The sequence below is a fragment of the Macaca nemestrina genome, chromosome 3, assembly GCF_043159975.1.
Source record: "Macaca nemestrina isolate mMacNem1 chromosome 3, mMacNem.hap1, whole genome shotgun sequence".
In the NCBI taxonomy this organism is placed as follows: domain Eukaryota; kingdom Metazoa; phylum Chordata; class Mammalia; order Primates; family Cercopithecidae; genus Macaca; species Macaca nemestrina.
Genome location: NC_092127.1, coordinates 80707493 through 80779581, shown reverse-complemented (window position 1 = coordinate 80779581; position 72089 = coordinate 80707493). Strand labels below are relative to the sequence as shown.

The following is a 72089-nucleotide window of genomic DNA, read 5'->3' as shown; positions in this document are numbered from 1 at the left end:
AGATATCTGCTCTTCCATGTTTGTTGCAGCACTGTTCACAATAGCTAGAAATTTGAAGCAACCTAAGTGTCCATGAACAGATGAGTGGATAAAGAAAATGTGGTATGTGTATGCAATGGAATACTATTCAGCCATAAAAAACAATGAGGTCCTGTCATTTGCAACAACAGGATGGACCTAGAGATCATTCTGTTAAGTGAAATAAGCCAGGCACAGGAAGACAAACATCACATGTTCTCACTTATTTGTGGATGCTAAAAGTCACAACAATAAAACTCATGGAGATAGAGAGTAGAGGAATGGTTATCAGAGGCTGAGAAGGATAGTAGGGGGTGGGGAGGAGAAGGGGATGATTAATATGTACAAAAAAAATTAGAAAGAATGAATAAGACCTACTATTTGATAGTATAATAGAGTGACTATAGTCAATAATAACTTAATTGTACATTTAAAAATAAGTAAAAATTGTACATTTAAAAGAGTATAATTGGATTGTTTTTAATACAAAGGAAAATGCTTGAGGAGATGGATACCCCATTCTTCATGATGTGATTATTACATATTGCATGCCTGTATCAAAACAGCTCACATACCCCATAAATATATACACTTACTATGTACCCCAAATTAAAAATAATAAAACTTTTAAAATAAAATGAAAAAAGAGAAAATTATATTATCATTATATAGTTGGCTAATAGAATATACTACCCTGGGGAAAATAGATAGGCAGCCAACAGGGTGCTACTCAAGCTGTTCGATCAAAAGAAATCACGGTTGAATGATCAGGAGACTGAGGGTCATCACACTTATAAAAAACAAAAAATCAGTCTCTTGCTTACTTTCTAACCCTGAGACAGTTTTTATTCTCAGAAACCCCTACCTGAAGGAGGTGCCATCCTCAGGATAAAGGATCCTGCAATATCATGCATGACAAGAAGATGTGGTAATGGATCCCCAGTCCCCCTTCAAAGGGACCTATGGCCATTTACTTGGGTGACCATACACTAGGGAAAGGGGAATACCTAACTAAACACAGGCTCGAAGTTAACATGGATATCCTGAGACCTGAAGCATCATGATGTGGTCATATACAAGTCAAGTAATAAGTAGAATCCTGCCCCAGGCCTGGCTCACAGTGGCTCCACTGGGTCCACGGATCCATCTGGTGGTCAGTTCTCTGTTCCCAAATGTGTAATGGGAGAAGGTACACAGATGGTCCCCAACTTACAGTGGTGTGACAGGATTTTTCAGCCATAAGGTTATGAAAGTGATAAGCATTAAGTAGAAACTGTACTTCAAGTCCCATACATTCTATTTTTCACTTTCAGTACAGTATTTAATAAATTACATGAGATAATCAACACTTTATTATAAAGTAGACTTTGTGTTAGATAATTTTGCCCAATTGTGGGTTAAGGTAAGTGTTTTGAGCAAATTTAAGGTAGGCTAGGCTAAACTGTGATGTGCAGTAGGTTAGGTGTATTAAACGCATTTTTGACTTGACAATATTTTCAACTTATGGTGGGTTAATCAGGATGCAACCCCCTTGGAAAATGAAGAGCATGTGTACTTTGTATTTGGCACAATCCTGTATTTGTTCCCTCAACTTTTGAATGAGATCTATCATAGTGGGAAGGCCAAGTGGAGCTCTGAATCCTGCAACTCGCTCCCCACTCCCAGCCAAAATAATCAATCAAAAATAATATCACACATCAGCCACCTTTAAAGATGGAAAGATGCTGAGGTGGTGGCCCCATCATATCTCTGTTTAATTCATTGGTCTGGTGCCTGCAAAAACCAGATACTGGAGGATGACAGTAGACTACCGCAAACTCAGACATGTAGTACTCGCAATCGCAGCTGCTATGTCAGGTGTGGTCTCTTTGCTACAGCAGATTAACTAGGTCTTAGGTCCATGATAGGTGGTCATTGATCTGGAAAGAGGATCAAAAACCATTCACATTCATTTGGAATGGACAAGAGATTACATTTACAATTTTGCCCTGGGACGGACTATATTAACTCTCCTGTCCTCTATCATAATACTGTCTGAAGAGTCTTGAATGGTTGAACAGCTTGCTAGACATCACACTGGTCCACTGTAGTGATGACATCCTGTTGACTTGCCTGTTGGTGAGACAACATCCCCTCCAGAGTGAGAGAGAAACTTGACAAAGATCCAGAGGCATTTTCATGTTAGTGAAAATTTTGAGGATCCAGTGGTGTGGGCGTGGGGAAAATCCCCAAACCCGCTACAAAATAAAAACTAAACTATTTCATCTTGTATCTCCCATCGTAAAAAAAAAAGAAGGCATAACACCTCATGGGGTTCTGGAAATAGCATATTTCACACTTGCGAATACTGCTCTGATCCATGTGTCAGATGACACAAAAGGCTACTGGATTTCAGTAGAAATCAGGATGTTTCCTATAGCAGGTCCAGGCTGTGGTACAAGCAGCCCTTCCATTCGGGCCATGTGATCCAGCAGAACCTATGGTATTAGAGATGTCACGGTGGGAAAAGACCATGTGGTGTTTGTGACAGGCCCCAGTGGAAGATTCACATGACAGAGCCCTGGGTTTTTGGAGCAGAAGTATGCCATCAGCTAAGGAGAGTTATACACCTTTTGAAAACAGCTCCCAGTCTTGCACCCTAGTAGAGATGAAATGCTGGATCATAGAACACCAAGTGATCAGGCCACCAGAACAATTCATCTTGAGCTGGGTCCTGTCAGACCACCAAGTCGTAAAGGTAGATGAGCCCAGCTCAAATCATCGTAGGATGCAAGTGGCATATCCAGGATCCAGCACAGCTGGAAAGCACAGGGAAGCTATAAAAGGTAGCCCAGGACCCTATGCCACCCACCACTGTTGAGCTGGCCCTTCTCTCTCAGCTGGTATCTGTGGCCTCCTGTGAATCCTTCATGACAAACTGATAGAGGAGTAACAAGCTCTCTTTGGTTCATGGGTGTGTCTGCCCGAGTGTGGTCTGTGTGTGCAAACTGAAAAGGGTTGGCAGGTGCACTGCTGCCGTACTCAAGGATAGTGGGAAATCCTCCCAATAGCGGAGGTTTGGGTGGTGCACCTAGTCACCCACTTTGTGTGGAAAGAGAATGGCCTGAGGGTAAAATATACACAGACTCTTACTTGGGCTGTGGCAAATAGCCACCTTATGAGCGTCCTGGGAGGAGGATTGGAAGATAGGAGACCAGGGGTAGAGGCCTGTAGATCAACATGGGAATGGCCATGCAGTGTGAAGGTCTCTGCATTGCTTGTTAATGCCCACAGGAAAGCATCCACCATGGGAGAGTAAGTACTTCTTTAGTAGGCACAATAATTTAGCCTGCTTGACACCAGCCAGCCTCTGTCATCACCCTGGTCCTGGCACATTGAATGCTTGAACAGATTAGTTGTGAAGGCTAAGAATGGAAAAGAGGAGTGAGCAAGCCAGAATGAAGATCTATGGAGAGAGGGCTGGATGAGAAAAGATTCTCTGGCCAGAAGAGTAGCTTTAGAGGCTGGAAGAACTGAAATGTTGGGAAGAACTGTAATGTCTACTGAAATAAATACAAGTGAATGGAAATTTATGAAGTGTTTGCTGTGTGGCTGAGTTAGGGTTAGGAATCCTTATACAATCTGACTAACCAAAGACAATACAGTTGCCGTTGTCAAACATCAAAGCTGTGTATAACAGAGATCAATTGTGAGTCCCAGACACAGTGCCAGCTACCTGTGGCAAGTCAACTACATTGGGCTCCTTTTACCTGAAAAAAAGCAGTATTCACCTCAACTGGAAGAGATACATATTTTGAACCTATGTTTGCCTTTCCTGTCTTCAAGATCTCAGCCAGCATCACGTCCCAAAAGCTCATGAAGTGTTTGATCCACCTGCATGGGATTACACATAACATTACATCAGACCAAGACCCTTCTTTCCATACCCATGGGATCCACTGGTCATACTACATGTTACACATCCAGATATTGCCAGCCTGCTAGAATGACAGAACGGGAATATAAAGGCATAGCTGCAGTGTCAGGTTGCAGGATGGGGAACAATCCTTGCGAATGCAATGGTCACTTTAAATCAAAAAACTTAAATGAAGATGTGTCCCAGTAAGTGGAATATGTGGATCTAGGAACCAATGGAAGTAGGAGTGGTCCTGCTTACCATCTCTCCTGGTAATCCACTGGGATTGTGTACCTCCTGTCTTCTCAATGCTGAGCTATTCAACCATAGAGATCACGTTTCCCAAAGAGGAAACACCTCTGGCCAGGAGACACATTGCTTTGTGTGTAGCGGACCCTAGGTTCAATGAGACTTTCCTTGAGCACCCTTATAAAATAGCCGTTTCTTCTACATTTGAATTAATCTCTATCTCCCTTTCTTCTTTCTTCCGCCTGGCACTTATCACTATCTGAATTATATTGCTTAATTTATTTGTTTACTTGCGTATTGTTTTTCTCTCTCCTCCACTAAGGTGTAATTTCCAGCAGAGCAGAGACATTTACTTGTTCTCAGCTGTGTCACTTGTGCCTAGAATAACACTGGCCACATTGCAGGTAATTGATAAACACTTGCCACATGAATGAATGACTCTATAATATAATTTTTGCAGGCAGATAGTCCTCAATTGTAAGGATTTATCACAATTTATTTAACCAATCACTTTAGGCAGTTTATGTGCCTCACATGCTTTCTCCATTGAAATAATGGCAGGCAAAATCATCACCTATTACTTCCATAAGATGAGGTCCAACTAGTACAATTGCTGGCACAAAAGGTATGACTCAGGTTTTTCAGGTTTTCCATATGTGATGCTTCATGGTTTACTCTAAAAGTATTCATGTATTATATATGTAATCCAGATTTAGCTGTCCTCTTGTCAAACAGGCTGTTGACCAAATGTAAAACCAGCATTCTGACCTAGCGTCCTTCAACATTTTATATAAGAAACACAGCCATATTCAGAATGTTAAATTTTGTTTTTCATTGCCTTTGCTGAAGATCATACAGGAGTCCCTATCCCTAACTCTAACTCAACCCACAACAAAACACTTCGTAAATCCCAGTTAGACATTTCAGTTTTCTGTATCATCTCTCTAGGGATGCTCTCTTGGCTGGGGGAATGTTTTCCTCCAGCCCTCTCTTTATAGAGCCACATTCTTGCCTACTTCCTTCTTCTTCTCCTTATTGCATTTTCTCCCCCCAAAACTTAAATTACTCCCTCTATTTTATCTTGTAGAGTACCTGCTCACTTTCTTATGAAACTAGGGCCCCATGTAGAGATGCAGGTGTTTGCTTCTAGCTTGTACTCTTTTCTTTAGGTCTCAATATGTTTGTGTCTCTTCCTACAAAGAAATTCTCTGACCTCAACCACAGAGAGGAAAACATTTGTTCTTCTCTTTTTTTCCCTTAAGTTACTTCCTTAGAGCATTGAAAGCCAAATTCTGCCATTCTCATGCTATCTATATCATGGGACTCTACTGGGAGTCATGCATTACCTATATTTGATAGATGTACTTGCTACACTCAGGCTTCCTCCATAAGTCATTCCTTCTTCCCCTCCCCTCAGTGCCTATTTGTCTCAGGTCCTGAGCTTCAAATACTGAAAGATTTGAACTGGAGTCTTATCTCCACAAGTTACTGACTTTGTGAATTTAAACGTATTTGACTACTCTGGGTCATTGTGTCTACATCTGTAAAATAGCACCTACCTATGAAGAGTAAGTGTGTTAACACACACATGTTAGCACAGTGGCCTGAGAAAATGCCCAACAAATGTTGACTGTTATTATGCCACTCTTCTTTTTGGCATTTCTGCCCTTTCTGTACCTTCTTAGTATAGGCATTGATTGGTTAATTTCCCTAATTTCTTCATCATTCAACTTTCCTCTGTAGAAACCTCAGATGAGGTTAAGTGAAACCCGCTACCCTGTCTTTACTTCTCAGAGGGTACTTTGTTCCTCCTGTCTTCTTCTTATACTTTCTTACTTATCCTTAGCTTCTAGAAATACCTTTCTTTGCCTGTAGTGCCCTTGAACTCTGTCTTCTTTATTTCCTGTGATTTATTTAAGTTCCTGCTTACCCACCTCTTCCGTCTCCTCTAGTCTCTGATGACTTTCCTTTGTGCTTTTGGACACTCTTGTTTCTTTTCCTTTTTCATACTTGTCCTTCACGCTTGGCTCAGTGACACTATTCTCTTATACATACATATTCTTTTCATCTTTGTAGAGATTACATGTAATTCTCTTTTACAGAGAGAAATAGCATTCATTTATTCATTCATTGAGTGAATATTATTGAGAGCCTGCTATCTTCAAGGGACTGGATCAAGTCTTTGGGAGACAGAAATTAAAGGCATAGTTCCTGCTCTTAAAGATCTCACAGTCCAGTGGAGAAGCAGATGAATAAACAAATTCTACTTGGGTAACATGGTTATGAAAGGGCCAGTGCAAGGTGAATTGAGAAGGGGCAATTAGTAGAAATTGAGGTGGAAGGAAGAGGTATGAAGGAAAGCATTCCAGAACTGTTGACTTCAGAGCTGAGTTTCAAAGCATGAAAAGAAATAAGCCAGGAGGAGTGGGGTGTGAATATGTTGGGAGTGCAGATTCTAGTTAGGGGGGGCAATATTTGCCTCTGCATTAAGTCAAATCCTTCATAGTTGTGGAATAAAAAGAGTTCAGCCACTGTGGAAAACCGTTTGGAGGTTTCTCAAGGAACTAAAAGCAGAAGTACCATTTGACTCAGGAATCTCATGACTGAGTATATACCCAAAGGAAAACAAATCATTCTACCAAAAAGACATATGCACCTATATGTTCATCACAACACTATTCATAGTAACAAAGACATGGAATCAACCTAGGTGGCCATCAACAAGGGATTAGATAAAGAAAATGTGGTACACATACAACATGGAATACTCTAGAGCCATAAAAAGAATGAAATCATGTCCTTTGCAGCAACATGGATGCAGCCGGAGGCCAATATCCTGAGTGAACTAATGTGGAAACAGAAAACCAAACACTGTTGTGTTTTCATTTGTAAATGAGAGCTAAACATTGGATACACATAGTCAGAAAGATGGGAACAATAATACTGGAGACTACTAGAGGCAGGAGGGAGGGAGGGGGACAAGGGCTGAAAAACTACCTATCGGGTACTATGCTCAGTACCTGGGTGATGGGTTCATCTGGACCCTAAACCTCATCATCACACGATATACTCTTGTAACAAACCTGGACACGTACCCCTAAATCTAAAATAAAAGATGGAGGAAAAATCTTTCATAGCTGAATCACTTGACTACTCATTATATCAGATGATTTATTGAAACCTAGCTACAGGACGTCCTGTAGTTGCGTTCCTTATCAATGATAACCTTTCTGGCATCTTTTCTTCTGATGTATTTTCTAAACTTTGCATAAAAGTTCTCACTTCTAATAGTTTTAATTAATGCAAATAATATGCCCCATGGGTTTATTCAAATGAATTGATAACCAGGTTCCCTCCCATCTTGTGGTCTCTTGATTTCATAATAAAACTGTTTTCAAAGGGGTCCAATCTTTACAGGATCCTTATTTGTTATTACTATTTTTGTGGTGCCCTCCTCCTTCCTGCTCTTCCCACTCCTCCTCCTTCCTCCTCCTTGCCCTTCCTTCATTGTTTGCCCTTTCTTATCATCACGCAACTCACAACAGAAGCTTGTAGCTCAGTGAATAACAAGGTGAGCCCAAGCACATAGGGTGGAGGCTTGGAAAAGAAATGTGGACACTGAGGCAAGATAGGCCCTTGATATTGACCCAGCCAAAGGCAACCTGAGGAACTCTAATGATAAAGGCACAGCATAGTATTTGAATGTATTTAAAAGTATTCAGTATTTGTAGAACACAGTGATAGGCAATAATAAGCCACCCAGGCAGGTGGGAAACCTGGCTGGAATTTTTATTGTCTTTGTGTTGAAATTACACATTGAGAAAGCATTAAAATATTTTAAATATCAAGTCAGTAACCATGACTGTGGTATATGTTTTCATTTATTCAGTCTTCTTTTCTGTCTCTCAGTAGAATTTTAATTTTTTTCCATAAATGTACATTTATTGTAAAGTTGACTCTCAGATGCATTACAGTTCTCTTCTTATTGTGAATGGTACTTCATTTTCTACTTGGTTATTGCTGGGACGGAGGAACACTATTGACTTTCGTAAGTTGATCTTGCCTTAAGGCAAATTTGCCAAACTCTTACTACTTTTAATAGTCTGTTGGCTGTGTTGATTTTCTATGTAGATGATCATATTGTCAGCAATGAATGACAATTTAATATCTTTTATTCCAGTGCTGGTGTACCAGTTATCAACTGCTGCAAACAAATTATCCCAAAACTTAGCAGTGTAAAACAATAGACATATATGATCATACACACAGTCTCTGAGGTCAAGAATCCTAGAATCTGACCTAGTGTCAGAAATGGCATAGCATTACTTCACCTTATTCTATTTGTTAGAAGCAATCCACTAAATTCAGTCTAAACCAGGGGGAGCAAAATTAGTCTCTACTTTTTCAAAGAACTTTCAAAGACTCTGTGAATATATTTCAAGCCACCACATCCTGTAATCATTTATCCTTCTTGTTTTCTATTTTTTAATTCTTGTGGGCAAGAACATCCCATGACAGGTTATATAGTATCAGACACAAAGGGGAATTTGTTTTGTTCCAGATATTAAAGGAATAGAGCCTGAGGTTTGTCTGCCAGCTATCATGTTGACCTTAGTTTTTTGGTATAGCGTCTATAGCAAATGAAAGTTCTCTTCTATTCCTGGCTACTGAGATTGTTATTGTTTTACCACAAGGAAATATAAATTTCATGAAACACTTTTGCATTCATAGATGTTTTTTCTTTCTTTTCTCCTTTAACATTGGGGTTTCTGATATCAAACCGTTGTTGCATTTTTGGGAAAAACCACACTTGGCTTGTTTTTAAATACATTATTGGGTAATTACTTAGATCACATGTTATACAGGATTTTTCCACTTATATTCATAAGTTAAATAGACCTGCAATTTTTTTCTTGTGCTGTCCATATTGATTTTAGAAATCAATGTTTTATTAGCCTCCTAAAATGAATTAGGCTGCTTTCCTCCTTTTCTGTATTCTTTGACTTGGAGGTTTTGTGGCATGTCTTTGTTACAGGGTGGCCTTCTTTTCCTTTCCACACTTCCATCTTCTCATGCCTGGTTTGGTTTGCATGCACTCCTTCATGGTCTGTGCCTTCTCTTCTGACTCTGTGTTGCTTATGTATAGCAGGGGATGAAAATTTATACTGTTGGGCTCAGATGTGCATTTAATGGTAATAATTTTCTATGACTGACTCAAACTTCCTTATGATCCCTTCATGAGGTCAATGATAGAGGCAGGGAAGGACAACATAAGGGTATGTGGTGGTACTGAAATTTGCAAAATATAAAGAAAGTAGCTCAGTAACATGGTTTAACACAATTGCATTTTGAATAAATATTCTCTCCCCTCCCTCTCTCTCTTAGGTTCTAAGATGATTTCTTTGGTTTGAGGGACATTTTCTTGCATTTGTGTTGATGAGGGGAAGGGAAGCTGACTATCTGCATATGCATTTACTTGACAACAGACAAGCTGAAGAGGCATCAGAAGACCAAAGGGCAGCCCAAGCACTGGAACCAGGCAGTCCCTCTAGTCACAACACAGGCACATAACATACGCAGATGCCGTCTTGGGAAAGTAGTCATGGGGACCGGGGAAGTTTTGAGACATGACAAATGGCCACTGAACTTGAATGAAAATAAACCAACCTGAATGAAACTTTTAATACTGAGAGACACTGAACTTAGTTTAATTAGGAAGTTTAAGTATTTTTTTCCTTACTACTCAGTTATAGAAACATAAAGAATGCTCCAATGTTTACATATTTCAGTGTGGTGGATAAAAATCTGACCCTACTACAATGAGACTGACTAACAATTTTGGCTTCCTTAGTTTGGAACCTTACCCATTGGAGACCTTGTTTCCTGGTCTCCCCAGATCCTATCCCCTTCCTGGTTCTGTGCCAGAGGAGTGGGTATTGGGTAGAAAGCTGCAGTCCATGCTGGCTATATGGCTAGTGAGCTATATGAGCACTCTGCCTCTTAATTTTCTAACCCGTAAAATGAGAAAACTAAAATAAATGAACCTTGAAATCTTTCCAGCGTATGGATTTTTTTTTCACAATCTTCCCCTATCCCAGCACTTTCTTCTCTTTCTCTTCAGGTGTATTTCAAGTGAGAGGATAGTCAGACTTTCCTGATCAATGATTCAATTTTATTTGCTCCCTTCATTGGTGTCTCTGTGGATTTGACTTAGCACAGGTCATGCTGTGTCTATATAATGGATAACACTAGTTCAAGTCCAGTTAGATTCCATAGCTACTCTATATGGCATATTGCCCCTCTCACCTCCCTCCTTCCCCACTTTCTTCTTGAGAATAGTTCATTGTGAAGAATTCCACTGGCATTTCATACCCTTCAAGTTCTACATCATACAGACTGTGTGGCTCTAAACGCAGGTTTTAAAAATCAAAAGCACCAAAGCAGAGAGGCTGGTTGCATCAGGAAAGCAATAGTGCACTTTTCTGATAACACTATTTCCCCAACAAAACATAAATGTGAACAAATGAATCTTACAGAATCACTGGTGCTGGGGAGAATTCTTTTTTTTTTTTTTTTTTTTTTTTTTTTGGTGCCTAGTAGGGTTATTTCCCATCTTCCAAAGCCTAAGCCCTAATGAGCTCCAGGGGGACAGAAGTCTGTCAATCACAAGGTACTTTTCAAGTATAGTCATCTCTGCCCCATCAGAGAACCACGAGGCATGAAATAATTAGAAAGCCCAGAGTAACTGCTCTGTTTTACAAGAGCAAAATCCGTATGTGGATCATTTACATAAACTTGTCACTTCCCATTACAGTTCTAATGTCGGCTGGGTAGTAATCGCAGGCATGCTGGGGGAGGGGAGGTCAAGGTAGGCTGTGCCTCCATATTGGAAGCCCAAGGTACGCAGGTGCTGTGCCTGTCACCACCCCCACCTGCACTGACTACTGAATTAATGGAAAGTGTCTTTTCTTTTCCATTAAATAAGAACTATTCACGCTGCTATGGCAGCAGACCCTGTGCTTAAGACAGAGAAAAAAGCGCTTCTGCATCAAGCTATTGTTAGGGGAGAATTCAGTTTGAGGAGCATTTCAAAGCTGATCCGATTGGGGAAAGAATCATGTTAAATATTTGCTATGAAATATTTATAAGAAGAGCACAGGAGCAATTGACAAAGTTGCCTGGGAAAATAAGCATTTCTCCTCATTTGGACATTTTAGGTTGGACGGTTTAAATGCCCTACGGAGAACTTATAGAAGTGCAAATACATGTGTGATGTGTGTTCACAAACGCGCGTGTACACACACATACAAGCACACTCACACACATGGTTGAATGGATTGATAGGATTTAAGCCAATCTGCATCTGAATGCTATTTCCCAAATACAGCCGCAATAAGAGGTCACTGAGGACTGTCTTGATAATTGTATTTGAAGAAGCCCTGTGCTGATGCCGGCAGAGCAAGGCGCCTTAGCTGTACCCAGGCAGCCACGGCCATGTGGCAGGCAGCCATCTTACAGGTGCTTTTTACGTATCCGTACCCTAAGAAAGGGACTCTTGGAGGGGACAGACTCCCCGCAACCCTATCCTTTATTCCATCAGCTTGATACCCAAATGTATGCATTGAGAAAGGAAAAGGATGATTTGTTTGAAGCCAGAATAAATGTTTTCAGAGTACAGCGTTGCCATCTATGTGGCTTATAGGTTAAAAAAAAAAAAAAAAAAAAAAATTCACACCGAAACCCTGCCCACCTGAATATACAATGATGTAATAAAATGTGGCAAACGATTTATTGATTTATATGGTTAAAAGAAGCTCTGTATCAACTGTGTATAATTTCAATATCTGTGGGGCTCTTCTCTCTATCGGTAAGAGAGAAATGAAAATATCCTGTTTTAATGCAATGTCTCCAATAAATAAATCACATATTTAACTCAGCATTTGCCACATACGCCTTGCAATCATTTTATGTAGTATGTTATACTACTGTGAAACTAGTGTACTGTAGTGTGATTAGCATAAGCAACCAAATAGCTAACTAGGTAGTGTATACCCTGTTACTGATGCTTATTTTAGCCTATAAATTCTATAGAGAATTTTGCTCTATGCCAGTTTTATTAATCAACAAACACATAGGCTTCTGGCCAAAAGGGTGAGTGCTCTGAAATGACCAGTTGCAGTCATCTCTATAGTATCTGACTTGGTCTGAGAGGGCCACGATTACCTAGTGGCGAGGCAGGCGGAAGGAAGACGCACGGCGGTGGTGGGGGACTGAATCACAGCCAGGCTGTTTCTTATCTAAGAGTTCACCAAGTGGGAAAGCATTGTGGATGGATTTAAATCAGCTTTTTTCTCCATCCCCCCCTCCCTTGCACACAACAAAAGTCTAAATCCCTTTTCAGGCCAGATTGCCCCATTTCCCTGCATGGGCCAGGCAGATTGGAAACATGTTTGTCATTCAGCTTTTCTCCGGGCTAATCAGGAGACACTGGGGTGGTGGGATTTCTGCCTTTCATCTACGGAGCCTGCCTCTAAAAGCAGCCGTGCAGAGGCCTCTAGGCCTGCTCGAGAGCTGGGCTGCCTGTCATCTCTGCAGACAGATATAAAAATATTGTTAACCACGAGCCTAAGCAGAGGGTTTAACAGGGATTTGAATCTAAAATGTGATACTCCACATAGACCAACTTGATTTGGTCCAACAGAGCCGAACCCCTTATTCTGTTCTAACAAAGTGTGTCACATAATGGAGGAGATTTTGATGGGATTTACGACGTCTCTGTTTCAGGACTGCTGCTGAATAGATCTAAACTGTGAATGAACATAGCTGCCTCCGGAGGTATCCTGACAAGAGGCCTCGGTCCATCTGACTCACGCATCAAGGTCTTATTGGAGGACAGCTTTCAAGTTCACAGGGGTGCTGTCCCGAGCATGCAGTGGCAGCTGTGCCAGGCAGGTGTGAAGCAGTGAGGTGCCTTATGGAGCCACAGCCAGTGTCAGAGGGTTGCTACACAGTGATTCCCATACCTCCTATATTGGAAACTTAAGTGACCTTTTGAACCTGACAATTCTGGACAATAATTACTTGTAAAGACAATGGACACCAGTCATGAGGAGGGAGTATAAAGTGGTGGCTAGAGTCTAAGAGGGCACAATTTGACTCTTGGCTTCTCCACTCACCAGAAAACCTTGGCCAGATCACTCTCAACAACTTGGTTTCTTCATCTATAAAATGGGAATAATAATTGTATTTTCTCCCTGAAATTGTTTTGAAGAATATGGGAGGCAGTGCATGTCAGCACTAAGTCTAGACCATAAATCCTTGATATGCAATATTGCTAGCTACTGCTTGCACCTCCATCAGCAGTTAAGAATGGCTTGCGACCTTACCTGAACCACAGGCTGACTCACTTATAGCTGCGCTGTCTGAAAAAGCAATGGCCAACATTCCAGAAGCAAAAATGAGGCAATGACATACATTCATATCCATCTGCCAAGAGACTCTTTTGGAAAGTCCTATATTTCAGGCATAAACAAAATCCAGAAAATAATATAATGAACACTCATAGATGTTTCATGGAACTTTGACAAATTTTAATGTTTTGCAGGGTTTATTCAGATGGTAGGAAATAAACCACTCAGAATTTTGTTGAGTTACTCAGTGCCTCTCCTTGAGCCCGTTCTTCTTCTTACCTTCCCCCTTCTGTCCCAAGATGATTACTGTCCTGAATGTGAGTTTGAACAATCCTCAACATGTTTTTATGAAATTCATATGTTGTATAGCTATGATAATAGCTGTAAATGTTCATAAACAACACTGAGTTTTGTTTTATACAATTTGGTTTTTGTATTTAACATATAAGTCCACCACCGGCTTTTTCTCTTAATATTATGTTTTTATATTTAGTCATATTTATACATTTTTATAAACAAAGAGACATAGATTTGTACTGCAGTTTAAATGTCCATTTCATGAATTAATTTTTCCATTATCTCATTGGTAGACATTTAGACTGTTTCTACTTTTTTCTACTTAAATAATACCCCAGTAAACACATAACCTGCATGTGTTCTTCTGTGTATAGGTAAGTGCTTGTCTACATTTATACTGTTTGGCTCAGATCCTATTCCCTTAGAGATAATTCGGTATAAATATATGTGAGGAGAATTGCTGGTCCTTAGGGACGTATATCTTCACCGTTATTAGATATTACCAATTGCTTTTAACACCAGCAGAATATGAGAATTTAAGGGAAACATTTAAAGGGAAGGAAATATATTAAATGATGTTTACTCACCCAACTTTCTTTGGATTTCCAGGAACTGATTTAGGGGGTAATGCTGCTGCTTTCTTATCAGTAGTTATGGAGTACAGGTTACTTTTTTCCTCCCAATGTTAATTATCCCCTCTGTACCCTTTTGTAGTCTTGCATATCCTGCTGTTGATAATAGAATGTTCCTGGAGAAAACCAGACCCTCGACTTGGGTCAAAAGGTTAGGAAACAAATCGTCTCCTGTAGTCTTTAAATACCCTTCTTCCTGAAGAGCCCCACTAAAAGTGAAGCTCCTTAGAAATGAAACAACCAAACTGAAAATGGTTCATTAAAAAATTTCAGGTCTCTACATTGACTCTCCTTTTATAACAGGGCACATACACAGAAGGGAGTGGGTAGAGAGATGTAGCTGGACAACAGCATCCTGGACACGATCTTTCAGCCCCAACTGGAACGGAGTTTGTGATTGTGCTGGAGGAAATACAGTTTACGTTTTCAAGAAACCTGATGAGTCAAGTTAAGATTTAAAAGATGCTTGAATGTCTTTTAATAAAATACCAGTCCAGAAATGATTTCACATAATTACACTAGTAAAAAAGCAAATAATTTTATTTTAGTCCTGTGTAAAATTAATCACAGGAATAGAAAATTAGCAACAGAAAAAGAGAGATAAACAATTGTTTTCAATTCTTTTGGGAGGGGGCATTTCCCTGTGTATATGATAAAGAATAAATGTACGTGTCCATGCTACATGCCCACAATTCCAAAGCCAAATAAAATTATTTTTGTATTACTTGCTATTTTGAATCATGAGTGCCATTACTTCCCTTCATTATTATGTCTAATTGTAAGTTGACTGTACCAGGAAATGAACTACAGTTAATTTAACAGTCAACTAGTGACCAAACTGGAGCTATAAAGGGCAGATTGTTGGCATTAATTAGAGGCTTCTGTTTGGCTTTTAGATTCTTATCTGTTTGACCTTGTGTCTTCTATAATCTGGCTGAAGGTTTTCTGGGTCAGCTGAGGGCTTCTGAGTCACAGCACTTGGAACTCTGCAGTAGCTGGTTTCACTGCAGAAATGAACTAACATCAGGATGATAATGCAAAGAATCCCTAGCTCTGCCCACAGGTTTTCTCAGCCAGATCCTGAATAAGAAGGAAACTTCTTGTTTCTTTCTTTCCCTACAACAAAACATCTGTCAGTTTAAACAGGTTTTTAGGAAACAGCCAGAATTTGAACACAGATTCTAGGTGCAAAGCTCCCCTGTTACCCTCTACACTGTCTCTCACATGAATAGCTGATGCTTAGCTATATGAAGTGCCAGACACTGTGCTAAGAGCTCATGCATTCCCTTTCTCTTTTTTTTTTTTTTTTTTTTTTTTTTTTTTTTTTTTTTTTTTTTGAGACGGAGTCTCGCTCTGTCGCCCAGGCTGGAGTGCAGTGGCGCGATCTCGGCTCACTGCAAGCTCCGCCTCCCGGGTTCACGCCATTCTCCTGCCTCAGCCTCCCGAGTAGCTGGGACTACAGGCGCCCACAACCGCGCCCGGCTAATTTTTTGTATTTTTAGTAGAGACGGGGTTTCACCGTGGTCTCGATCTCCTGACCTTGTGATCCGCCCGCCTCGGCCTCCCAAAGTGCTGGGATTACAGGCGTGAGCCACCGCGCCCGGCGCATTCCCTTTCTCAACCCTTACAAGTATTTTATGATTTAGGTACTATTATTATGTAAATACACCAAAATGTAATGACTTGAACAGGATAGAAGTCTACTTTTCTTATAAGTCTAGTAAATATATGCCTCTGTTCCATCCAGGGACCCAGGAAGCTGGGGTGGTTCCTCAGCATGTGGCTTCCATAATTGTTGCAGTTGTTACCTTCTACAGGCAGGAGAAAGCGGAAAGAGAGCGTGAGGAGTGCACCTCCAGGATCCCTGTGTCCTGACCTAATTCCCATTCCTGTTCCCTTAGACATAATTCAGTCATGGCTACACCTGGCTATAAGAGAGACAAGGAAATACAGTCTGGTAGAGCAGGCATGTACTCAGCCATTATTCTACTACTGTGAGAGAAAGGATTTCAGTGCTGACACTGGTCGTTTATTTATGGACATTCAGGCTTCTTTGAAATCTTAACTAAACCCGTTAGGTCTCTGGGCAACTTTCGGTCTCCACCAGTTATCATCTATATTTTACTAATGAGGCAAATTCAATTTAGCAATTTGAAAAACTAGCCCAACGTCACATACTTAGTAGAGGCAATGGGATTCAAACCCAGGCAATGTGAGGCTAAAAACTGAGCATTTAAATGCCATCTACACCGATGCCCTGAGTAATTAATTCTTTGGCGAGTCACTTTTCTCTAAATGGATATTTGTTGTGGGATTCTACTTAACACTGCTGGAAGATTGCGGTAATCAGAAATTTTCCATTATAGAAACAGTGGAGATGAGTCCTGGCGTTCCACATTGTCTGAGTTCAGGAGGCTAAAAGCCTACAGTGATTATCATGTCTTTGGAAGTGAGGTTTCTGTGGTACAGGTAAAAACCTCAGGATTTTCGTGGTTAGAAGATATTAAGTGACAAAGGAAGGTATTACTCTAAGTCATCTCTAATTAGGTGCTTTGGTTTAACACACCCAGTCAAGGATATTTTGAGCTAAAGCTTAAAAAAACCCAAGCTGCCTCTTTATAAGTCACCATTAATGCATAGATGAAAGGTATTTTGAACTTGGGGAACTATTGTCCATCAGCTCAACTATGTAGCTCATAAGATGACATACAATTAGTGATTTTATTTACACTTCTATTAAGAGTGTTTTTTAGAGGAGGGGCAGTTTGGGTATTACAAAGAGAGAAACAGGAAAAATTTACATGAAAGGTGAATATTAACTGTATTTAAATAAATGCTATTAATTTTTAGCTCCAAAAATGAATGCTAATTTGTGTAACTCAGTAGATGTGTAACCACAACAAATAATTACCCTCCTTAATTCGAGCAAGGGCTGCTCTTCCTAAAATACCAGAGATCTGAAATCTGATTTTTCTCAGTATGAACGCTTGGGCAAGTTACCTTTAACCTCCTTCATCTGTACAATGGAGACACAAACATTTTTTACTTATAGATTTGTTGTGAGAATTAAATGGAATAGTTCATGGAACAACATTAGCATAGTACATGGTAAGCAATGAGTAAATGTTGGGGATTATGACAACTGTCGACACAGTACATTTGAATTGCTGGTGGAGGTTAGGGATGTGGATAACAAATTCTGTAAGACTGTGAAAACACAGTAATGTGGAGGGAAGGCTTACCTCATTTAACAAATTCATTCAAAGTGTTAATCCAGAACTTTGCTAATGCCGGCTGTCAGAATCTTGTGATGAACTAAAGATTTCAGTTAATGTCTTTTTTAATCTTCCCAGGCAAAAATAATCATCACTTTCCTTTCTGTGACTTCTTTGCTATTTCTCCATTCTTCTATCCTTCTACTTAGCACCCTGTGTCACAGGTATTTGTTTGCCTGTTTAGACTCTGCAAACTTCCCTGGTGACCAAGTGACATGTGGAACCCTCTAAGCCAGGGACCACATTTCCTGGCTCCCTGCACAGTGCCTGGCATAAAGCAGGGTCTCCATAAATGTTTCTTTAACGAGTGTCTAAATGGCCTGGTGGAAGTTGCTGGCACACTAGAAGAAGAGCCTGGAAGTACCATGTTATATTTTTCTAGTCTGCTAATAATCAAACCTTTTCATACTCAGTTTCTTCATTTGAGAAATAGTCCATCCAGTGTGCTTCCCTTGCAGAGATGCTGTGATAATTAATGAGACTCATTGGAAAGGAACGACATTCTCTATCCCTTTGAAGTTTGGTTTTACAAGAAGATCTTTATATACAAGGCTGTAAAAATTCTGTTCTCCTTCCTGCCCTTTTTTTCCTCAAGCCCAAAGGTCCAGGAGAGATTATCTGCCTATGAAACTTCCATTTCGTAAATGCCAGTCTCCCCTGTAGTATAACCTGCAGTGTACTCGGCCCGTCAATCCAAGCCCTGAGGCCTTCTCTTTTCACAGATCAATTTGTGAGCATGCAGACTGGAAACCCCTGATAGCTTGAGAGTTGTCAGCAAATGGACTAGGGAAAGCCATGGTTTATTCACAGATGCTCTTGACCTTCTGTGTTCTTTTTGAGGTTGCCCACGTCTTCACTGAAGAAACCACTCGAGAGGGCTTGGCAGGAGCCATGCTCTGTGCTAGGCGTTGGGCCTGGATAGTGCACAGACAGGTGAGTTGTGACGTTACAATAGAGAGCCGTAAGTCCAACGCAAAGAGGTGTGTGGGGGGTAGGTACAGGTCAGGAGGCAGCTCGGGCAGGATGAACCTGGAGTATAGTTAAGAGGATGGGGAGCCATGTCAGGCAAGGAGATGGTACCCGGGCCAGGTGTGAGGGATGAAGAGGATGGATTAGTTTTGTGAACTTGCGTTTAGCCTCACTGAGCCTACATTTCCTCATCTGTAAAATAGGTATAATAAACAACATGGGGGTTAAAAAAATAAATAAAATGATTTTGTAAATTATAAAATGCTTTATAAGTATCCGTTATTATTTGTATCTTCTAGTTGTTTTCCATAAGCTAAGCAGTGAAGACATGGTATTTAAGACCAGCCAAAGCTGAGCTGACATCAGTGGTACCAACATTGTGCTCTTCCCTGGGTGTGGTGTACTGAGCCCTCCACAAGGTGAGGATCAGGGACTGTGTTGGGGAGTGGTAAGAAGACAGGGGATGGAAGCCTTTGGTACCGTCCTTTCATGCTGGCAGCAACCACCCAAGGTAGCGTACAGTGGCATCCTAACTGGGATGCAAAAGAAAGAATGCACTAAGTTTTAGGTGACCACTAGTATCCATAAAATAACATAGTTTAGAGAGCAACAAGATGCTTTTCTGCATGTTTGAATGTGACCCCACCTGAGTTGAATTTCCATAAACTGTTTCATCTCTAAACTCATAAATTTAGGAACGTTACTCATTCCAGTACCAAAAATTCTAGCCTCTTGACCCTCCAGCCCACTTTCAACTTTACTTTTTCCATTATCTAGTAATCACTCTCTTGTCAATAGCTTCAACTGGTTTGTCTTTTTTTTTTTTTTTTTTTTTTTTTTTTTTTTTTTTGTGAGTCTCTCTCTGTTGCCCAGGCTAGAGTGCAGTGTCATGATATTAGCTTGCTGCAACCTCCGCCTCCTAGGTTCAAGCAATTCTCCCTCCTTGGCCTCCCAAGTAGCTGGATCTACAGGTGCCCGCCACCATGCCCAACTAATTTTTTTTTTGTATTTTTAGTAGAGATTGGAGTTTCATCACGTTGGCCAGGCTGGTCTTAAACTCCTGACCTCAAGTGATCTGCCCACCTCAGCTTTCCAAAGTGCCGGATTACAGGTGTGAGCCACTGCACCTGGCCTGTCCGTTGTCTTTTCAAAGCATTTGCCTTTAAACCCCCCACCCCAGATCAGTCCAGGCTTAAACCCAGTCTTCTGAGTGTTGCTAGAGAAAATCATGCAACTGTGAGATTAGCACTGCTACAAATTCAGGATTTCAGCAGCTATCTGATGTTCTTCTATCATGGGAAAATATTTTAAAATATTATTGGATGTATTTTTCCTTTCTGGTCATTCCTCCTGCCACCCATAGAAGCCAAGGGCACCCCTTACTTTAGGGGGGAAGGCAGTAGTAGCCAGCCAAGAACAAAGGAGTCAGTGTTGAGCTTCTGACTTCCAAAACAGGCTTCTGAAATTCATTTCAGGGAAAATAGATGTGAAAGCCAAGATTTTCATTTGCAAGATCCAGGCTTTGTTGAGAGAGGAGAGGATTTGTGGGTTCTAAGGAAACAGAATAGAAAACTAGAGCATAGTTTACAGCGATAACCATAGAGTGGGGAGGATGAATGATGAGCTGTGATATATGGCGGTTTCCTGTCAAACCAGAGGGCAACAAGGCAAAGCAAAACAAAACAAAACAAAACAGAAACTCTTGCTGGGCTGGAGGACTGTAACTTGATGCAAGAGGCATAGGAACACCAGGACATTGAGAGGTGACTATGGGTTGAAAATCTTACTGAAGTTGGGGTAGAAGGTGAGGAGGCAGCATGGAGATCGCCTGGAAAGATCTGGGAATCCTGGAACTGACAGAATTGTGTAATCCTTTTCAACCGGGACTCTGAAATAAGGCTGTTCCTTACAATGGTCCTGGTAACATGGAGTGACCACAGTCAAGAAAACAAAAGAAAAAATGCCACGTTTAGGTAGAGGGAAGCTCTGATATGGGCTGTGTCCCCGCTAAATCCCTCCACTTGGCATAGAAGATCTCCAGATGTCCCACGTGCCCTGCTGGGAAGATGACATGCAGAGGGACTCTGGGATGTAGAGAATACTCTTCGCCAATGCTCTTGTGTTCCTCATGAGGACTCCTCCTCCTCTTTCTGTTCTTCCAATGCTGATGCTTTCTCCACACCAGCACTCTTCTGGCCTTACACGTAGCTCATGTTTTACACAGATCGTCCTCAAATTTGTGTCTTTGAGTCTAAAGAACAGATGCTGCTTCATACTTTTACCTCTAGAGCTTGGTTTATAATTGAATTTCAGAGTATATTTATCAGGTGAATTAATTAACTTTTGTGCATCCTGCACGGAATTGAAATCTTCCAGCATCTTTGCCACTTTAAGATGATATAATGCCATATGTTTGGCCTGCAAATAAATATTTACAAGATACTTCCAAGTGGAATCTTAGTGCCTTTGTTGAGATATTGACCCCTATAGGTAGTAAGTTTCATATTTTATTTTATTATTTTATTTGTTTGTTTTTGAGACAGAGTCTTGCTGTGTCACCCATGCTGGAGTGCAGTGGTATGATCTCAGCTCACTGCAACCTCCACCTCCTGGGTTCAAGTGATTCTCCTGCCTCAGCCTCCCGAGTAGCTGGGACTGCAGGTATGCGCTACCACGCCCAGTTAATATTTTATACTTTTAGTAGAGATGGGGTTTCACCATGTTGGCCAGGCCGGTCTTGAACTCCTGACCTCAAGTGATCCACCCGTCTCGGCCTCCCAAAGTGCTGGGATTACAGGAGTAAGACACCGCGCCTGGCCAGTTCCATATTTTAGATAATTAGTTTATTTGCCACTTGGCAGAGAAAATTTAGAAATAAACAACCTAATACTTTGGAGTAATACAATGTAACCCAAAGGTCACTTAGCCTAAAGCCTCCACCCTGTGATAGTAGGTTTCTAAGCCCTTCCTCAAAGTGTCCATAGGTTACTTGCAGAAATCCCTAGAGGGATGCATTACTTGTGTCAGACTGTCAGGTACTGTCATCGTATGGTACCCACTCCACTCTTCTCTTGCTTTGGTTCCAAACTGTGATGTCTGCCGGCCATGAAGCCATTTAGAACAATGTCGCTTCTGCCCATGATGTGAACAGTAATGCCCATGAAAATGTCATGAAGCTGTCCATCTTTGGCATACTAAAGTAATACTAGCGTCTATGAAGAAGCTGAGAAAATAACTTTCTCCATAATTCTGGGCCACATTTTATCACGGAGCTCCTAAGCTCATGGTCTCACAGTTTTGCAAGCTTCTGGTTATCCCCTTTCACAAAAAAGAACTCCATGGAAAAAGTTGGGAAATGAATACTGCACCATTCCCTTCAAACTCCTCTGGGAAAGCCCTCACCGAAACTCCTCTCTCTGTTTCCAGTTACCAAACAACAGCAGCCACAAAACTCCAATGCATATTAACAGAAGCAAAAAATAAGTTTAATGGACTGAGGGAGAGAAGGAAGAAAGGTTATTGTCTTCACTAGCAGAATTTAGGTAGCAATTCTTCCTACTCAAAATGCTGTTTCAAAATACCTTGTATATAGTGAAATATAGCATCATGACTGCTGGAAAAGGAGTTTATTCTTTCCCTAGTAAACATGGGGAAATGGGAGCCAAAAGAGTGAAGAAGATAAACCAGATTAGGAAATGACATCTTAAAAGATACTTTTGTCTTGCAGCTATATAAAGAATGCAGATCAGAATGACTCCTGGACATTAACCCACTGAAGGTCTACCTGAAGAACTTCCCACTCCTGCTGTACCTTGTATGCTGATTCTATCACCCCTCAGGAGTTTTGTCACTGACTTCACCATTTATTTTCCCATCATAGTGTGCTGTGTCCCTCAGACTTAACATAGCCTGTTTGTCTTCTGAATAGAGACTTGTCTATGTTGAGCCATATATCTGCCTCCTCCTCCTGCTTGACACAGGCCTCCACCAGCTGGACTCAAACTTCAATCACCCCCGAACCAGGCCTATCCCTGAAAAACTCTCCTATTCTTGTACTTGGATCCAGTAACTCCCAGTCTTGTACTAAGATCCAGAATAATTCCTTTGGATTATAGTTTTAAACATTGATGCTCAAAAGAAAATACAATCCTGGGGTGAGCATGATGGCTCATACATGTAATCCTAGCACTTTGAGAAGCTGAGGTGAGAGGATTGCTGGGGGCCAGGAGTTTGAGACCAGCCTGGGCAACATAGCAAGATTTCATCTCTACAGAAAATTCAAAAATTAGTTGGGCATAATGGCATGTGTCCGTAGTTCTAGCTACTTAGGAGTCTGAGGCAAGAGGATCACCTGAGCTCAGGGCTTCAAAGTTACAATGAGCTATGATCAGGCCACTGCACTCCAACTTGGGTGACAGAACGAGGTCCTGTGTCTAACAAAAAATAAATGAAAATAGCATTCTGAAGATGGATGGTGGTGATGATTGCACAACACTGAGCTGTACACTTTAAAATGGTTAAAATGGGGTGTGTGTGTGTGTGTGTGTACATGTATAAAGGCAATGATTAAAATGGGTTCATTCTTTTGATTTGAGAAGTTTAAAATTAAAATTGTGAACATTTACGTACTTTCAATGATTTTTTCCCATAACAGTGTAAGTAATAAGGAAAGAGAAAGAGAAATCGAAAATAGAAAATTTTTGTAAAATTCTTCAAAAATATTAAATGAATTGGGTCAAATTTACATCAAGTACTTTACAGTGTGTGCTTGGATATGCATAGACAGCTTCTATTTTTCTCATTGTGGGTTTGAGTATTTCTTTCCCTGGTGGAGGTCTATTGCCTCTCAAGAGAGAGAAAAGTTGTGGAAACAAAACGAGGCTTTGTGCATCTTTCACAAGGGCTGGTTTGTTTTAGAAGGAATTTCAAGGAAGTTGGGAATCTTAAAATTGTGTTTTGTTTCATAGATAGTAAGTTTTCTCCTATCACTGAGGTCCCACTTTTAGCAAATGCATATATAATTCTTCTTAATGCTGATAAATCTATGAGAAAAGGAGAATTGCAGATCATTTAGAAAAATCACAGGGTCCACATGATTCTCGGCTTATTCAAAGGTCTTGTTTCCAATGGGCCAAATACAAATTCTTCATTTACCACAAACCCTAAAATGTGGGAAGAAGATAGCTGAGTCAACAGGAAATAAAGGAGACAACTCTCAAACTCTGTGTAGGGAATTAAAATGCTACTGTTCCCACATACAGACATAGACAAGCCCTTGCTTTTAGGAGCTAAGGAGTGCCTTGCTTATGACCAGCTTGGGCAAAGCACAAAGACACCATGGGGCTCACTGTTAAAGAAGTTTACTTTCAGTGAATGAAGAGCATTAAATGTTACTGTAGCATACTAAGTGCACCAACTTCTTTGAATTAAGAACCCCACTGTTTGGTGTACATCTTTGTCTTTTCAGAGATAAGAATTCCATTCAAACTAATAATAATCTCACCGACTAATCAAATAAATAACCTAATGTTAAAGCTATATCCAAGGCACCGGAAGCCCTTTAACGACAGCTCACTTATCAATACCCATGTCTCTGTGAAGGGTTACAGAGTTATTACTCTTACAGATTCAGACACCAAACCACAGAAGTTCAATGATTGACCCAAGACCAGCAAAGCCGGCTTGTCACAGGGCAAAGCAGAGATTTGCACCCATGCCTATCTCGTTCCAGTAGATCTTCTTATGGATAATTAAATTCCCAATCTGGGGAGTTAAATTCCATCACTGTTCCAGCAAGGTACTTTTCTGAATCAGAGTCTTCTTTTGCTGAGACCCTGCCTGATGCATTTCAGACAGTTTTGCAAGATGGCAAGGACTCCCACTTCCCCACCATGACTCACTGGATGTACATGGCACTCATCCTTTCTTTCTTTAGCTTAACTTTTAAAAATCATGACAACCTTTCAGTAACCTAATATAAACTATAACACCTCATTAACAAAGTGTTTGACAGTGTAATCAGGAAGCATAGCGACTTCAGGCAAGGAAGAAGTATAAGACAAGGTGAATGCTAAAGAAAAATGACATCGGCCCGGGAACAGGGACTCACGCCTGTGATCCCAGCACTTTGGAAGGCTGAGGCGGGAGGATCAGGAGGTCAAGAGATCGAGACCATCCTGGCCAACATGGTGAAACCCTGTCTGTTCTACAAATACAATAATTTGCTGGGCATGGTGGCCTGCATCTGTAGTCCCAGCTACTCGGGAGGCTGAGGTAGGAGAATGGCTTGAACCTGGAAGGTGGAGGTTGCAGTGAGCCGAGATCGCGCCACTGCACTCCGATCTGGTGACAGAGTGACACTTCGTCTCAAAAAAAAGAAAAAGAAAAATCACATTCATGCTATGTGTTATTACAGTAATGTTCTTAGCTGTGAGATGTGTGCAAAGAGAAAAATCCTAGCTAGTAACCCATCAACAAACATGTTAAGAAAAAAGCACATTGTAGTTGGGTAACCTGCCTCATGACTGCACTTAAACCAATTAATAAGAAACAAAATCAGTTTAAGGACACTTTTTTTCAAACCCATGTATCGAACTGTTTAAGGGGGAATAGCCTAGAATGTCTTTCAATGATATGGTAAGAGTTAGGCTCCTGAAAAAATCTAGTACCTCGAAAGCTTGATTAGAAGCTATGTATGTTAGGTCTGTTGGACTCTAATATTCATCTCTTCATTCAACAATTATTCACTTAGCTCCTACAATATGTAATATGGATTTACGTGGCTTTTGATGTTGCAAAGAGTAATTGATTTTTTAAAGTATTTTGAAAGGAATCCATGATCATCTATTCTGTTCCCATGATCCTTTCAAATATTGGTAAAAATGAGCTTACTTCTGTTTCTGCTGGGGCAGGAATACCATTAACCCCAAGGGTAGAGCAGCATTCTGCCAGAAAATTCTAGCTGCCATCCCTAAAGTCAATTAAAACCTATATGTAGTAAATTTCCAGACCCTTCATATGTTCTTCCCATTATTCCTGGCAGTAGACACATATTGCCCTCCAAGAGCTAGCTGCGTATCCAGTACACCCATGTGAGTGGGGATTGCTGACTTAAGCAGGGATGGAGTGCTGATAGCCTTCTTTGAAAGACATTAACCTCAGTAATTGAGATAAATATTTTTCCTAATAAGAGCCCAGAGGGAATATGTCATATACTTTACTGTTTTCAGGGTTTAAACTCAGTTGCAGGCAGAACTTTTTCTAAAGGTTTCAAAAGAAAGGCAAGCCAACAGGTGCAGTCATATCGCCAAGCTTCTATAACTTCTTCAGATTGTGGACATTGAGACGGAGAAAAGAAAGCTCGGAAAAGGAGGGATGGAGAGCTGAGTAGATTTTTCTTCCATGTCTGCATGGTCTGGTTTACCTTGTCACTCTATACTTAAGTAAGTTAAAAGTTTAATACACAAAAGGAAAGAAGTTGATGATGTTCTAATTTCATTCAGTTACCATAGGTGAGGATATTCTCTATGCAAAATTGTAGCTCACATTAGGTTTATAAGATAGTGCACCATATACAATTCATATCTTATTTAAATATCTTAGTTTATAGTCACTAGAATCTTTATTTTTATTTTATTTTAGTTTTACTTTTTCCAACTTTTATTTTAAGTTCAAGGGGTACATGCACAGGTTTGTTACATGGGTAAATTTTGTGTTGTGGGGGTTTAATGTACAGATAATTTTGTCACCTAGGTAACCAGCATAGTACCCCAATAGGTAGTTTTCAATCCTCACCTTCCTCCCAAACTCCACCCTCAAGCAGGCCCCAATGTCTATTACTCCCTTCTTTGTGTCCCTGTATACTCATTGTTTAGCTGTCACTTATAAGTGAGGACGTTTGGTTTTCTGTGATAGTTCATTTAGGATAATGGTCTCCATGTCCATCCATGTTGTTTCAAAGGATATAATTTTGTTATTTGTTATGGCAGCATAGTATTCCATGATGTATATGTACCACGTTTTCTTTATCCAACCCACCATTGATGGGCATGGGAGGTTTAACTGGGCATGGTTTCCTGCCTTCAAAATCTTACCTTGATTAAGTGTTCCACAAGAAAAATTGAGGAGTTCGGCAGAGGTAAGAAAGAAAAAAGGCACATCATATAAGAGAGAAGACCATAGCATGAGGCAACATGTATGTTTGTAACATCTCAAGAAACATGTGGAAAACAACTTCACATTGATCTGAAATCATGTGCCATGTGTCATAACCTCTCTTTGTTTCCATAAAATTGCATCATTAAGGAGTATATTTTGCTTGATTACTCTCTATCAAAGAATGTGGGTTCCATGAAAGGTTGGGTAGAAGAGTCTCTCTTACATTTCGTCCCATATTTTCCCCTCAAATGCTGGATGAAAGGGAGAGAAGAACTACAAGTCCCTGGTGGAGGCCTCAATTCTGGGAGTGTCCCAGCCCCAATCTCCTCCCTCTGCCTGCCCTCTGGGAGGCTAAGGTGAGGGAAGTGGGTGCACCCATCAGCAAAACTCGATCCCAGGCCTGGGGCTGTTCCTCTGCTTTGCCTTCGCTTAAAACCTGTGGGAGGGCTCCTTTGAAGGCCAGAGAAAGGCAAGTCCACCATCTGGGAGGAGGAGACACACACATAGGATGTCACCACACCGTATCCTTAGTCCCTCGTTGGACTGGGTCAGATTTGCAGGTAAGCCTGTGAAAATAACCAGCCACCCAGTCACTGCCCGGCTTCCGCCAATGTGTCCTGACTCCAACCCGGTCTTGTAAGCCCCTTTCAGACTCTCATTGCTCTGTCACTCCTGTGTTCACTTCCTATATTTTCACACAGATGTGGTTTAGTGTTTGCTTTCTAAGGCATATTTTGCATGGAAGAATGCTTCCAGTGAGCTGAGGCCCTAATTGCCAAATAATGGTTGCCAAAACATGTTATTTTGGCTTCAAGCTTGTACAGAGCTGAGGCATTTTCCCCTCTTAAAAAAAAAAAAAAAATTCCATCCTCAGCAGCCCAAGGGCCATTTGCAAACACACAGGACTGAGACCTCCATGGCTTTTCCTCCAGCTGGTGAGGGTGACTCCTTGTTACTTGAGGCAGCCTCAGTGGGCCTCGATCCTTACACGTGGGAAGCTTCATGGTGGGGCCGCCTCTGGGCTGTGGGCACCAGGCTAAACGAAGGTGCTGAGACTTGCCTCCCACCAAGCCCTGCCAAGGGCCGCCTGCTCCGCCACGAGGGGTGTTCCTGCCACCCCGCGCTGCAGTGGGAAGCATCTGCCAGCTAACTGCAAACACAAGCCGCCCAGCAAGCACGGGAATTCCAAATAGAGACAAATCTAGGGCCTCAGGGGAAGCTGGATGGAACTGATCAGTATGAGCGATATCACCGCTAATTAAGTCCTGATCCCCTGGCTCCACTTGAAACAAACCAAGGAGGGATCAAGTTTTGAGAGCAGGTGCTAACTGGTTGCAAAAGAGGAGTCCATCACTTCAGCAAAAGGTTTGCCTGTACCTTGGGGAGGACACAGCTTTTCTGAGGAAAGTCATTACTGGATAGAGCAATAGGCTCTTATTTTGTCCTAGGACACGGAGGAGCTTGTAAAAAACAAAAAACACAAAAAACAATCCTCTGCTGTGACAAAGAACTGTTGTCCTTCCCTATGTTTTCCCCCTGATGGCTGATTTACTTTCTCCTCAGATGGACAATGGAGTAATTTACAGGTCAGTAAACAGTCTCCTGGAGATGCCGGAGCAGTTTCATTTCAGTACAGACAATATGGGATTTGTCGTGACACAAATATCAGTCCAGAGCGGGACTGACACAGCCACCTACCCTGACTGTTTAGGAAAAGAATATTCTAAGTACAATGCATAAATAAACCTAATAAGCAAATATTTACCCGCAGAAAGAAAATCTGAGAGTTCCATGAGTGTTGTGTGTGTGTGTGAAGAGGGAATGCATTGTGTTAAGGATCTGGACAAACATCCTGTCAAACATCCATAATTTTTTTCCATTCTCGGAAATGTTGCCTTGATGTTAGAAATTATGACTTTGAATACCTACTAACATGTACTGGGCACTTCTATGTGCCCGGAGCTCTGCCAAGTGTTTTACATTCATTATCTCATTTGATCTTTATGAGGGCCATAGGAAGTAGATGTGACTTAGAGATGTTAAATAACACCTCTAGTAAGTGACCCGCTAAAGTTTGGAATGCCACCAGAGTGTGTATTTCTAAACGTGAGGCTATCCTGCCTCCCAACTTTGGATTCGGCACAGAAATAGCAAAATACTTTGCACACTAAGTGCCCAACAAATGCATTAAGTGAATGACTGAACAATGACTGAATGGTGATATTAAGGACTCACTGCAGGTTCATACTAAAACAGTAACTTGGGAAATTGTTCTACCATATGTTAAGTCTAACAGTCTAGAGATCTTTGATTTTGGGGACAATATTTGTATTGAATAAAAAAATTATTCAGAGGGTCTTCCTTTGATCTGAGTGAAGAATGTTTTGAATCTTGACAGGGCTGGGCCTACATTTGGCACATTTTGATAACCTGCAGGCAAGTTGGCTGAAGTTGCTGGCAATGACTCCAGAAATCATTATCAACATAATTTCCTTTTTCTTATGACATGTAATCCTTTCCCTATCCTCACACCCCAATCTTCCGACCACTCTTGATAGTGGGAGGCTGCTGCTTTGAGTCGTGTACCCAGCCACTGAGCACAGGCTTTCTCTGGAATGTGTCCTGTGTTGATTGCACTATTTATTAGTTTTATAGCAACAGAGCTGAGTGCTTCTTTGGTGTCTTTGTTGGGATTGTGTACATTATTCAGCCAGAAACAGAGTAGTTTGGATTCTTGCTGGCACCTGAACTGGCTTGAAAGGGAATTTAGATCTCAATGCTTATAACACATAGATGTTTATAAGAAACATTGTTTTATACATGTTTATGAAAATAAAATTATTTCAAGTGATGGTGCTTGAGGGTACTATGAGATGAGACAGGGCTGAGCTCAATAGTGAAGGCACAGAAATGGAAATGCTAAGGGGAGTTTTAATGGTTGGATTTAGCTCTGATGGGGCAACCAGGCCTTAACCTTGTTTTCTTTACCAGCTCTTCCACTGTCCTTTTGGCTCCCCTGAGAATCTAACAGTATCTCACTCCATTTCACTATTGCTGTAATGAAGAAGCAGTACCGTTGGTCAGTGAATTTTTCCAGAAGGTGTAGTTAAAGGGTAAAATAAGCAGAGGGTGATAGTCTGAGCAAACTCCAGATATGCACACTCCTCCACTCCCCTCTACCCATCATTTTCTGGAGTGCGATTTTGCCCCTGCAGCTTGCTTTACCGTCCACTAAGCCACTTTCTTGTTTTTAGCCATGTAGATTCTTGTCCTTGCAAATAGATTTCCCCAACTCTTTAGAACTTTGACCTTTAAAGTCTGCCCAAGGAATGTAAGAGAACTGCACATTTTACACAACTGATGTAAGATTTGTTTAGAACTTCAGAAAAAACGGGGTGGGGGGCAGTGTGCACAATGCATTTTTACAAGAGGCCCATTCAACAACACAGGATATGGCGAAAATAAAACAGGATTGGGTGGGATGCATGTTTGGGTTCTCAGGGGGCTGAAATCAAAGAGGTGTGCGAACTATTCTGCATAAATCCTTGCCATCCGCTTTGATAAATGAGATTACAGACTTGAAAGGTCAATTATATATTCGTAAGGACAAATGCCAGGTTTGTGTTAATGTTTGTGCCTGACAGGATCTTAAAATAGACTTGAGTGAACTAATCACATTGATGACCATGTACAGTAGTGGAGTAAGAGCTTAATACAATTTTATTACCTCCTATGGGCAAATATTTGCCTCATGAGACACACCCAATCCCTCCAGAATAGACTATTGTAAACAACTGGCTCCCCTTTTACAAGAGCTGAAATCTTTATGATGTTTGGGAATGCTGAAACCAAGGGTTAAAGAGCTTATTTGAATCTTGTCTTTCAGCCAGGAAAACTCACCAATTGATTTTTTTCTCCCTCTCTCTTTCTTACTAACTATGCCCAAGGCAATGTTCTAGAAAACTAACATTGGCTAGAGTTCTGTTCATCCTTCCCAGGTTTTATTCCTGGGAATGACAAATGGTGGGTGTTTTCGAATTTCCCATGTAGTTCCAGCAGACAAATATGTTTCCTTCATGTTTCTTTGCCTGCATGCAGCAAGGAGCAGGACTTCAAAGTCTCAGAATCTCTGGTAGAAAAAGGTGAGAGTTGCTTCTAATATTTTTGCTGGCAGGATTTAAGCCTACAAGATTTAAACCTGACTGCTTGCACAACTCATGGAAATGTAATGAGTCTTTACCCTAAGTGCCTTACCTATAATCAAGTATACACAGGGTTAATATCATTGCTCCTAACCTGTGCGGTTAGGCCATGTGACATACTCAATTTCAGTTACCTTCACTTGGTTTATTTAACAGAGATAAATGTATTACAGTGTGAAATGAAAAAAAAAATGAAGAGAAGAGAGATAGTATCCTTTCTCCTCATTAATATGTGGATATATGTGTTTATGAATGTATTGGTATTAATGCTGGCTTATAGAGTTACATTTTGGAATTATTTAGGACTATGTAACACCATTCACGTTATCAAAACTGATTTAGTCTAGCCAGATTAAAACAATTCTGGCCTAAACAGGAATAATCTGTATTTCAGGTAGCTGTTAATATTAAGAAGGCCTAGTGATTCATACGTAACTTCTAAAAAATTCTTTGGATTGTTAACTACGCTCAAATTCTATCAAAGGAAACACTGCTTTTGCAATATTGTAAGCATCCGTTCAAGTTATGCCCATACGTTTGGAGCCATGTAAATTACCATTGCAGCATGTTGACTATGGATTTGAAATTATGCAGGTTTAAGAAGCAAGAAGGTCTTCTTCCTCATTCAGTACCCTTAGAGCCCATGTAAATAAATAAGTATAATAACATGTGGTGAGTATCTTACTGGATGTACGTACAAGGTTAAGTGGGTCACAAATGAACAGATGGTCAGCTCTAACTGGGGTGGAGGTGGCCAGGAAAGTCTGCAGCAGTTGAAGCTTGCACTGAGCTTTAATAAGCTGTGTCAATGTTCATCAGTGCACAGGAGGAAAGAGCTTCCCAGAGAAATGGAACTGGGTCTAGGCCCTCCTTAAAACTCTTCCATTTGCTGGCTGTGTGACTTTGGGAGAGCCACTTTCCTATTTGAGCTGAATTGTTTCACCTGTAAACTGAAACATCTGTCTTACAGAATTGTTAGATTATATGAGAGAATACGCATGAAAATGCTTTGACAATTGGAAAATACTGTTCATATGTAATATTTTCTTAGAGCACTAAAGGTTTTTCCAGCTTTCAAAAGAACTTACTTGACCTTTGAAAATAACTATGCTTGTATGATATGTGTGTGTGTGTGTGTGTGTGTGTGTGTGTGTTCATGTCAAATGTGACTGTGGGGGTATTTGTTAAGTTAGGCTAAACTGCTGTCACAAATAGAACCACAAATGTATTATGATTTAAACATAGCAGGAGCTAATTGTTTACGGTGAGTGTTCCTGGTCAGCAAGTAGTTTTTTTCCACAGTGTTCCTAGCTGGGTGTGCAGAAAGAAAGAGACTTGGGGGCTAAATGTATAGCAGTCTTTACCACCATGGTAGTAGTTTGTGTCTAATATATGTGCACACGCCTTTCTACTTCAGGCAGCATGTGGACATCCACCCAGAGCAGAAATCAGTATAAACAAATCATACACACGAAGATGGAAACTCACGAATAATACTAGCTTCTCTTTTGAAAAAGCAGTAATGTGTGTTTGGTTTTGAGAAGATTGAAAAAAAAAAAAAAGAAATGAAAATGGGCCCAGCAGAGAATGCCCTTTTCTAACTCTGTCTGTGATGGGGCTAACTGAGCCTGGAATAGAAACGGATGCCGTGAGGGAGAAATTGGTAGGCGGGAGAACTGGAGGGAGAGGCTTCCCGCAACCTTGTCTTCCAGAGCTTTATAACCATTCTCCCTACTCTGTCATGTTTCCTCCTGATATCTATTTCTCTTTGTTCATTGCTACTTGAGTAAGTCTCTACTGCCTCCCTCTCCAAGCAGCCCTGGCCACCCAGGGCTTTAACGACAAGAAAAAATCATGTCTTTTCCTCCCTGCAAGATGAATATGCCAGAAGAGCATGATTCCCAGGAATATCAACTGTTTAAAAACATCACTAGATGATTAGATCTAAGGCAAAGAAAATGGTTAGAATTTTTGTATCTGCTCAAATAGTGGTCATTTGATAAACCTGCTCCTTTTAGAGTACAGATGTCTTTGAAAGAGACTCCAGCTTGTTATGTTGCTCAACACTTCACCCCATATTGAGAGCAGGGAAGAAGACAACATCTACAACACGTTGTAGAAGGAAGGGGAAAACCCACAAAGAAGCCAACCTGACTTTTATCAGTGTGAGCTCTTTGTTTTGGTGACATAACACACCATGTCAGTTCCTGGCATGCTTAGTTTCTGGCCTGCCTAAAGTAACAACAATGCCAGTTACTAGAAATACAGCTGCTATAAATGGTAACTGATAATATTATGCATATTTTTAATGACTTGAAAAAATGTTTTCAGAAAATTGCCTTGGAGGCTCTAGTTTCAGTTCTGTAAGTCAAAGGGTGATAAGATTAAGCCAGGTAAATCTATGTTTTCTTGGGCTGAGGCGCCTCCAGCATCTGCCGAAGCTTCTGGCTGAGTGCTAGGCAATTTCTAGCCTTGTCTTTGAAACAGAAGTCTGGAGAAGCCCCAGGGAGTGGGGGAGGGAAAGTGGGCTAGATTCCTCTTGAACTGCAGCCAAGATTCAGCTGCTCCTGGTCTTGGCCTCCTCTGACTGAATCTGTTTGGAGGCCCATCTGGCACTGTGGGCTGGGATGAATTCAGATCTGAAATGTAATTGTTGACCCCTGACTATATAGGAAGAAGAGAAGTAATCAGGACAGTACCTGTTTTCAAATATCACACCTAAGAGCCTGATTTTGAAAACTGTTGCTAGTAGTGGCATCAATAACTTCATTTAAGCATTGGGTTTTCTTCAGAATACAGAAATATGTGTTTCCTTAGTAAACTTTTTTTTTTTTTTTGAGACAGAGTCTTACTCTGTCACCCAGGCTGGAGTGCAGTGATGTGATCTTGGCTCACTGCAACTTCCATCTCCCGAGTTTAAGCGATTCTCGTGCCTCAGCTTCCCAAGTAGCTGGGGCTAAAAGGCGCGCACCACCATGCCCGGCTAATTTTTGTATTTTTAGTAGAGACGGAGTTTCACCATGATGGCCAGGATGGTCTCAAACTTCTGACCTCAAGTGACCCACCTGCCTTGGCCTCCCAAACTGCTGGGATTACGGGCATGAGCCACCGCACACGGCCCTCAGTAAACTTTTTGATGTGGAGGGCCTTCTACAAGTGTTTGAAAGCCTGAATCTCTGTTTGTAAGTTAGTGGGAAGTATCAAAATGTTCTGGCCTTGACTAAAGAAGCCTCTGATTTTCTTGGAAGTGAATTTCTAGCTGAAATGTCACCTTTGATTAAGGTGATATAGTAGGTTGGGTTAGGTAAGTCTTCTAAACAACCTGCATTTTTGTCTGCTTCTGTGTGACTACCTCAGACACCACTGATATCCACAATTTCTTCTTTTTAAAGGACGATTCGAATACCATTCCTCTTTCTTAGCACCCTTCCTTCATGTGTCACAAAGGAATAGCCAACTATTTGGATTTGCCATGGTTCGAGATTGTCAAATTTTCCATTAGCAAGTAAAGGGAAAATCTAGTAATTTTGAACCCAGATAAAATTTCCATCAAAGTAAAACTTTTGTGGTTTTTTAAAATATTTCTATATGATAAAATTTGGATATATTGACAATAAATTCCACTATGATTCTTTGCAAAAATTACTGACATTTTCAACTAGAACAAGGGGGAGGATTAAATTACTTATATTAGCTTTGAGAAAATCAGATAAATTTCCTATTCAGAAACAATCCAGGAAGAGCTTAATTTCCATAAAATTTACCCAGAATTGAGAATATTTTAGCATTAAAAAAATCAAATTTTACTATCATGCTGGTTTTTAAGTAAAATTAAAACATAATTTAAAAAGAAAAAATCAAATTTTATATCTCCAGTAGTCTCTGGGGGAAAGTCTGGTTGAGAATATTTTGGCCTGCTTCTCTTTTTCTTTCAGCTGTTTGCTTTTTTATCATTTCACTACAGGTCAACCGAAAGTTGATGGAATTTTCACTCAAACTATTTTGCTACTTACTAGCAAAATGGGGGAAAAAGCATGGAAATGATTTGACATCAGTGATTTAAAATGTTAGATGTGTGGATTTAATTTAATTGTTTCATTCCTGACTTCCTTGATTGTATAATAATTTAATTGCCACAGAGCCTGTTCTTCCATCAAAGAGTCCTTGAGATGGCCTCTTTGTGAAGCCCATTCCCCAGCATGGTGGACACAGCAGGAGGAGCACAGGCAGCCTTTGCTGTTGAGCTCGCTCATCTTTTCTCTTCCTCTACTGCTTTTTCTGAGTTATTACTCCCATCTCTCTGGCTCATCTCCTCAACTAAATATTAAGGTTTTTGAGGTCAGGATCTATCTTAAGTCTATTTTCTCTGATAGTATTTATCACATCCTCATTCTTATAGTAGTTGTTCTAAAAATGTTAGTTGGATGAACAGATAAAGTTGGAAAGTCATGAAATTCTCCCTAACACCTTGCTTTTATTTGTCCTCATTTTCATAACTAACAATTTGCTTTTTTTTTCTTTTTTTTTTTTTTTTTGAGACAGGGTCTCACTCTGTCACCCAGGCTGGAGTGCAGTGGTGTGATCATGGCTTACTGCAGCCTTGACCTCACAGGCTTAGGCAATCTTCCTGCCTCAGCCTCCTGAGTAACTGGGACAACAGGCACATGCCAACATACCTGGATGATTTTTAAATTATTTGTAGAGATGAGGTCTCATTATGTTGCCCAGACTGGTCTTGAACTCCTAAGATCAAGAAATCCTCCTGCCTCAAACTCCCAAAGTGCTGGGATTACAGGGATAAGCCATCACACCCAGACACAATTTGCCTTCTTAATAAGAGCATATTACTTTTAGTTTTCCTGATGAGTAGAAATAGGAAAATTCCAGAAAATATGAAGATAAGCAATGAAACATCAACTATAATCTTATGCCCAAATATTACTCACTATTATTATTGGGCATATTTTTCAGCAATGTTTTTTCTACACATGTTAATGTATATATGTGTGATTTTTTGGTTCTGTTTTATTGCTTGTGAATGTATTATATGAACAGTTTTCTATGCAACTTTTCTCACCAAAGTATAATTAACATTTTCCCCATGCCTTAAGACATTTTTGGTTATATTGCATTCCATCATATGAATACACCATAATTTATTAATTAGATAGGCTCCCTTTTAAGTTGCAGAGCCAACTCAACCTAACTGAAGCAGAACAAGAAGGACGGATATTTATTACAAGGTGAGAGAAACCATGACATAAATTAGTACGATCCCAAGTATACAGTGAGAAATGGCAAAGGCAGAGTGACTAGATAGAGCTGTAAGGAGAGATTAGCTCTGGCTGGGACATAGGGCTTCATAAGAGAGATGGTATTGATCTGGGCACAAAAGAGAGGTAACAGTGGTAATGACTTACATATTTTAAGTGCTGCCCATGTGATGCCCTATTCTCACCATGTTACATGGATTATTTCATTCAAAACTTTTGCTCTTTTTACTTAACAGTTACAATGTAATATTTCCCCCATGCTTATCAATTAAGACATTTTTGGTTATATTATATTCCACCATAAGAATACATCATAATTTATTTATTAATTAGGCTCCTTTTAAGTTGTGGAACCAACTCAACTACCTGAGGCAAAACAAGGTTTTTTAAAATCATCTTTATTATAAGATACTTTCATTACCATTTCACAGATGAGAAAACTGAGGAGAGTATATAAAGTTACCCATGTTCAATTAGGATTCTGACATCCTGACAGGAGAAATGGGGGCTGAGTTGGGTGCAAATTCACCAAAACCAATAGCCTCACCAAAAGCATCATGAACCACATACATCTACACAATGTCACAGTGAGTCTGCCCCTTGGGGTGCATTTCGTTAGGACCTGCCAGATGGAGAAGACAGGAAATAACTACCTTTCACAGTGGCTCTTTAATGTGGTTCCCCAAACAGCCACCTGCGCTACCCATTGCAAGGAACTGAGGATTTCAAGTCATCTCTTGAATCTTTTGTGTGACAGTTTCTCCCATAACGGCTCCTTAGTTGAAGATCAAAAGCCACCAGACATTATAACATAGAGCCAAATTTTAATAAATGATTTCTGCAAAGATGGGTAATTGAGGTAACACCAGAGAAATATACACACCTACAAAATAAAAGCTAAAAAGTCTTACCTCATTTCTGGGTCTTTAAATGTGATGTATAACCTGTTAGAAACATGAATATTGGTCAAACATGCTATGATGAGCTGGTTCTTATCACTATCTGCCTAAGACTAAAACATAACTCTGGGCTTTGTAGAAATCCCTAAATGCCTCTCCAGGCTCATTCTTGCCCCTTTGCATCATAACTCACAATGCATGTGGGAAAGCTCTAATTTCTTAGTTTCCCTTGGCTCACTTGTTGCATGGAGGGAGCCACCAACTGGAGGCAGCAGCCCCAGGCTGTTGGAATGGCTGCAGTGGGTCTGTCTTTGAAGTCTTACCCTACAGTTATCTCTCATTGCACCAGGCAGGCTATAAGCAAGCCCGTTGCATGCAGCTGTCACCATTTAAGCCAGCAGGCGTTTGAAGATGTGCCGCCCCTCACCCCTTGTGAGGGAAGCCAGAATAGAACAAAGTGTGGTGTTCCCATGAAATTGTCTGAGTGCTTGATAAGAGTGTGAGTCTGCACCTTTTCCCCTTGAAGAAGGAGGTTGGGAGTAGGGGTCAGGGAGGAGACTAAGCTTGTATTACCTCCCCTTTGCAAATGTCCTACACGGGTGTGGCTGTAACTGACACACTTTAAGGCAGTTCTTGATGGTTCTTGATGACAAAAGTATGCATATGGTAGAGATGGTGATGATGGCAGTGGGAGGGAGGCATGAGGGGAAGACAGGTCTTAGGATTTCTGGCGGACTTATCATGTGGGCCCTTACCAAGCAATTTTTCTCACCTCTTCCCTTCCGTGTTCAGAGTACAGTTGAGACCCCAAATCTTCACACTGCTGTCAAACATATGTTCTAAAGGAGTGGTGAGATAATGTCGCAGCCGCTGAGGCAGTGAGCATTGGCTGTGGTTTTTAATTTCCTCACCATGTCTTTATCACTTGATGAATGTATTAGTTTGTTTTACCCCTGGAGTGGAAGCTAGGACATTTTTGCCATCTCTTTTTCCCCACTCCCATACTTCATCTCTTAAAAGAAAGTGGCTGCTCTCAGAAGAGCACTGAATTTGCCCAGACCTCCCAAATATCCCGTCAAAAGCTTCTTCCTTCTGGGTTGATTTCTCTCTTGCAGCAAATACGATACCACACATGGAGAACTGGCGCTTGGCCTCTGAGAGCAGCTCCTTGTAACAAAACTACTTACAGGATCCAGGCAGGGGCGAGGGGCGGGCGATGCACTGGAGGGTCCGAGGTTTGCTTTCACTGACCAGCTGTCCTGCTTGGTGAGCTGCCCTTGCGGCTGACTTCACAGAGAAGCCAAGCAACCAAGAGCAAATTGCTCATTTTACAAACAAAAATGCAGACAGTAGGAGAGTCTGTATAAGCTGAGTTACAAATTGCTGTCAGGCCTGCGTGGGCAGTTGGCAGTCAAGAATGGAGCCTCAGGTTCTCTGCCTGAAGGCAAGGAAGGGAAGAGTCTTGTTATTCACACTGGAAGGACAGTGGAGGAATTCCTGGTATGAGAATTGTCCGCCTCTCTCTGCATCTGCAGACACCATGTGGCTGGCCTGTTGGTGGCCGGGGAGATTACATAAAGAGTTGGAAAGCTCACAGTCTTTGTGAAGGATAAACATCTTCCCTCTGCCACCAAAGCAGTAGCAATTGTGGTTCCAGGATGGGAGGTTTCAAAACAAAAATAGGCCAATGCTATTGGCATTGCATTGCCTTCAACAAGATATGATCAGCTCTCATCAGAAACCAGTTTACTAGTTTCCGGATAACCCAGGCCTTTATTCTTCCCTCCCTACTCGGGCAGAATCCTAGAAAGGAAGTGAAATTTGATCCGGACAATTTTTCTATTTGTAAGTACTTTATAGAAAAGGTTTGGTTACAGAAATGACTCAAGCTACTGACCAGAATTCGGTTTATACATGATGTGTGTCTCTAAGCGGCATCGTCCTCTTGGAGAGAATTCTGAGAGCCATCAAAAGGCTTGGCCAAGCAGGTCCTGGGTCTCTCCACTCCTTTCAGCTTGAGTCCAGTGAAACCTAGAACATGGTTGGCTCGTTCCTACTTTAGCATTTTTGGTTCTCAGAGGCATCCTGTGTTCCCTCTTAAATCTCCGGGCAGTATGAGGAACTGCTGGGACCCTCTTGCTACAAGGTGTGTCACAGTCGTGGTAAAAGTAGCCCTCAGAGTCCGGAAGTTCTCCAAGGATTAGGAACACCCAGGATGAATGGTTATCTGAACATGCTGATTCCAATCAGTATCTAAGAGGTTGGGTGGCTACAAGGCTGTTTCTGGGGAGAAATGACAGGGAGACTATGAGTCACTCTTAGAACTCATACTCTTCATCAACTCTGAAACGCATCACAGAGGGAGTGCGGCATGCTTCGCTGGGCCATACACTCCAAATCTCTCAGTTCACATACTTCTGTTCAATATGTGGTGTCAGAATGAGGCCAGGAGAGTTCAGGCTGCAAAAAATCTGGGTTTGAATTCTAAATTTGCCACTTAATGGATGTTGTTTATCCTTTCTGAGAGACACGCTTGTCTGATCTCTAAAATTGGGACAGTCATATGTATCTTAGCGAGCTGGTGAGTATAATAAATTAGATAAAGCTTATAAGGTCTAGCACCATGCCAGGCATATAATAAACACCCAACAAATGTAGTCTCCTTTTTATCTCCTGTTCTCCCATGTCCAAGATCAATTAAGAATAGGCAATGAAATATGCCTTTTTATTAGTTATTTGAGACATTAATCTTAAAGTCAAGCTAAACTAGATCAGTCTAAGAGGAAAAGAATGGGTGATATGCATAAAGTCACCCAGTAATCTCCTAGGTCTCACATCCAGCATGTGTATTTAAAACAGAGGCTGAACAAGTGAATCAATGGCAGCCGTGCACACAGGTGGTTTTCATTAGGCACGGTTGGCTGTATAATTTGGAGAAGGTTCAGGGCAGGCTATCCAGTCCCGTGAGGAGGGTGTGGTGGATAAAGGGTAAGGGGTAGGCCAGAGACTAAGCCCTGGGGAAACGGGGTGTAAAGTAAGACTCATTCATAGGATAAAAAGGGCAGGTACCTAATTATTAGGGAATTTGAAATCCTCTAAGACAGAGCAATTCTGACCTTATTAATGACCTAGGAGTTCCAAATTAAAACACACACACACACACAACTATGAGGGTGATATAGCTTTCCTATAATATGTAGAAAAAGAACTTAAGATTTTATTTGACTCAGTATGAGTCAACAGTGTGATGTGGCCATACATTCTGGGTAGCACTTACTAAAAGTATCACCTCTAGTTCTAGAAAGAGGACAGCCCTGCTTTGTTCGAGTGCGCAGAGACACTGAACACATCTGTAGGTGAACAATGAGGTGAGGGGGTAGGAAGCTGACCCATCTGGAAATGTGGTGAAGGAACTTGGGACGTTTAGTCTAAAAAAGAAAAAGAAAAAAAAAAAAACATCGAGAGTACATAATACTTATCTTCAACTACGTGAAACAAAGTGTATCAGTCAGGCCTTGTGGCTGCTAACAACAGAAATGGATTCTGTCTAACGTAGTCAAAAAAGAAAGTTGTGGGAAGGTTATTGGGTGACTTGTGGGATCATTGGAAAACTAGGGAACCTGGAGGGGAAATCACACAAGAGCCAAGGGAGTCTGGCAGCAGAAGATAGAACTGTGGTTACTCTGTGAGAACCATCTATCCCAGTTGCCGCCCCTGGGACCACCTCTACCACACGCTTGGGGCCACAGTTGCTAGGCCTTTCTCTGCTTCCACAGATAGTCCACAGATAGACTATGTCTCCCCTTGCCCCATATTACAAATCCTACTCAGAGCTTTCAATTGACTAATGGCCATGCACTTGCTATCTAAGAGTGAGCAGAAGGAATACCCAGCCCCCTTTGGCTTCCATAGTGAGAAGTAGGGCCCTGCCTCCCTCTAAGATGTACATATTGAGACTAATTCCAAGAGAAGGAGAGGGTTAGGAGCCTGGGCAGACATGAACAAACAAAAACAAGAAAGCAAAACTAGCATATGTACACTACAAGGTAGCAATGTGCAATTATTTGTGTAAGACCTTAAGAGTTAGGAAGAAGAACAAGGGACATATGCAGTTGGGAAGCAGATATTCATTTGATTTCAAAATGTATTTCTTTCTTTCTTTTTCTTTTTCTTTTTTTTTTTTTTACGCAGCATCTTGCTTTGTTGCCCAGGCTGGAGTGCAGTGAGGTAATCTCAGCTCACTGCAACCTCCATCTCCAGGGTTCCAGGGATTCTCCTGCCTCAGCCTCCCAGGTAGCTGGGACTACAGGCACATGCCACCATGCCCAACTAATTTTTTTGTATTTCTAGTAGAGATGGGGTTTCACCACATTGGCCAGGCTGGTCTCGAACTCCCGACCTAAAGTGATCCGCCTGTCTCAGCCTCCCAAAGTGTTGGGATTACAGGTGTGAGCCACCATGCCTGGCCCTCAAAATGTATTTCTAATGAACACAACGAGGCCAACATAACTGAGCCGCTTTTGATGGTAGTGAGTGTCTCATTCCTGGCAGAATGCAGGAGGGGGCTGGTGACTACTTGGTGAAAATTTTCCTCTGTAATAATACATTTATAGTCATAAACCATCTAGTAAAAGACCAATGCATTTATCTCTAAGTTATTCTGTCTAAATTACAACAAAAGAAGAGAATATTTTAGAAATTATCCTATGGATTTTAAACCCTGGAACTCACATATGCCTAGGTACAAGTGTGGAAAAAGCAATGAATCTCTTAAGGATGATGGGTGGGTAGGTGAGCGGGTGGTGAGCATGTGTTTTCTCCTTCCCCAGGAGTAAATGACACCGCCTAAGCCAGGCATAGGCCTATCCGAGGTGTGGAAAGTTTCGGACTATAAAATCCGTCCCTAAAACCTCCAACAGACTGGTAGATAGAAATGGGCTGGGTTAGAGGAAAGGGAGAGAGAATACTTCTATTGCTCCTGATGCCAAGGACAGATTTTCCACCCTCCTCCTGCTTCCCCATCTTCCCACCCCAAAGGGAGGCACTGGTGGCTAATTGCATCTGGCACCCATGGAGTGACACTTGGGGTCACTGATGTTTGGCCATGCCTCTGCCCAGTCCCTTTACTTTGTTTGCTTGGGTCAATTTCTTCTCTGTTTCCCATAAATATTTACAGCTCCTACATGCCCTTGCAAATTGGATTAATCTTAGCATATTTCTGGGACAGTGATGCCCCTGTCCAACCTTAGTTCTAAGGAATAGGCAGAAGCTTTTTTTTTTTTTCTTTTTACCGAGTGAAAAGAAAAAGGGGAGAAAGAGAGAATGAGAGGGGAGAAATATAGGGGTGGGGTTGGAGAAAAGGGTGAAAAGAAGGGAAGAAGAAACAGAAGAAGGCAGGGAGAAAGGGAGAACAAATAGGAAAATATTTTAAATGTTGGCCAAATGTCAAAGGAAATATGTGTTCAATGTTTGGGGAGCAAATCAGGAAAATGGGACTTGCTCAGGGATAATATCAGTGCTCAAGTCAGGGGTGTTGAGATTGGGATGGGTCTAGAAATAGAAGGTACCATAATCTCAATTCTAGAGATTGATGTCAATTACCTGAATCTTCCTCCATAAGTAAGAGAAGGAAGGAGATGTCTCGCAATCCTTTGGATATTCTGGAAGTAAAAGCACTGATAAAGAAGTTTCAGAGCAAGGTTATTAGTGTGAATAATTACCATAATCATTCAGGTTTTATTCAGATTCATACGGTATCTTCGGAAATGGAATTTTAAAGCAGTTGAACTGCCAGGCACTCCTTCCTTGCAAATTTCAAACTGCCTGAGGATTCTATATTTTCAGATATTTACCATTTTCTGTTAAATAAAAAATGCCTTCCCTAAAATGTTGACTGTTAGGGAAATTTATCTTTTCCTTCAGTCTTCACAGGAATGTAGGCGATTAGCCACGGAGCCCTTCTCTGTCTAGCACCAGGCATCAGACGCCCAGCTACACAGAGGCCATTTAAATGGAACTGCAGAATAATCTTCAGAAGAAAAAGCAAGCTCACATGAGTGGCAGCAGCCCATTGTGCTGAATTAAAGACGCTGGAGAGAGTCTGGTTGGCGGCGGGGAGGTGTGGTGTTAATGACAATGATGGGGCTGTGGCTGGAGAGGTTAATGTCAGTCTAACGGACCCTGTGTAATTAGTATTCCTTATTATCCCTAATTAAAGACCCTGAGCATCTTGAAATTTTTAAGTATTTTTGTTTTGTTAGAAGCAGAAGACATTTAAATCCTTTAAACCCAAACATTATTGGGAACTCCAATATATAAAACCAATAATATCCAAAATGTGTATAGCATTTGCCATGTTTGAGGTTTTATTTATACTGATGTATTTAATCTCCATAACCCTATAAAAAGTATTATTGTCATCTCTACTTACAGGTGTGGAAACTGAGTCACAGAAAAATTAACTTCCCAAGATAACACAGCTAGTAAATAGTAGAGCTGTGATGTGAAGCCTAGCAGTGAACTTCAGAAATCCCTTCTGTTAATGCGGGGGGTAGAGGACTCCAGACCCTGCCCACTTGGCCTTGCCTCCTCTCTTTCTATCTAGAGGTAGGTCTTTCTATCTAGATCTTTCTATCTCTAGAAAATACCTTGGCTCTATCAAATACAGCTCAAAAAGCTACTCATCCAGTTCACCTCTCTCCTTTGAAAGATGAAGATATTGAGAACCAGAGAGGTAAAGTGACTTCCCTAAAATCTCATAATTAGCAAAACAAGGTTATTTACATCTTGTTCCTTAGGTTAAAGATTCACCTGATTTTTCTCTCTCTACAAGCAGATTCTGCATATTTTCTGTTGAAAAAAAAATTCCTTAAGGGTGTATAAGGTCCTAAAATGATCTTAGATGGATGCAGGAATCTGACGAATGTCCAAAAGATCAAAGAGGAGCTTGGGGGAAAACCCAAAATTAACTCAATTATCTCTTGCACTTCCTCCTACTTGTTGTATGAAGCACAGAATAAGACTAGTGCAAAGGAGACCCTAGTCATAAATTCTCAACATTCACTTATCCAGCAAATAATTATTCAGAGCCCACTATGTGTCATGAGTTGTACACATGCAGGTACGTACTGTGTGTCACATATTAGACACTGGGACACAGCAGAGAGTCAGTCAAGTCCCTGCCCTCACAGAGCTGTTGGATGACATAAATGAAAAAGTCCAGGGTGATTTCAGCCTTCAGCAAGGATCTGATCATGGTTCTGCTTTTTTTTTTTTTTTTTAATAGTTCTCTCAGCCCTAGCTCTCCTCTGAGTACTAGCATCTGTGCAAGGACTAATTGACTCTACCTGGAGATGGTCTTTAGAGGGCTTTGAGCCAGTCTGTAGCCTGGCCAGCTATCTCACAGCTGTGTGTCATTGGCCACTGCAGACCAAGTGAGAGGATGGAGGCCCTAGAACAAATCCATAACTGTTTTGGGGATGTTCTTGTCTTCCTCACAGTGAATTAGAGGATTACTATTATTATTATTATTTTACTGTAACAATTTTAAACTCTGTGTCTCACTTCATGTTTATGTAGCGAGTACATGTTATATCTTTCATTTCTATGGAAGCATATAGAAAATTTTCAGGGACTGATAGCCTATGTTTCTCTTCATAAACTCACTGAGCAATGGTCTGTTACCATGGATGAAAATGCCAATACTTTATGATTTTCTTTCTCTTTTTTTTTTATTTTGAGACAGGGTTTCACTCTGTCACCCAGGCTGGAGTTCAGTGGCATGATCAGAGCTCACTGCAACCTCAACCTCCCAAGCTCGAGCAATCCTCCTGCCTCAGCCTCCCAAGTAGCTGATTAGGCATGCACCACCATGCCCAGCTAATATTTTTGTATTTTTAGTGAAGACAGGGTTTCACCATGTTTGCCCAGGCTGGTCTCAAATTCCTGAGCTCAAGTGATCTGCCCACTTCAGCCTCCCAAAATGTGAGCCACTGCACCCGGCCTGGGATTTTCAGATTCAGTTCTAGAGTTTGCTGATGGCACAAACTTTAGTAACAGAAATGCGGTGATTAATAATGTTATATTTTAATGTGGACTAAATTATGTGTAATTATATTATCATTTTAAAAATATTTATCAAACCATGTTTGTATTAGTTTGGAAGTTTTTGATTGCAAATAACTGAAACTGAGTTCATGGTGGCTGAAGGAATAAAGATAATTTGTTGGGTGGCATAAATGGAATAGTCCAGGGTGATTTCAATCTTCAGGAATGGTCTGATCAGGTCTCTGATTTTTTACAGTTCTCTCATCCCTGGCTCTCCTCTGGGTGTTACCTTTATTTTCAGACTGGCTTTTCTCCTGGTGGAAGAATGGCCGTCTTACTTTGCAGCTCCAAATTCTTCCTCACTATGGAAGAATTTATCCTCAAATCAGCAAACAAATGTCTGTGTTTCACTCCTATTGAACCAGCTTAGGTCATGTGCCTTCTTTTTTAAACCAGTTGCTATGGATAGGAAATCAGGATCACACTCCTTGAAGCTGGAGGAGAGGTAGACAAACCCATAGAAACTGCAAAGCTGCTCTCCAATGGAGGCGAGGTGCGCAATGCTGGGAAGCAACACAATTCCACTTCAAAAAATACACTGTGCTAGGCTTTGAGGTTACCACAGTGGACAATCCAGTCTAGACAAACACACATAAGCAGATCTTTAAAACATTCATGGCCGAGCGCCGTGGCTCATGCCTATAATCCCAGCACCTTGGGAGGCCGAGACAGGCGGATCACGAGGTCAAGAGATCAAGACCATCCTGGCCAACATGGTGAAACCCCATCTCTACTAAAAATACAAAAATTAGCTGGGCATGGTGGTGTGCACCTGTAGTCCCAGCTACTCAGAAGACTGAGGCTTGAACCCAGGAGGTGGAGCTTGCAGTGAGCAGAGATTGCGCCACTGCACTCCAGCCTGGAGACAGAGCGAGACTCTGTCTCAAAACAAAAACAAAAACAAAAAAACATTCATAGCACAAGCTTGAGGGGGAGGAGGCACATGAGGTGGGGTGACACTCCAAACTGTTGCTCTGATATTTCTAGAATGATTTCCTAGTTCACAGTGCACCATGAAGGAATCGCATTGGGAGTCAGAGTTCTTGTTTGTTTACACCTCCAACAAATAGACTGCATATGAAACAGAATTAGAGGAGGTTCACTATGAGAATTTATAAGCTTTCTTTTTGATTCTGCTTTAGATTTTCAGTAGAAAGCAATTAAGCATCATATTTGGGAAAATTGATCCAAGCGATTGCTTTGTGTCTTAAACCTAAGTCTTAAGCAGGCTGCTTTTGCCTGGGCATGGCAAAGGGAAGAAGGAGAGTGTGAGAGAGTGTGAGAGTGTGCCATGGAGCTATTTCTCTTGTTGTCTGGAAACGTTCTCTGCAGCACACTGTGTCTGTAGAGTTTACCAACTTGGCAGCAGGCAGGGGCGACAGGACAATCACTAGTGAGTCCACCACAACAGTAGGGCTGGAAGTGGGATGAGAACTAAAGGGGGAATCCTGAAAATTCAGTTTCTCACAAGTACCTGGGGGTACACAGGCTCTATCTATTCCGTAGGTATATGTTGTATGGAAGCGTGCTGTCTTCCTGAAAATCTTTAAATTGCTGTCTGAGTAACACTTGTGGGTTGCATTTTGTAGATTTCTAAATTATATGCTGCTGTAGCATAAACAGTGATCTTTGTCTTATTCGCAGTCTTAACAAAGACTCATAGAAAGACAGCACAAGAATTTTGATGCTCCAGGGTGATAATACCAAACCTTATTCAGCAAGGCCCCATAGAAGTCAATGCCCTGTCTTTAGCCCATCATTACTACTGCTATTGCTGTCACCGCCAAGGAAGGCACACCAATTATTTATCAGCTCATTTTGAGATTCTTGGTCAACTCTGAGAGAACTGTAAAGATGTGAAAAATTCGGTACTGAGGTTGAAAGGGAAAAAAAAGAAGAGTTATGCCAAATGTCCATTTTATAAAATTCCATTTAGAACAAATTGTGCATTTTTCCAATGAATCATCATTTTAAAATTGGTAATTTGGTACAATGTTACCATTTTACTAAGGGAAATAAGTACTAGTGTACCTCAGATGACTTGACAAAGGAGAAATCTTTTCAGATTGGGGAACAGGGTGCATTTCACGCCTAGGGTCAGATCTTATAATCCCCCTAGTTAATAGAGCTGTGGATGTCCTCAAAGAAACAAAGGGACAGCATTCCGCCCTATTAAATGTGTTTCTGCATTAATCTAGAAATTCTTTGTTGATAACCAAATGCATAGCAACTATATTTAAATTTCAGAAAATTACAATTAGGTGTCTTTGAATAAAGAGGAAGAAGAAAGAAAGGAACCAAAAGCTATTAAGTGGAGCTTTTAAAGTCATGGCTAGGTGCTATTTCAAAACAAACATGTCAGCACCATCCCAGTTAAAGTAGATCAAACCCTCTAGTTTCTTCAGGAGTTGTGCTTGGAATATGAAATGAGAATTTTGTTTAGGGTTTTTCAGGTGTGATGTTTTCTAAAATTTTTGCAAGTAATATTTTCAGTGCAGTTGCTTTTGAACAGGGCAGTGGGGGAAGCCAAGTTAGGTTAACAGATCAACCATAGAAAATTCAATAGGGTCTTTTGCTAGGCGAGAGGGAGCCTGTGGCTTTGCCGTGTGGTTGTGCGGCTCCACCGAGTTGCTTTGCCCGTTTTGCAGGGGTTTGTGGTGTGTGGATTCACTGACACTTCGGTGGCTGGAGGCTGACGATGGCTCTTCGGCAGCCTCAGCCAGCTTGGCACAGTCTCAGCTCTGGGAAGTCCACGCTGCTTTACAAAGAGCAGGTGGGCGAGAAAGCTCAACACTGCAGGGCAGATTGTGCAGCTGTGAGAGGTGGAATTCCCCTCAAAAGGATCGGCGCTGCTTTGAAAATAAATTCATCATTAAATAGAAGGATTTCTGAAGCAGTAGACGAACACAGGGCTTGATTGGTTTCAAATTAACTCTTTGTACTCATCTTTCATTCATCCTTTAAGAGAATGTCTCTGCTTTTTCCAGAGAGGTAACACAAATAATCCTTGACATCTTTTCGAGAAGGAGAGTGGTTCGCTGGAGCACTTACGCCCCTGCATCTGCTTTCCATTCCCCCTGCATCTTGCTGCGCTCAAGCGTGGCAGGGAGGGACCCTCACTGCGATTCAGGCGCTCTGTTGTGCTTCATGTTCAGTATTTTTTTAAGTGGGATTTGCTTTTCCCTGGAAGGAGAGTCTATGCTTACCCTGAAGGTTAGAGGGAAGGGTGGCATTTTCCTCTCGCCTTTCCCTGTCGTCCCCTCTTTCTGGGTCTGGGTCTGCACTCCTCCCTTGGCCTCCCTCTCCCTCCTCCCTAGGACCTAAGAATGGCTTTGCTTCTGTTCTTGCTGCTAATTTACAGCCTTTTCTCTCCCCGTGAAAAATATCTGCTAACACCGTTTTCTCTGAGGAAGACTATTTATATATCTGTTAAAAGTGTCTTTCGTCCATGAATCCTGTAAACAATTAAACGCGTAGCATGATAGCCTGTGGAAATCTTTCGGGCTACTTAAGTGAAGTTTCCTAATCCTTTTCTACAGCAACCCAGACCAAGTGCCATGGCCCATTCATCTGCTGTTGCTCCTCAAGCACTTTGATCTCGGGGCTTCATTACAGCTCATTTCAGCATTAAGGATGATCTGAATTCATGAGCTCTTCCCTTCCTAATAAGTGCCATTCATATCCATCCTCAGGAGCAACCACAGCTCACGGGAAACTGGTTCAAACCACACGTGAAAGAATAATGGACTAGCTTCAAACACAAGTGAAAAATGGAGTTTTTATTAACCAAATGAACCTTTGAATAAAACACTTCGTTAAATAGAGGAGTCTTATTTGCAGGGCACTGTTAAATCTACCAGTTGCCACGCTGAGATTGGTAAGTGTGATGATTTCATTTTTTTTTTCCAGGTGGATACCCTGAGGTGGAGAAGAGACTGAATATGCCCACTGCATCCAAGGCAGAGTTGGAGCTGACTTGGGCTTATTTGGCTTCATAGAGCTTGAACACCATAGATACTTTTATATGTCTTTCCTGTTCGATTACTCTGGAGTAGAGTATGCTACTCCTAACACAAAGCAAAGCCAAACCAAAAAACAAACCTCTCTTTTTCATTTCCTTAAAGAAAAAAGAAATTTAATTTGGATTCAGATAATACCCTTATAACTTCTAAGGCAGTCAAGCAAAGAGGGGAACAGATAATTAGGAGATGATGGGAGCCAGCACAAAGCCAAATGGAAGAAAATAGGCACACAGTAAGGCGGCAAAAGCCACCACCTAATCCATTAACAGCCTGCGCTATAATTACGCTTGGCTCTGGCATTAAACTGGTGAAAGCACAAAGGAGACACTATTAAAGTCTTAATTCCCGCCAAAGGAAGCTCATCCTGTGTAACAGCAAGTACTGTGCACCAAAGCGGCACCTAAATGAGCACTGTGGCAAATTCTAATGTAGCACTTAGTAGGAGCATTCCACAAAATTGCAAAAATAAAGAGGAAGAAAGCTGAACGTGGTGATTCATGCCTGTAGTCCCAGCTACTTGGGAGACTGAGGCAGGAGGATTGTCTGAGGCCAAGAGTTTGAGGCCAGCCTGGACAACATAGCAAGACTTACATCTCTACAAAAAATTAAACATTAGCTGGTTGTGGTGGCATGTATCTGTAGTACCAGCTTGTCGAGAAACTGAGGCAAGAAGATTGCTTGAGCCCAGGAGTTCAAAGTCAGCCTGGGCAACATAGCGAGACTATGTTGTTTCTTAAAAATAATTAGAAAAATAAATTATTTCTTAAAAATAATTAGAAAAATAAATAAAGGAGAAGAAAAGACTAAATGGTGTTTCTTTAAAGGCAGTTCTTGCTGTTGCTCTATGGATTTTCTTCTCAACCTTTCTCCACCCTCTGCAGCCCTCCCCAGCCATGTCTCAGCCCTCCCCAACCCCTCATTATCAGATGGCTTTAAGCATGTGGCCTTCCTAAAAGCTGTGGGTCGGGGGGGTAGCAGCAGGCCAAGTCTTCCTCCTTTGCAGAAGGAGGGGCAGTGTGAGGTGCAAGTGGGCAGAGGCAGAGACTGAAGGTTCTTGAGGAGAACACGTGTGAGGCCACAGGAAGCTCCACCAGACACCTGGCTGTACAATGACTTTGCAGTGACAGCGCTTCAGCCTCCTTCCACGGGACCGCAGGATTCAAAATGGCATCACTGCCACTTCTGTCAATACAGCCACAAGAGGGTTAACATTCAAATTAATGGCGGAGAGAAGATCTGCGGGATCCCCCTCACTGAGCCTTTCAATCAAGCATACTGATTAGATCTTAGATTTCCTTACCACATAAAAAGACGAAGAGTTTGCTAATGCGAGTGTTTTTTGTCCCCCATTTTGACCCAGCCCTATGTTTTTAATTTTGCTGTACTGGGTAACCAAGTATGGAGGCCGCACTGCTGCTGGAGCCGATGCAGGGCACACGGGATGCTCCTTCTACCTGGGCCCTTCTCCAGGGTCAGGCCTGAGAAGTCGCATGACCTCTGCATGTTGTATTGGTCTCTGCCCATAAGGCGGTTTCAAAGGGATTAGCATCAGTCCCCCTGAGATGGGGCCATCACCTCCCTACAGTTGGCTCTTACTTCCCGCCCTGTGGACTAAAGCAGCCAGGTGGGTCTGGATTCGCACATCGTTGTTCTAGTCCTAAGTTAAGATGCAAACTATTCCCGTTTTTATAACTGATAAAAGAAAGAATATCAAGACATTTATGTGTCTTTCATGACAAATCACTGGAACAAACTTACTTCTCTTTCTCTCTGTGTAAGTCTTACAATGAGACTGCTTGACAGGACATTTTCTGGCTAAATTTCATGTCCCTGGGGGGCTGATGTCTTAGAAACAGAGTTGTTTCTGTGCCAAATATTAGACCAATGCCTTAGAGTGCAAACAAGTGACTTTGATCCTGAAGAGAAAATCAATGTTAATAGTCTAATTTTTAACAGTCACTCCAAGGCCTAAATGGTTTGGTTTGATTCTACACAATTTATATGTATAACTAATTATCAGAACTCTCTTATTTTTGCTATGTTGACTTGGTATAGGACACTTAAATAATTAGTTGTTTAAATTGGCCACAACAGGCTAAGAAAGTCTTGGGAGTGATGGGACGAATATACCCATGTTTTGGAACTCATGAGGTTGTAGGTATACTACAAAAAACTAGAAGGACAATTTTTATCCAGTTGCTTCTGGTTCCATCACAGAGAAACCATCATAATTTGCCATGTAATTCTCCCTCTTCTTTTGACTTTTGCATAATAAATGTACTGAGTGCAAGAGGTGAGGTGGGTCGGTATTATTATTACCATTTTAGAGATGAGGAAGCTGCAACACAGAGTAGATCAACTTAGCCATGGCTATAGAAATAAACTCATATCCAACACCTCCTAACTGCCAGCCCTAAGAAAACTGGTTAGGAAAGGAAGTTCTGCAGTCAGGCTGCTTTACGTAGAATGCTGGCCTTTATATACTTAAAAAGGACAAGCTAGTCATTGTACCTCTTTGAACTTCAGTTTCCTCCTCCACAAAATGGGAGTACACTAGAACTATCTCATAAGGCTGTTGTAAGGGTTAAAGGAGATAAGTATGTGAATCTCTTAGCACAGTGAGTTTAATATATATGAATAGAATACCCAATAACTTTATTATTGTTGTTGTTACTACGAGTACTACTACTATTGCTACTACTGATGAGGAAACTGAAGGTCAGACATTTGAGGAACTTCCATAAGGAAGGCCACACAGAAACAGTCAGGCCATTTTTCTCTTAGCTTTTGAACCCATTCCCTAGTAAGAACTCTTATTTCTTTTCCAAACAGAAGTATGAAATTTCCTCTGAACATTGTTGTTATTCAATTTAGTCTGTTTTCTAAGAATATACATATTTTAAAGCAGGATTAGCTTGCAGAAGCAGTCAAATGGAGAGCTGGTTGGAGGATTCATTCTAATACTTATTCTAACATAAATTTTAATACTGCTGAATGCATCAAAGTACAAGGGCTCTGTTTAGTTGGGTACCAAATAGTTCCAGCAAGATATTTTTCAAAGGGACACTCAGGCCGAAGCAACTTCAATTGCCCTAAAATATTATACCATTTGAAAATAAGTAAATAGTCGAATTTGCCAGCAAACATGTCTGTAATCCTAAATCCATCATTTTAGCAGTGCTCATAGAACAAGGTCCAGATTTACTTTCCACTAGGTGTTTGTTCTGTTCATTAATTATATTCATATCTGCTTCTTTGAAGTTATTGAGACTATTGGGAAATGTAAAAGAAAGCTGTATTGATTTCAGTCTTATTATCATTCCATCTTTATTTCCTTCATCTATGAACTCTCAGGCATGTTGAGTGACATGTGGTGGTGGGTATGGTATGTCAGGCACGGTGTAGGGCATTATCAACAGAGCCCAGGCGTCTCCAGATCTGGAGGGTTTAGATTTAGAGTGTCTGGATTGTATTCTGCTAAAATCTCCACAGCCTTTCCTTTCAAAATCAATTTCAGTTGTCAAAAAAAAAAAAGGGGGTGGGGGTGAGTTACTTTGAAATCATATAGCTTATTATTATCATCTTTTTTAAAGCTTATTACTATAATTTTTCTCCCAAGGGAGCTGAGTTGATTTATAACCCCACCCTTCTTATCTCAACATGTGGCGGAGTTCAGAAGAGAATTAAATTGGGGGATTTTTTTTTCCCTCCAGGGAAAACTGATAGACCATACCCCAACCTCATTTTCAAGTTCACCAGGAACTTTTTAGCCCCTTGAATTTAGTTTAAAAATGTACATACAGCAACTAAGCTCATGCCTCTCCCCAAACCCAAATTCACATATTTGCCCTGGGTACTTTAGAAACAAGGCCTAACTGTGAAGAGTCTTCACAACCGTGGATTGTAAACTCCACAACACTGCAAAACACACTTGGTAGAATACAACCTCATTGACAGCAAAGGCTCTTTTTTTTTTCTTTTAACAATTTCAACTTTCATTTTAGATTGTGGAGGTACACGTGGAGGTTTGTGACTTGGGTATACTGCATGATGCTGAGAATCGGGGTGTGACTGAACCTATCACCCAGGTAGTGAGCATAGTACCTAATAGGTAGTGAGCATAGTACCCAACAAGTAGTGAGTATAGTACCTAATAGGTAGTGAGCATAGTACCCAATAGGTAGTGAGTATTGTACCCAATAGGTAGTCAGCATAGTACCCAACAGGTAGTGAGTATTGTACCCAATAGGTAATCAGCATAGTACCTAATAGGTAGTGAGCATCATACCTAATAGGTAGCCCCCAGTGTCTAATGTTCCCATTTTTATGTCCATGTGTACTCAATGTTTAGCTCCCATTTATTAGTGAGAATGTGCAGTATTTGATTTTTTGTTTGTTTATTTCTGAAAGCAGGGATTCTTATCTGAGTTGCTTACTGTTGTATCCCAAGCACCTAGAACAGTGTCTAGCTCATAGCAGGTGATCAATACATATTCAGAAAATAAGTGAATGAATACGGGAAATAAGAGAAAGTCGTAGTTAAGAGCCAGGGCTCTGGGATCAGACAGACAGACCTGAGTTCAAATGATAACCTGCAACTCCTAAGCTTAGTGACCTTGCTCAGCCTGCACAGCTGCAGAACCCTCATCTGGAAAATGGGCCTGAAGAGGGGGCCCACTGTTTCAGATTGTATGAGTCCACGCAAGGAGAAGACTTATGGGCTTTTGAGAACATAAATTCCCAGTACCTGGCTCATGTTCTTCTTCTTGTCATTCTTCCAGACTGGGTTTGAAGGCCCCCTTAAATACAAACATTAGCAGTTCATGAAGCATGACCTGTCTTCCGAAACTGTGCTTCACATCAACACCTAAGAAGTGACCCTCACCACCAGTGAGGGATGAGTCCCCTGTCTCACTCAGCATTTTGGCAGTGGTGGGGGCAGTCTGTGCTGAGTCTCTGGGCCAGGTTTCATATCACTCCTGAACTGAGGTCTGTGTCACGTCATCCCAGGCACAGTAAAGAGAGAGGAAGAAACTATTTTCAGCTTGACTGACTGACGGCCTGGGATTATTATTCTTTGGGTTCCAGGACACAGTGCTCTTATTATTTACAGAGAGCTTTCATTTATTTTTTCAATGTTGAAAGCTCATGCCAGTACGGTCATCTGAAACCTCATGGCAGCATATATAGGAGACGATCATATTCCATTCTTGGTTCCCTTAAACAGGGTGCTACTGTTGCAGAAAGGAAGTTCCAGAGGTAACTATTCCCCTGTGACTCTAATGTGGTCAGCGGAACTGTCTTATGCAAAGTAGGCTTTGAAAAGGCTTTTGCTGGCTGAAATATAGGAGCTGCCATTCCCAGCTGCTTGTTTGTCCGTCCTGGCCAGCATCCTGCTTCTCAGCAGTGCCAACAGCTGATATGCCAGAAGAAGACAGATCTTTCCTTGAGCTCCTTTTCCTATGAACCAAAAGAAGCATCCTTCTCCTACCTCTTAGGCCTTTTACAAATAGACTCAGGAGTGAGATGTGGGCATGGTGAAAATTGAACGATGGAAAACCACTGTAGCACACATGTGCTGGGAATGGCAATCAAAGTCTCCAGGAGGGTCTGATGATTTGGTGTGATGGGTTCAGGGGATGAAAAATCCATTGCTTAACAGGGGTGAAGTGGGTTTCATAAAAAGGGAAGAGGGCAGATGTAAGGCAAAAATACCTGGGGAGGGGCAGAGACTGGAACAAATCTCCAAGAGAATGTTTTGTCCAGAGGGGACAGCCACTACTCAAATCCAACTGATGTTAGGTGTGATTCAAGCCCAGCGTGGCCAGATTTTTTTTTTATTTATAGAGAAGACAACAATCCTTTTTTTTCCTGTGAAATCTCTGAAACTGTAAATATTTGCAACATATTTATTATTTTTAAGCCATGTGTAGACCAAAGAAAACATACCTTTGGGCCTTCAGATTTCCCTGCAATAAACATTCACTCTACAATTACTTGCTGAGTACCTACAATGCGCCTGGCACTGTTTTGGGAGCCAGCAGATATAAAAATGCAGAAGACATGAATCATGTTTTCAAATCCTTTGTTAAGCAAAGGAGAAAGACAGAAGCAGAAGCAGATGTAATAATAAGTGCTGGAATGGAACTAAAGGCTATACATCCGCAGGAAAGGAAAAGGCAATCTCAGTTTCTGAGATTGGAGGTCTGGAATCACAAGAAGGGTTTTTTCTGCTAGAGAGGTGTTTGCAGGGGAAGGCATTAGGGAGAGAGGAAACAGCATTGCCAAAGGCATGCAGGGGAACACTGCACGGCACATGTGAAAACCAGCAGTGACCTTGCGGGGCTTCTGTGCAGGGCAAGTGGCGGGTGGGAAGTCTGGCTCTGAAAAGCCTCCAGCTCCAGGCACCTTGCATTCTCCAGATCGTTGTTTTAACTGGTGGTGCCCGACTTTTCTGGGTCTCAGGTTGATCCAAGAATGGCAGAATACCCTTCCACTTACCTCCGACACTCTCTGTGGAGTGTGACAGCTGAGGATCCAGGCACCATGGCAGCCTAAAAGTCTGCTGGGGACACCAGCATGGATATGTTCTCCCTTATCCTTGGCCAGCACACATCTGCAGCCGCTCTGTCTTGATTCACTGTCTGCACCTCTCATCCCATTGTAACTGTATCCATTCAGCATCTGGGTGCTTCAATACCTATCCATACTCAGCATCTGTTTACAGTTGAATACGCTGAATGGCAGCAGCACTGATTTCACCAAAAGCTAAATCTTCAACATTAGGTAATTGACTATCTTTCCTCAAACTTTTTTTTTAAGCACACATCTGCCAAATTCATATGGGCGTCCTTAATAATCTGTGAATATAATTCAGTTTTGCTGGTACTACCTAATACGGTGCTTGTCTTTTGTTTTTTAAAGACTTGCCTTTATCCTCCTACTCTGAGTTGTACAGGTCATCAGACAACTATCCTGGTTGAGAGACAGAAATATTGCCTTTTATCTACATGAGCTGTAACTACGGGGCAGCATAGCATGGTGATTAAACTTCTGAGTCTGGTGTTACGATTCAAATCCCAGCTCCATATCTGACCCATTGTGGTCACTTTACCTCTCCATGTTTGTTTACCATGCAGTACCTCAGAGATTAAATGAGCTAATATAAGTAAAACACTTAGCACCTGACACACAGATGTATATGAGCATTAGCTGTTATTATTAGTGACATTATTATTTCAAATGGCCCCAAACTGATAGAGGAGAACAGCTTTTTAAAAAATATATATCTTTGACTGGCCCATATCCTTCTCCAGCTCTATATTTGAATTGTGCAGTTTTTGTAGGGGAACAGAGTAGATTAGATAAGGTTTAAAAACCTTTTTTTTAAGCAGGCAGACATTCATGGGTATAGAGTTTTTTTTCTTCTTTGTATTAACTGCTATGTGTAATTCTAGAATTTATCATCAAATTGGCTAGAATAGGTTTTCCCTAGATTGAAGTAATAATAATCTCATTTGCCCCAACTCCAAAGCCCTTTGAAGTTAAACATTGAGAGGAAGAATGGTGGGGCCACTCAGCAGAGATTAGATCTTGTTTTAAACACTAGCTGCTCTGAGAATAATTTCCTTAATTAATATTCACAAGATATCATACACTTGAGACTATATTTTCATGTAACCTACTTGCATGTAATTGTTCGCTAAGGCTCTTCACTTCGTTTGTATCTTCCTTTTGTGTCAGTATTCAACAAAATCATTTCCATCTAAAAGCAGTGCTGAAGGGGGTGGAGGTTCGTTGGGTCTCCCCTTCTGTGTGAAAGCCAGCACACATGGGCTTTCATCTCATTTCTAAAGTTAATATTGTTTTGTGCTTATTTCTGTTCTTAACTAGATGCACATGGCTCCCAGACTTGCTCTCCTTTGTGGACTCAAACCCTGAACATGTTCAGGTGTTGCCCTCTTGTCAGTCTCATGTTACAGGGTGAGGAGCTTATCAAAGCACCCTGGAGTATCAACTGGCCAAAGAGTCTTAAAACCCTGAAGGAGTCACATTTGCCATCAGTAACAGCATCTGAGGGGATCAATCTGGGTCAGGCAACCAAAGATTGTCAACTTAAAGGACTTTAGGTTATTCAGGAGTCAGCTTGCCCAAAGGTCAGTGAAAGGAGCTAAGATACCTTGGAAAGAAATCTTTCTGTATGCAAGCCTTGTCAGTTTTGCAGATTTCTCAGAAGAAATTTACAAATTAAAAAGTTATCTTTTACATACTTTTTTTACGTTTAAATAAATTTGCTAACTGTTTAAGGTCTCTCTGTTAGTCTATTTTTTGCTGCTATAACAAAATGCCACTGGCTGAGTAAATTATAAAGAACAAATGTTTATTTGGCTCACAGTTCTGGAGGCTGGGAAGTTCAAGAGCATGGTACCAGCATCTGGTGAAGATCACCCCATGGCGGAAAGCAGAAAAGCAAGTGAGTGTGTGAGACAGAGAGAGAACAGGAGCCAAAATCATCCTTTTATGAGGAGCCCACTCCCATGACAATGGCATTAGTGCATTCATGAAGTTAACCATCTCATAAGAGTCCCAACTTATCATACTGCTATAATGACAATTAAATTTCAACATGAGTTTTGGAGGAGACATTCAAACCACAGCAGTCTCCAACCGGTGACTTTCCTACATTTGCAAATGCTTTTAAAGCAAAACAACATCCTCACCTCCTTCCATACACAACAAGTAGAAATACTTTTTGCTTGCTAGTTTTGTTTTAGAAATGATTTGGGTGCAATTTTTAAAATAGCTGACTACAGGCTGGGCATGGTGGCTCACACCTGTAATCCCAGCACTTTGGGAGGCTGAGGTGGGTGGGTCACCTGAGGCCAGGAGTTCGAGACCAGCCTAGCTAACATAGTGAAACCTCATCTCTACTAAAATTACAAAAATTACCTGGGTGTGGTGGCAGGTGCTTGTAATCCCAGCTACTTGGGTGGCTGAGGCAGGAGAATTGCTTGAACCCAGGAGGCAGAGATTGCAGTGAAGCTGAGATCTCACTGCTATACTCCAGCCTGGGCAATAGAGTCAGGCTCTGTCAAAAAAAAAAAAGTTGACTACAGTTCTACCATCAAACAATCAATAGTTGAGTTCTTAATAGCTCTTAGAACAAATTACATTAACAATTATAACGCTACAAAATACTTGAAAAGTATATATGAATACTATATATGTTATTGTATATGTTGAAAATGGTATATATGTTTATAAAACATACTATACATACCTCCACACACATCTATGTATTCATACCTATCTTTTTTTCTCCATAGGTTCAGTAATTGCAAGACCAAATTTCTTTACTGCCAACAGATGGTTTATAAAGTCTTACCATGGGAGGGTGCCAAATATTTTCAAGATTTTCTTGCTTTTTTTTTTTTTGTAACTTCCTAATTGCTATGTATAACTGAAGAAGCAGAGTATCTGCTAATAATTCTTTTTTTTTTTTTTTTTGAACCATTATCAATCCAGGAATTTGCCTGCCTGGTGGACATGATCTACACACAGCTGACATTCATCACTGTCCAAGTTAGTATCATGCTCTGGCAAAGAGTCTGTGCTTCTTGCTGCAGGTCTCCTGAAGCTTCCTGCGTTAGACCCTGGTCTCTTTTCTGTGACAGGATCTCCTACCATTCACCTCCATGTCTGTTGAAATACTTCCATCATTCCAGACCTGTCCAGATAAATGTTCAAATATAAAGTGCAAGATAGTTCACAAAATAAGAAAATAAGTACTGAAACTTATGCAACATTATCTTCTCAGCCTCATTCAACTGAGATACATTTCACCAATCAGATTGTCAAAGATTAAAATGTTTGATGGCATAAAATAGGAGAAAGTGTGGGGAAACAGGCAGTCTTCTATGTTGCTTGGGAGAGCATAATTGGTACAACCCCAGTGAAAAGCAATTTGGCAACATGATTAGAATAATAACTGCATACATGTTTTGACTAGTGATTCCATTTCTAAGAATGTATCCCATAAATATATTCTCACATCAACTAGATGATGTATGTACTAGATTATTCATTAAAGCATTATTTGTGATAGAGATTGGAAACCACTTGGATGTTCTAGAATAAGGGACTGGTTAAATAAACAGTAAGGTATCGGACCAAAGGACTACCATGCAGCTACAGAAAGAGAATGGGACGTTCTATTCTGATATGGAGGATCTCAAAGATATCCTCATAAAGGGGGAAAAAGGAAGGGGAAAAGTATCCACCATTTAAGTGAAAAGGGTGAAAGTGTGAAGGTGAGTTGGGATATAAATACACAGTTGCCTGTATGTATACACAGTATAGTCGGAAGGATTCTGAAGGCACTAGTATACTCATTCCTAGGTTGGGGGAATAGTGTTAGGTGGCTTTGAGACAAGAAGGGAAAAGGAACTGTCACACTATACCCTTTTTGTTCTTTCAGAATTGTGAAATATATAAAAGTATGAGCTACACAAAATAATAAATGAAATAATGTAAAAATGAAACAAAACCATAAACACCATATATACCTCTTGAAAGCTCATTTGTCTGATGGACACATTATTTGAAGCATAGCAAAACTAGAGAAATTAGAGTACAGAAATAAAAGTTATTAAAGAACTTGGGGAAAATGGCTGTAAGAATTGGAATCAGCTTCTGAAACAATAGGGCAGGGAAAGTCTTGAGATACCAACAAGTCAGTTGGGAGAGACAATGAGTTACTGTTCTCATTTGCTAGGGGTTAATATTGAAGTTCTGACTGAGAAAAGCGTAGATGTGACATTCCAGAGTGAGGGACTAGATTGTCACTTGCATGTTTTCTAAAGGCAAAAAAAATGTAAGAATTGCTCTACCATCAGCCAGAAGTCCTGGAGATGGAAGACAGGGTGAGCTTAGCTCTGCTCCCTGGGGAAATGGAGAGGACAGGAGAAGACTCGTGAAGAGCTTTGATGGTAGATTCAGGAATGTGATGCTGAGTTGGAAATAAGCTGCACATTAATTTCTCAGAGTAAAGGGTACCTGAGTGTTTCCCAGGGACTAGATGAGGGTCACATAGGAGAGGATCAGCACACAGAAGCCTTCCCAAATCCTGCAGGAGAAGACTCCAGCTGCGGGCTTTTGAGGGGAAGGCTGCCAGAGTGGTTGTGGAGGGAGAGCCCCAGGGATGGAAATCTTGGAAAGGGTGAACTTAATCTTCTGTAAGTGCCAGGTAGCACAAAGTCATCCAGTCAAAGAAGGACTGTTCCACCCACTTTCCTGTCCTATCTTGCCCCTCTGTCACCTAGCTGGGGTCTGTACCAGACTAGAAGTAGGGGAGGAGATGAGCAGAAGCTGGCCACATCCTCCTTTGCCCCCAGGGCAGGAGCCGCCAACTGCAGGCCCCAGCAGGAAGGAAAGAAAGGCGAGGTCTGGTCTTCAATTGAAAATTGAAGAGTTGATTATGATCTTCGAACACATTCTGTCTGCTGATTTGAGACTTTAAGACAACTTGTTATCTAAGAGTGAGCAGAAAAATCATGGGGCCTGTTGAATTTTCCTCAAGAGGCAGGGGAATAAATTTTAAAAGAGACAAGAGTAAAGGAAACAAAAATGTTAAAGGAGACAATTTTAATGAAGAAATAAGAATAAAGTCAAGTCTTGGTCCTCTACCACAGATCATGTGTCCAATGCTTTAGGAGATTTATTCTCACAAAACCAAAAGAACTTAGTTTAAAGTGCATTCAGGGATAGTAAGACAGATTGGACATCACAGAGAACTTCCTTGCTCTAAATTTGCAAAATGTGAATTTGCTTACTATGTGAGATTGTGGTACCTTTTTGTTTTTTAAAGATAAAACTTTACCAATACTATTTTCTTTTTCCTTTCTTTATAATTTTTTAATGACATTAAAAGGTTAAAAAGAGTTGATTTAAGAAAAATTTAAAGTAAAAAATAAAACAAAGATTTGGCATAATTTGTGAAGATGGGATGTAAATTAACTTTGGAAAACACTTTTCTAAACAGGGTTTGTGTAAACATCAGAAAACAAAATGCTATGCAATGATATTCCAAGTTACCATTTGGAAGAATTCTGTAGAATAATCTTTAGCTAAAGTTTTTTTTTTTTTATGATTGGTCCAGAATAATCCATACATTTGTAACATTCTTCAAAATGATAATTCAAATCAGTTGGATCTAAAGACAGACTCAAAATAAAGGCAGGAGGCAACATTGTAGAACTCAAAAAAAGCGAAAAAGGCAAAGTCTTAAAAATAAAAAGAGAAAAGTAAAAGAACAAAAGGAAGCAAGGAAGAGAAAGAAAGAAAGTCAAAGAAGAGAAAGGAAGAGAAAGGAAGAAAGAAAAAAGGAGAAAGAAAGGGTTACATACAATAAGATATAGTTTGTGAGCACTCTGGGTCCTAATTTTACTTTGATGGTTCTGTTAGCTCAGAAAACACTTCGATTTGCCCTCTTGGTTTAAAATATGAATTAAGCTCTTCTGACTCCATAATTTTGGGCCTCTAATACACAGGCATTATTTAGTTTTCCCTGTTATGCATTAGAAGGTACAGACACTATGATTTTATTTAGCTAATTTCAAGATTAAAGATTTCCTTAATTGTAGTCTTCCGCTAGTTCTTTGTAGTTGCTAAAACTGCATGCTTGATTGCTCAAGGGAAAACTTGTACTATTTGAGGCCCTGTTAAGTGAAGTAAACTATAGGCTTCCACTTCTAGGAAGATAGAGTAGATGCACTTCTCCCTGTTCCTCCCACTAAATACAGCTAAAGGCCCTGGGCTTAGATGTATATTTGTTATATGTGTAACAAACATGAGAAGATTCTGAAAGGTGGATACAAGAAGGCAAAACTGCTAAGGGATTCAGTAGCCTAGAAACAACACAGTGATGATGTCCCTGCCTTATACATCCTAGACTTGGAGTGAAGAAGTTGGCAACTGGAAACGTCAATGGGTACAGAAGAAGAAGAAGAAGAAAAAAAGCCTCAATAAAAGTTAAAAGTTAACTCTTTCTAACCAATGGACCAGGAGTAGGGCAGCGCAGCAAAACACTAAACTTTTAGACAATGGCTGCTGTGCTCCAGCCAAAAAAACCACAGAAAAACTTATGGTCCCACCCCAATCCCCAACAGCAAGGGCTGAATGGATAGCCTAGATTTCCACCTTTGCCAGGCTGGAATGTAGTGAGATGCCCTGACTTCCATGCAGGATAATATCAGAAAAGGTCAAGCAGTGAGTCACATCTTCACCACCGCCCAGAAATAATGAGACCACTACTCCCAGTGGTGTCAGTGGAGGCCACAAGGGAAGCAGTAAGGACATATCCCTTTCCCTCCCAGCCACTCAAGGCCTAGTGGGGTGGGGGTAGCAAAATTCCCACCTGTGTCCAACATAAATGAGGTGCACTCCCATCTCAGGTGTGAACAGAGGCCACGAGGGGAACCTGGCTATGCTGTCCCACCTGGCAGTAATAAGACAGTGCTCCCTCTTCCTCTGCCAGAGCAATGTCACTGGAAGCTGAAACAGAAGGTTTAAGAAGATTCAGAGCCTTGGCCTGTTGCAGTGGCTCACGCCTGTAATCCCAGCACTTTGGGAGGCAAAGGCAGGTGGATCACTTGAGGTCAGGAGTTCGAGACCAGCCTGACCAACATGTTGAAACATCATATCTACTAAAAATGCAAAAATTAGCTGGGTATGGTGGCGGATGCCTGTAGTCCCAACTGCTGGGGAGACTGAGGTAGGAGAATCACCCGAGGGCCGGAGGTTGCAGTGAACCGAGATTGTGCCACTACACTCTAGCCTGGGTGACAGAGTGAGACTCCTTCTCAATAAATAAATAAATAAATAAATAAATAAGCATAAAACATAAAAAAACTAAAAAAAAAAAAAAAAAAAAAATAGGTCCAGAGCCTCATAAGAACCTAGATGTCTGGGTTTAAAAAAACAAACAAACAAAAAAACCCCACTAATTGTACCAAGAACCAAGAAGATCTCCAACTGGACACCTGAAGACAATCAATAGATGCCAACATTGAGAGGATAGGGATGTTAGAATTATCATCTGAATAAGATTTTTAAAGCAGCCATCATAAGAATGCTTCCATGAGCAATTATAAGCATGCTCAAAACAAATAAAAAATAGAAAGTCTCGGTAAAGAAATAGAACATACAAAGAACCAAATGGAAATTTAGAACTGAAAAACACAGTAGCCAACAACAGCAACAACAAACAACCCCAATGGGTAGGCTTAACAGCAGAATAGACAGGACAGAGGAAAGAATCAGTGAACTTAAAGATCCAACAATAGAAACTATTCAATCTGAAAAATAGAGGGGAAACAAACAAACAAACAAACAAACAAACAAAATATATATATATGAGGAGGGCCTCAAAGACCTATAGAATTATAAATGAAGGTCTAACATTCCTGTCATTAGTGTTTCAGGAGAGGGGGAAAGAGGACAAGGCTGAAAAAGACTCAAAAAAAAAAAAAAATAGCTGAAAATTTCCCAAATTTGGTAAAAGATATAAATCTATAGATTTCAAGAAACTGAGTAAACTCCAGGTAGAACCCCCAAAGAAATCTATACTAAGACACATAAAAGTCAAATTTCTGAAAGCAAAGCAAAGAAGCCATGAAAAGCCTTGAAAGCAGCAAGAAAAAAACAGCGCCTTGCCTGTAAGGAAGAACACATTCCAATGACAGCAGATTTCTCATCAGAAACCATGGAAAACAGAAGGAACAAAAGGAAAACCATTTCACAGATTAGGAGAAACTAAGAGAATTTGTCACCAACAGACCTACTTTAAAAGAGCTTCGCTCTTCCCTTTTGCGGCCATCACCGAAGCGGGAGCGGCCAAAATGAAGTTTAATCCCTTTGTGACTTCCGACCGAAGCAAGAATCGCAAAAGGCATTTCAATGCACCTTCCCACATTCGCAGGAAGATTATGTCTTCCCCTCTTTCCAAAGAGCTGAGACAGAAGTACAACGTGCGATCCATGCCCATCCGAAAGGATGATGAAGTTCAGGTTGTACGAGGACACTATAAAGGTCAGCAAATTGGCAAAGTAGTCCAGGTTTACAGGAAGAAGTATGTTATCTACATTGAACGGGTGCAGCGGGAAAAGGCTAATGGCACAACGGTCCACGTAGGCATTCACCCCAGCAAGGTGGTTATCACTAGGCTAAAACTGGACAAAGACCACAAAAAGATCCTTGAACGGAAAGCCAAATCTCGCCAAGTAGGAAAGGAAAAGGGCAAATACAAGGAAGAAACAATTGAGAAGATGCAGGAATAAAGTAATCTTATATAAAAGCTTTGATTAAAACTTGAAAAAAAAAAAGAGCTTCATATAGGAAGTTCTCTAAACAGAAAAATAAGTGATGGAAGAAGGAACCTTGGAATATCAGGAAAGAAGAAAAGCAAAGGTAAAACAAAATATAGGTAATATAATGAAGTTTTCTTCTTTCAACCTTTCTAAATTATGTTCAATAGCTAAAGCAAACAGGATAACACTCTTGACTTGGCTCAAATTGCATGTAAGGGAAATATTTCAGATAAATCTATTATAAATGTTGGACAGCAAAGGAGCATAAAGGGAGGTAATGGTTTCATACTTCACTCAAACTGGTAACATCAGCAGTAGAATACGAGAAGTGGTGTATATGTAATGTAATATCTAGAGAAACCACTAAAAAAGCTACATACAATAATTAAATATAAATATATAAATATGACAATGAATATGAACACATGCACAGTTACACAAACATACACACACACACAAACACACAAGTGGTTCTACTTCTCTTATTGAGCCCAGATATATAGTATAAAGTATATTCTCTAGAATACATTTAAATTAATAGAATTAATATGACAATCAATAACAGAAAGATAAAAGGAAAATCACCAAACACTTGGAAACCAAAACATAATTTCAGGAATATAAAATGAGATGACCACAACAAATGCTGTAGGCTACTATGAATACCTCTACACATAAAAATTGTAAAACTTAAATAAAATGGACCAATTCCTTAAAAAAAAAAACAAAAAACAAAAAACAAAAAAAAAAAAAACCCAAACTACTAGAACTCACTCAATATGAAATAGACTCCTTGAATAACCTCTGTTAAGGAAATTGAATTTGTAATTTTAAAACTTCCAAGAAATAAATCTCCAAATCCAGATGGTTTCACTGGAAAATTCTACCAAGTGTTTAAAGAATGAAGACCAGTTCTAAGCAATTGCTTCCAGAAAATAGAAGAGGAGGGAACACTTCCAAATTCATTTTATGAAGTTAGTATTACCCTAATATTACAACCAGACAGAGTCAAAGTAAAAAAAGAGAAAACTATAGACCAATATCATAAATGTAGATGCAAAAGTCCTTAACAAAATATTAGCAAATAGAAGTCAGCAATATATTAAAAGAATTATACACAATGACTAAGTGAGGTTTATTCCAAGATACAAGGCATTTAAAATGCAATAATTAAAAAATAAATCATAATCTACCACACTAACAAACTGAGGAAAAGAAATCCCAATTGTATCAATCAGTGCAGAAAAAGTATTTAACAAAATTCAATACCGCTTCATGATAAATGCTCTCGGACAAATAAGAATAAAGGGGGACTTCCTCAGCTTGATAGAGAATCTATAGACAGCCTACAGCTAACATTATAGTTAATGGTGAAAGGGTCAATGCTCTTGCCCTAAGATTAGAAACAAAGTAAAGATGTATGCTCATCACTCTTTTTCAATATAGTAATGGAATTTCTAACCAGTGGAATAAAGCAAGAAAAGGAAATGAAAGCATATGGATCAGCAAAACTGTCCCTATTTGTAGATGATATGATTGTCACTGTAGAAAATCCCAAGCAATCTGCAAACTACCTAGAACTAGTAAATGAGTTAAGCAAGATTGCAGGATAAACACACAAAAAATCCATTATATTTCTATATACTAGTCATCAACACATAGACACCAAAATTTAAAATATAATGCCATTTACAGTTATACAAAAATATGAAATACTTGGAGGTTAACTCTAAAAAAAACATGTACAGGACTTCATGTTGAAAATTACAAAATGCTGATGAAAAAATTAATGGTTTAAATAAATTGCAAGACATACTGTATTAATGGTTCACTGGAAGACTCAACATAGTAAAGGCACCAATTTTTCTCAAATTAATATACAGGTTAATGCAATTTCTATTAAAATCCCAGCAAGATGTTTTGTAAGTATAAACAAAATTGTTCTAAAATGTATTATGATAAGGCAAAGGAAATAGAAGAACTAAAACAATTTTGAAGAAGAATATGAAAGGACTCAGTCTAACCTCTTTCAAGACTTATTGTATAGCTACAGTAAGTGAAATTGGTGTAGAGATAATCACATGGATAAATAGGATAGAAAATCCAGAGATAGTGCATATCCAATTGATTTTTGACAAAGGTACAAAAGCAATTCAGTGGAGGAAGGGCAATCTTTTCAACAAATGAAGCTGGGGCAATTGGACATTCATAGGCAAAGAATAAAAAAGCCTCAGCCTGTCTCACACCTAAGACAGAAATTAATAACTCAGATGGATCACAGACATAGGTAAAACAAAAAGTTATAAAACTTTTAGAACAAAATAGGAGAAAATCTTTAGGCTCTAGCTTCAGGCAGAGTTCTTAAACTTGACACTGAAAGCATGACACAGAAAACGAAAAACTGATAAATTGGATTTCATTAAAATTCAAAACTTTGTGCAGCCATAAAAAATAATGAGATCATGTCCTTTGCAGGGACATGGAAGAAACTGGAAGCCATCATCCTCTGCAAACTAACACGGGAACAGAAAGCCAGACACTGCATGTTCTCACTCATAAGTGGGAGTTGAACAATGAGAACACATGGACACAGGGAGGGGGACATCACCCACCGGGGCCTGTCAGGGGGTAGGGGGGCAAGGGGAGGGAGAGTATTAGGACAAATACCTAATGCATGCGGGGCTTAAAACCTAGATGACGGGTTGATAGGTGCAGCAAACCACCATGGCACATGTGTACCTTTGCAAGAAACCTGCATGTTCTGTACATGTATCCCGGAACTTAAAGTAAAATTTTAAAAAAATTCAAAATTTGCTCTACAAAAAAAATTCTGTTAAGAGAGTGAAAAGACAAACTAGAGACTGGGAGAAAATATTTGCAAACTAGAAAACCAACAAAAGATTACTATCTAAAACATATAATGAACTCTCAAATCCAATTAGAAAATAGTCAAAAGGCATGAGGAGATATTTCACTGAGGAGGATATAAATAGATTTTTATGGTAAAGAAGCACATAAAAAGATGTTCAACATCATATGCCATTAGGAAAATGCAAATTACGACCACAATGAGATATCACTACATACCTATTAGAATGCAGAAAATAAAAAATAGTGACACCACCAAATGCCGAGGAGGATGTGGAGTAACTGGATCACTCATACTGCTGGTGAGAATGTAAAATAGTGCAACCACTCTCAAAAATGGTCTGGCAGTTTCCTAAAAACCTAAACATGCAATTACCATATGACCCAGCAACTGTACTTCTGGGCATTTATCTCAGAGAAATGAAAATGTGTTCACCTAAAAACCTTCTTGAATGTGTATAGCAGCTTTGTTTGTAAAATCCCCAAACTATAAGTTACTCAGATGTCCTTCAACAGGTAAATGTTTAACAAATTGTGGTACATCCATACCATGGAACACCACTTAGCAATAAAAAGGAGCAAACTACTCACAGATAGAAACACCTGGAAAAATCTCCAGGGAACTATGCTGAATAAAACCAGCCAACGCAGGCTGGGCGCGATGGCTCACGCCTGTAATCCCAGCACTTTGGGAGGCCCAGCACTTTGGGTGGTCACGAGGTCAGGCAATTGAGACCATCCTGGCTAACACGGCCCCGTCTCTACTAAAAATACAAAAAATTAGCCGGGTGTGGTGGCGGGCGCCTGTAGTCCCAGCTACTCAGGAGGCTGAGGCAGGAGAATGGCTTGAACCCAGGAGGCGGAGCTTGCAGTGAGCCGAGATCCAGCCACTGCATTCCAGCCTGCGCAACAAAGCGAGACTCCGTCTCAAAACAAAACAAAACAAAACAAAAAAACACAGCCAATGCCAAAATGTTATATATTGTATGGTTCTACATAGATGACATGCTTGAAATGATGAAATTATATAAATGGAGAACACAGTGGTTGCTAGGCGTTAATGAGGGGATAGTTGTGGAAGAGAAGTAGATGTATCTTTAAAAAGGGGCACAGGTTGGATCCTTGTGCATGTGAAAATGTTCTAACTCTTATCTGTATTGATGTCAATATCCTGGCTATGATATTATACTGTCGTTTGGCAATACGTTACCACTGGGGGAAACAGCGTAAACGGTACACAGGATCTCTCTGTATTATTTCTTACTATTGCACATGAATCTACAATACCACAAAGTTTAGTTTTAAAAAAACATAAAATATCATATATGCATGCAATATAAGCAGCAAAAATTCTGGAGGGCCACATACCCAGCTTTAACGCAGATTACCTCTGCAGAGGTAGACAAGTAGCTCTGAAGATTAGGTGAGGTTGACGAGAGGATTCTTTCTTTTCATTTTATTCCCTTATGAATCTTGTCTAAATAAATTTCTTAACATGAGTATGTACTACTATTATAATAAAAAGGAAACAAGTTAGTAGGATTTAAAAATAAACCATATTAATTTCTCATTATTTAAACAGGATCTTTTCTGCAATTTCCCATGTACAAAAAGTTTCTTGACAAAACAGCCCTAGTATTTAGTAAATGTATTAAGCCTTTTACAGGAAGAAAATCCTTAACTTAGTCTTTCTAAGGGGAAACTCACTCCAAAACCTTTAGCTCATAGGAACTACCCATTATAAAATAAACTTTTATTCTACAAAGTGCTTCTCAGATATTTCAACCAATCTCTGACACAAAGTACCAAAGGTGATTTAATATATGCCAGGGTCCCTTCTCTTTTGTCCACTAATGGGAGGGGAGGGTATAATCTACACACCAAAATTCCCACACTCTTCAGCGCCAAAGAACAGGTGCCCAGCTGTCCCTGCAAAAACCCTGGCCATTGAGAACACCCCAGTTAAGGAACAGCAAAGGAAGCTGGTGCTATCATTCTGGTCCCAGGTAACCAAGAGACTGACTGTTCTTCTCATAAGAAACACTGTACCTGCTCCTGCCCTATGCGAGGCCAAGCCCTGTTGGGTATAGGTGATGTGGCCAAATGCATACAACTTCATTTATCAACGGAAGCTGCATCATATTCTTCTTTACACATTAGACCACTAAGTACAATTTTCTGTCATGATTCTCCATTCAACTCACAGCTTTGGGACAAAATGTGAGGGCAGAATTTGGTTCATTGTTTATGTTCACGGCAATAGGTTTGGGGTTTTCACATCTTCTGAATATCTGTAGGAAAGTTCAAGTACAAATATTGTTGAGATGCTCAAGAAAACATCTTTAATGAACAGAAACAGACTGTCTCCTATTGAAATTCCTTAAAGCCACAGGTATTTTATTTTAACATGCTTCTTCCCCACAGATTTGGAATTTGGGAGCTGAATACCCAAGTACAGGCAATGACTAAAAAGCTGACCCTGGGAAATTTGGGCATCATTAAATGATACTTTGAATCATGACAATGACATGTCTTAGGCTGTGATGTCATCCTCTTTACCAAGAAGAAATGAGGAACTGGATTAAATCAAGAATACTCTCTGATTGGTTTATTCCAACTAACCTCAAATAGTCAAAGTTATCAGTTACTGAGTATCGACTCTGTCCTGACACTTAACTAGTTCCTAATTTCCCGAACCATGTAAGGCAAGTGTCATAGGCGGTCTAAAGAGGAAGAAACAGAGACTCAGAAAGTTGAGATAACTTGTCCAAGATTACACAAAGGGTAAGGCGAAGTCAGGTTTGAACCCAGGTCAGCTGATGCCAGAGCCCACCTTCCTCAGTTCTCTGATGCCACCCCTCATACTGACGTAGTAAGCTTTAAGAGGTTTGTGATGATGTCGATGATATGTCACCTAGATCCTTCACTCTTTCCTCAGCTAGGAATGTAACCAATCCAAAAATTTCCTGAAGGTGGAAAACCCTGACTACTTTTCACCATTTTGGTGAACAGCCTTTGGCTATGCTTTACTCACGAAAACATACTCTCCCCAAATCATAGAGCATTTGATCTGAAGAAAAGCTCTGTAGAGAATCAGTTTCTTGGCAGAAATAGGCCTGGTAGAAAAACGTGTAAATCTAATACGATGCTTATCTTGCAAGGTTTTGGTAAGAAACTAAAGTCAGAAAGGTAAATGATACACTCAACACCCTGCAGCCAGCTAATGGCGAACAAGATATACACTCAGACACAGCAACCCCAAACACCAAGTGGGACGGTAATTAAATATACTGCTGAGGAAGTATCCCTGCACAGAATAATGTTCAATGACAACTTCAACCACCAGGTCCTTCCTGATACTTCTGTGCAATATACCTTATTTAATTTGAATACTTTGCTACTCCTGCTTTACAATTTAGCAAGCCCTTTCTTACACATAGTCTTCGTTGTTACAGTAGACACTGCTATGAACTAGACAGAGGGAATGGTATTTCCTTTCACACAAAAGGAAACTGAGGTTCATGAAATTAAGTGATTTACCTGAGATAACAGAGCCAGCAAATAGAACTACGCCCCAAATGTATCTCTTTCTGTAATGCTAAGCGGCAAAGTAGTAATTATTGAGGTTGCCTGTTCTTCCTAATATTTGATTATGAAAACTTCCTAAAATGTATTTAAAATTAACATGTTCCTTATCATAGAAATAATACATTTATGGTGGAAAATCTAAAAGGTATAATAAGGCAAAATAAAAAGCACATCTGATCTCACTACCAGAAGATATCATCATTGTTAAAATTTTGTGTAAATTCTTCCAGTCTTTTATCCATGCCTATATATACTAAAATAACACAGCAAAGACAAAATGCAGTTGTGATGTATATGCTCTTTTAAGGTCATTTCCTCTCCTTAGCATTATACAGCAAACATTTTTCCATGTACTTCAATATACTTTTACACAGTATTCAAAGAGGGCACCATATTCTATTGTGTTAATGTATCAGAGCTTTATGCAGCCAATATCCTATTGCAAGGCAATAAGTTGTTTTCAGTTTTTGTACAATTATAAGCATTGCTGTGGTTAACGTCCTTATAGCTAAACTTTTGCATACATCCGTGATAATTTTCTTCCAATAAATTCCCAGAACTAGAATTTGTTGGTCAAAGAGCTTGCAAAATATTAAAGCATTTAAGATATATTTGTGTAGTCCAAATTAAAATTTAAGGTTGCATTTGGCATGGGATTTGCTTTAGCAAATTTGTATACCGTCTCTGAGCTTTCACTAATTGCAATGTCTGTGGACTTTAATGGTAATCTTCTGAGCCAGATGATAAAACATTCACAAGATTGTTCCTATCATTTTACTCTGTAGTGAGTACTTTAAAGAATTCACATTTACAGAAGAAGAAAATCAGAACTGAGGTGCACAAAGCTACATTGTGAGATGTGTG

At 40.5% G+C, this 72089-nt stretch overlaps 1 protein-coding gene and 2 long non-coding RNA genes across 4 annotated transcripts; 2 read left to right on the top strand and 1 right to left on the bottom strand.

The window, feature by feature from the left end:
* Nucleotides 1-27224: 27224 nt before the first annotated feature.
* LOC139362183 (uncharacterized) lies at nt 27225-39556 on the bottom strand. Its single transcript, XR_011620553.1, has 3 exons — nt 38049-39556; nt 37289-37321; nt 27225-27468 (listed from the first exon to the last, which is right to left on the bottom strand). It is a non-coding gene; the product is annotated as an uncharacterized lncRNA (long non-coding RNA).
* A 100-nt stretch (nt 39557-39656) lies between these two features.
* LOC105486283 (uncharacterized) lies at nt 39657-50150 on the top strand. Of its 2 annotated transcripts, none has more exons than XR_011620552.1 (4): nt 39657-39857; nt 43199-43394; nt 43709-43882; nt 49292-50150. It is a non-coding gene; the product is annotated as an uncharacterized lncRNA (long non-coding RNA). The 2 variants fall into 2 exon arrangements; XR_011620551.1 differs by lacking the exon at nt 49292-50150 and adding an exon at nt 48922-49164.
* Nucleotides 50151-64265: 14115 nt separating this feature from the next.
* On the top strand, nt 64266-64756 carry LOC139362182 (large ribosomal subunit protein uL24-like). The gene has a single exon (XM_071092661.1). The coding sequence runs from the start codon at nt 64302-64304 to the stop codon at nt 64737-64739; it is 438 nt and encodes a 145-aa protein (XP_070948762.1). The 5' UTR covers nt 64266-64301; the 3' UTR covers nt 64740-64756.
* Nucleotides 64757-72089: the final 7333 nt, after the last annotated feature.

Coding starts and splice junctions, on each gene's coding strand:
- LOC139362182 (XM_071092661.1), top strand. CDS start 64,302: ATGAAGTTTAATCCCTTTGTGACTTCCGACCGAAGCAAGAATCGCAAA.